General features: G+C 36.5%; 4 protein-coding genes across 5 annotated transcripts; 1 reads left to right on the top strand and 3 right to left on the bottom strand.

The window, feature by feature from the left end:
• Positions 1-1,046: 1,046 nt before the first annotated feature.
• On the bottom strand, positions 1,047-12,353 carry LOC116730378 (melanopsin-A-like). 2 transcript variants are annotated; one of them, XM_032579545.1, is made up of 9 exons: positions 11,623-12,353; positions 8,103-8,236; positions 7,793-7,996; positions 6,876-7,047; positions 6,595-6,756; positions 5,245-5,352; positions 3,996-4,167; positions 3,559-3,705; positions 1,047-3,452 (listed from the first exon to the last, which is right to left on the bottom strand). In XM_032579545.1, the coding sequence occupies exons 1-9, from the start codon at positions 11,769-11,771 to the stop codon at positions 3,045-3,047; spliced, it is 1,656 nt and encodes a 551-aa protein (XP_032435436.1). In that variant the 5' UTR covers positions 11,772-12,353; the 3' UTR covers positions 1,047-3,044. The 2 variants fall into 2 exon arrangements, with proteins under 2 accessions (XP_032435436.1, XP_032435437.1); XM_032579546.1 differs by having other exon boundaries at positions 3,559-3,702.
• A 4,232-nt stretch (positions 12,354-16,585) lies between these two features.
• Positions 16,586-19,205, bottom strand: LOC116730379 (putative defense protein Hdd11). The gene is made up of 5 exons (XM_032579547.1): positions 18,989-19,205; positions 18,724-18,836; positions 17,552-17,661; positions 17,354-17,418; positions 16,586-17,268 (listed from the first exon to the last, which is right to left on the bottom strand). The coding sequence occupies exons 1-5, from the start codon at positions 19,173-19,175 to the stop codon at positions 17,159-17,161; spliced, it is 585 nt and encodes a 194-aa protein (XP_032435438.1). The 5' UTR covers positions 19,176-19,205; the 3' UTR covers positions 16,586-17,158.
• A 5,306-nt stretch (positions 19,206-24,511) lies between these two features.
• egflam (EGF-like, fibronectin type III and laminin G domains) lies at positions 24,512-48,726 on the bottom strand. The gene is given in 27 exon segments (XM_032579541.1): positions 24,512-25,612; positions 25,718-25,821; positions 25,904-25,987; positions 26,512-26,655; positions 26,926-27,004; positions 27,193-27,216; positions 27,690-27,870; positions 28,487-28,603; positions 29,090-29,201; positions 29,274-29,517; positions 29,851-29,976; positions 30,473-30,662; positions 31,731-31,875; positions 31,953-32,053; positions 32,135-32,235; positions 32,862-33,049; positions 33,219-33,241; positions 33,243-33,467; positions 33,645-33,728; positions 33,730-33,758; positions 35,236-35,402; positions 39,341-39,476; positions 39,577-39,694; positions 39,816-39,842; positions 41,234-41,320; positions 42,283-42,392; positions 48,137-48,726. Coding segments are annotated over 27 exon segments (3,204 nt in total). The 5' UTR covers positions 48,243-48,726; the 3' UTR covers positions 24,512-25,460.
• A 6,753-nt stretch (positions 48,727-55,479) lies between these two features.
• On the top strand, positions 55,480-59,362 carry LOC116729244 (glial cell line-derived neurotrophic factor-like). The gene is made up of 2 exons (XM_032577637.1): positions 55,480-56,123; positions 58,251-59,362. The coding sequence occupies exons 1-2, from the start codon at positions 55,934-55,936 to the stop codon at positions 58,808-58,810; spliced, it is 750 nt and encodes a 249-aa protein (XP_032433528.1). The 5' UTR covers positions 55,480-55,933; the 3' UTR covers positions 58,811-59,362.
• The last annotated feature ends 12,727 nt before the right edge of the window (positions 59,363-72,089 follow it).

The raw sequence follows: 72,089 nt of genomic DNA, 5'->3' as shown, positions 1-72,089 counted from the left end.
TATATTTAAAAAGACTTTGTCTGTGTCTGATCAATTATAATTGTATCACGTCTCAGAAAATATTCACACTAAAGCCCTCCCAAGGCATATACTGTATGTAATGCAATCAGTTATTTTTTAAAAGAGATTCTTCTTCATTTTTCAATTAATGTATCCTGCTGTTCATTGCTTTATGTTCATTATGTAAAGCACTTTAAATTTCCCTTGTTGCTCAAATGTGATATTCAAATAAATTTACCTTGACTTTACATGAGAGGCTTTTCTCTCTGGCTGAAAGGTGCTACATAAATAAAGTTGCGTTGCTTTGCCTCTGAAAATGTTTAGTTGATAGGCTTTTCTAGTCCTACTGACCACTCAAATTGTTCAGTCACTTTCACTCATTTGCACTTACAACCGCTCCCACCCACAGTCCAAAGATATCCATAAGAAGTCAAGTCCCTTTAATGGAAGTGAATTTGACACATTTGGTTATCTCATCTGTTTTTGTCTGTTTTGTCTGTTCATCTGTTTTTGGCCGTGAAATGGACTGCTGACCTGTTAAACAAGTATCACCCCTCCCACTCAGGAATGGCGTTAGCCCCCGTTGACCCAGAAAAGAGCACAGTGGATTTGGTAGATAAGTGCACATCTGGATGGAGGCAAAATTTTCCAATATTTCTGTCTCTGCAAGCCTCAAATCATAAAGTTTATATTAGTTATCCTTGAATAGCAAAACATTTTCAGTTAGCAAAAATGCAAAATTTGCATTTCATTTCTGGTTTAGAAAACTGTGTTTATTACAAATATGCAAAAAAAATACATCTTTTGGTTTGCACATGGCTTCAGAGACAATTTTACTGCTGACTAATTGGAACATTCTTTTAGTAGTCATATTCTGTTCAGCCTGGAAATCATTGGTTGTGACAAGCCTTTCATTGTTCGCTGACCTCCTACTGTGTTTTGTGCTAATATTATATTTTCAGCAACAAACATTGCTTGACATTGCACACGTAAAAGTCAACGAGAATATTTCCGCATCACCTTCAGGCAATAATTAAAGACGAGGATGGAATTCAAAACAGGTTTATTAAACACATAATTTTTTTTGAAAATAGTTTTCATTAGGTCCATGGAGCATTCTTTGGTTGGCAATATGTAGACAATATAGATATTGTCTGTATATCTACTGTATATTGACATCTTTTTAAATTTTTTAAAATGAGAAAACATTTATTAAAATGAAGAAACAATAAGAAACAAATCAGAACATACAGTAGCAACAGTATGACATTTGAATCTTTAAACAACTTATCTACAGGAAATTACAGAATAAAATGTAGGAAACATTGATGTCAAGAACAGATGGTAAACAGGTGGAATTTAAGACTACATGGAAAGAGTAACAGTGACATTGATATGAAGAAAATGTGCAAACTATGCGAGGTAAGATGTAGTATTTCTCATGAACGGATGTACTTTTTACACAATTTACAATAATTTCATCTTTTGACTTTAAATCTACAGAGATTGGAAAGAAAATAAGCTGTGGTATACATAGAAACAGGCCTCAACAAGATGTAATAATGGCTAAAACAGTTTGCTAAAAGTAATTGATTCATAAACATACACATTATCCTTATCCAAACCAAAGCTTTTGTAAATTTTTTTAGGTTTTGTGTTTACTCACTTTATTGTTCAGTTGTTGCAAAAAGGTTCTGGTGTTTCCGTGTTCCACTCAAGACTGTTGGATATTTTTACTCACTAAATGTTGGCTTGTGAGTCCTCCGTGGTGTCAGTTGTCAGAATGATGTGAAAATGGTGGCAGATGGACATGCAGTAAGAAATAAATCAATTTGAACAGTAGAAAACCTCTTGAACGGTGGAGAGTGTAAGACTAGCAGCCTTGATCTTTTGGTGAAAAACAATTAAAAATATTTCAGACGTGCTGATGAGAAAGGAAGCCAATAATTTGCTGTGTATTTTATAAAAACAGTAAATCCCACCCTAGGCGGCTTATTAATATCATTACCAACTGGGTCTTGCATTTTTTAAATATTTTTGTCTTCCACGCAAGTTCCTATCAATATATTTGGATCCACAACTCTATAAACGACCAAGTTCTTTAACAAGGACATTTTGGTATTTACCTTTCTTGTAGGATGTTACCAGTCTTGTACTGGCCAATATTGGCCAATATAAAAAAAATCCAGTTTATATACAGAAATATGTATATATTGAATTTATTCCAGCTCAGACAGGTTAATATTCTATTACCTACATTACAATTCAATCCCAGTTATGAAATAATGACTTTTGATGTGCTTCTGATTTGCTGAGATGGACTTACATCTCAACAAATTACACCTCAAATGATTTACATTGTTGCCACTGTTTTAGAATGACCAACTACAACAGAGCAGCATCAGAAGAGTGAGCGTGGAGAGAAATATCATGGTGTTATGGGAGATAACCTACCTTTCCTGAGGGTTTGAACTGCTTCACTTTTCATTACACTGCTGAATTGTTGCCAGTATAAATCTGGTCCATGTGGCCTAAAGAAGCTAGCACAAGATAAAAAATGAATATCTGAGCTTCAAAGACACAGTTAGAACATGATATTGTTTTGCTTTCCTTCAATTTCTTATTGATTTAAGGAGTAAAGGGAAACAAAAATATTGTATCTCTATATCTCCACTCTTGTCTGATTTTCAGCATTTCTGCTCCATTGTCTGATTTCATTAAAAAATAGTAGAAGGAGAATATATTGAGGATTTTTTCAGTCCAGATAAGCTTTTTGTGTGGCACATCAAGCTTTGAAAAAAAAAAATACAGTTGTTTTTCTGTGTGAGAACTCAAAAAAACGCCTTGTATGCAAAGGCGAAACGTCTTTTACGTAAATCTTTCCAAGCCAGAGAACTTTATCTTGCTTAATCTCACAGATTTTCTTCTGCTCTGCCGTTTCTGTGGTAAAAGTCACAAGCAGGACAATTCAACATGCTGGAAAAAGGTATGGGATGTTGACCTCTGTCCATTTGATTGTCCAAAGCATACATATTTCCATCTGGTCAAGAGAGTAGTTTCACTGCCTCAAATACTTCTGTTGAAAAGTTCAGACTGACAAAGACATTGTTTTCCATTGCTTCAATATTATCTTCGAATCGGACACTATTGGAGCTGATGATGCTGCTTTCAGAGGTGGGACTGATGACAATTATGCGAGGAACACCCTGGGGAGACTTTGGTTCAGGGTAGGGTTTTTTCCCAAGATTCAGGGAATCAAAAGAGCTGCTCTTCTGGCTGTGCAGTCGATCCCTGATGTTGCTTTTATCATTGCATGTGTTTGAAATCTCATCGGTTGCACTCTCACTGCGCCTCCTGGTAAGAACGAGTAAAGGTAGAGTAGCAATAGTCAGAGAGTTGGAAACCAGGTCAGGGTCGCAGGTGCTAAGTGGATCACTCATAGTAGGTGGTTGCTGTACATATGAACATAATAAAGAAAAATTATGTGTTAGATTTGAGTTTTGCTAGAGCAATAATATCCAAAACAAAGTAATAACTGAATGAATTGCATTATCTCACCTTCTCTGGTGTGTATTTATTTATTTTCTGCTCTGATGGCCTCTTATAGGACCTGCCTCTGTCCGACTGCCTGTATGATGACATGTTTCTGAAGGAACCTCCTGATTTCCTCCCCAGATGTTCCATCTCCATATCCTTCAACATCTGCTAAAAATTGTCAAAAGGTTTGCTTCTACTTAAGCTTTGGAAAAATATTGCATGTGCTTAGTAAAAACAGCTGTAAGAAGATACCAAAAGTATCTTTTAGTACAAAATAGAAAAAAAATTAAGTACAGTCATTATCCAGTCATGAAAGTCTTGCAATCAAGTGGCAAAGACAATGGAAATTGCTAAAAAAAAAAAAAAAAAGCATGCTAAATGATATTTGTCATAGTTCTTTCAGATTAGAGGCAATAAAACTCAATTGTGGGCAAATGTAGAAATGTGTGCATCATTACCGTATCAAAGCGTTTGGGCATAGCATTAATAAAATGAGTGCATGAAGCGTTGGACTGTCTGCTGATGATGGAATCCCTCATAGAGGATTCGCTGATGGAGTAGGACAGGCATTCCTTTCTGGGAGCCGGAAACAAAAACCACAGACAGGGCACCTTTTCTGCCAGAGTCATCCTGTTGAGTTTGAGAATTCATACATACATACATTAGGTACATGGTGTCGAAACTAGATATTGTGTGCAGTATATACAATTAAAGTTAGCCTTTTTCTCTCTCTCGCACTTATGCAAGTGAAAAAAATCTAATTTTAGTCAGTTGTGATTATCAAAATGATGAGAGAATTTCTAAACTATTCTTTATTTTCTTTTAAGACAGAAATGTACATACATTTAGATAAAACTACTATATCTTTGAGCAATTTTGGAAAGCTTGGCTGCTGATGTAATGATTTTGTAGGAATCTAATTCACACCATGTATATGTTAAAAAAGTGCATTCTGTGGATTTATTTAGGACATTACCACAGACACAGCTTCCCTCTGTGACTTCATGGGGAACGCTCAAGAAATCAATTAAGATATTGTGGACCTTAACAAGTTTGGTTCATTGTAGGGTATATTTTCCAGATTCCTAAGGACTCAAAGTTCATCTGTTCAAAAGATTACGCAAACATCAACACTACAAAAAGGTTAAGACCTCATGCTGCTGAAGAAGGAGATGCAATGCAGCACCAATTGGTCCTGGGTTCAAATCCTGACTGAGGGTCTTTCTACCTGGAGTTGGCATATTCTACCTGTGTGGGTATTTTTCCCATCTACTTCCTCCCACTGTCCAAAAACATGACGGTTAGGTCACTTATCTCTAATAATTATCATTAGTCAATTAGTGAAATTTTGTGGGAGCCACAACAAAATTCAGTCCCCACAAGAATTTTAAAAACCTGACTCGTTTACACCAGTTCTGCAGGAGGAAGGGGCCAGAATTTCAGTAAACTATTGTGAGAAGCTTGTGGAAAGGTACCAAAATATTTCATTCTTTTCAAATACAAAAAATAATCTCATTTATTTAACATTTACCACATAAAAATTATTTTGGTAATCCTAACTGACCTAAAACTGGAGGCTGATTTAATGTGGGTGTCTTTTCACACTTGTTTCTAGCCATTCTAGAGTGAGAAAATGACAATTTTAGCAATCCTGTAACAAGAAGTATATAAAAGGGCAGGCAATAACAAAGCCTCTTTACTGGTTACCTGTATTTGTTGTGTATAATGGCATAGATAATTGGGTTATAGATTGTTGATGCCTTTGCAATGACTGCAGGGACAGCCTTGGAGTATGGCGATAAAATGTTGGCATAGCTGAATGAGACAAAAGAAAACACATTTAAACTTTCTCTCTGTGCAATACAAGCATAATTCTAGTTCATTTAGCTATATGCAGCTGTTTGTTTGGCTTTTCTGGTGAAAATATAATATCACATCAAAACTCAGAGATCCCTCTGATTTTTCTGTTTTGTGACACAATGAGAGGTCATATCTGGGTAGAGATTAACTACTGCCATCTGCTAGGGACGGTTGCTTAAATCCATCTGATCATGTTTGCTCAAGTGCTTAGATGTGTTTGTGTGTTTGCATGCATTGGCCACCGTCCCCAGAGAATAACCGAGAAAAAAAAGATGTGATTTCAGACTAAAACAACTTCATTTTAATCCAGCCCTTAACCAAAGATACAAGAGGCTTACTGAAGGTTGGGATGAGAATAAGAGGACAAATGAGCAGATTCAAAATCTTCAACTTATCTCATGTTTCATCAAGATGTACTTTGCTTCCTGGTGACACGGTAGCATGTAATGACTCATCAAAAACCTGCTTCAGAAATCGCCTTCAGTCCCAGTAAAATAATTCTTAGCAAAATGCCTGTGACAATGGAATTTTGTAATATCTGTAATGGATGTCTTAATGTGTTCTTGCACTACAATACATCTTCCTCATTTGCTGTTAAAAATGTATTCTCTGCTTTGGTTTCATTGTTGAAGACTGAAAAGTTGTCTCTGTGAATCCAACATGTTGTTATTTCAATATTAAGAATATGGAATATTGTCTTCTATAATTATAGAATGCTCTCTCATAAGTGTTGCCAGCAAGATTAATGTATTTTTTTTTTAAACTGGCTTTGCATGCAATGCAGCTGTTCATTACAAGTGACTCAAAAACAGTCTTATTATGTTGTGGATTATATATATATTACATTGCAGCTCTGTTCCTCTAATATAAGCAGGAATTATTGGAAAATCTCTTGCACTGTACTTTAATATCTTAGATAAAAAATAAATAAAAAATGATGACTGTTTTTTCTCTGCTTTTTCTTTCGTTCGTGTGTGGAGTATATGCAATCCCAGACATTGCAATGCGACATTAATTTCTACTTTCCCTTTTGATAAAAGATTTGCATTCATGGCAACTGCCTTTGTTTTTAAATCTACTGAACATTTTTCTTACTAGCCTCCTAAATAACATATATGTGAAATTGGTTGACTATTGTGAAAAATTCATTCCCTACAGCTCCAAAACCTTTTTAAAAGACCCATAAATTGATCTTACCCAGCCCAGGAAATCAATGTGACACAGGCGTACGGTGACCAGGAGAGGACATACACCACAACGACAACAAAGGCAATCTTTGCCAATTTCCACTCACTCCTGATGGACCTTTGTTGGATAAGAGTGGTTTTTCTGACCTGAGTGCCCAAACGTTCAACCTCCCTGTAAATGAAGGACAAAATAAGCAGTTAAATGAAAATGTAGGTAGTTTTTGTGATTATCTTCTTTTTTTTTTTTTACAATATATAAACATGTATGTGAACATATTTACGTTACAGTACCTGCCAGTCTTTCGGATAGATAGAAACATTCGAAGATAGCAGAAAAAGATGATTCCCAGTGGTATAAAAAAGACAAAACAGCAGAGCATCATGGTGTAGCTCCTATTAGCTGTTGTATATGTAACATAATCCCATGTGCAAGATGTCATCAGTCCCTCTGGAATATAGGAGCCTACAGGGTTAAAGGAGCACCAGATTAATGTTCAGAGAAAGCAAGATCAATCTGATTGTGTTCCTTTAGGTAGATGAATTACCATCTGTTAGATACAACATTTTTCTAAAGAGTTTTTGTAAACAGGTAAACATGCACATGTACTGATTTCTTTAAGTCTATATGTTATTAGTAGAGCATCTTCATTTCTACTAGAGTCAGTTTTGTCGGTTTAATGAGATTTGAATATTTATTTTTTTCCTAAAGCTGCTATTCATTGAATCCTGTTACTGAATGTATGTTAATTTTGATGCTCTCTTATTTCACACAGTGTGCATTGGGATAAAAGGTGTGAAATCATTGTTTATGTGCATCAGGAAGGTATATTAATTTTGCTGTGATTTCAGTGTCTCATTATTATGTTTTCCATATTTCAGGAGTAACTGTCTTTCTAGATATGAATATTAAATGTCTTATTAGGTCCACTTAACTGGGAGATTAATTAGAAAATAAGTCGGATGATATCATTTCAAAATTTTAGTAAGTGGAGCGACTTTCATTACAGCAGACAACGTGTCTGCATACTGTAGCAAGAGTCTTTTCTTTGAAATTTGTGTGACAGTAATGAAAATTTTATGATTAAATTTGCAATATGTTCAAATAACCTTTGTCAGATTGGCTGAGCTGGTACACAAACTATGTGTGCTACAGTGAAAAATGAGTAACAAGGTGATATTTTCTCAAAGCTGTACATTTTCCTACTTACTCCAGCCAACGAGAGGAGCCAGACTCCAAGCCAAAGAATAAAACCAGATGAGAAAGATGGCAAAAATCGTTCTCCGTTTTGAACCCCACTGCATTGTCTGCAGTGGTCTGGTGATGGCCAGATACCGTTCAATCGATATGGCCAGAAGGTTTATCATGGAAGAAATACCAAAAAGGGCACCACAGAAAGCATAGACTTTACAGCCTACAATAAAAGACCACACAACAAAAAACAAAAATAAGTAAAATAAATAATGACTAAATATATACCTCTCCGACACTTTCTTTTTCAAAATAAAAATCAAACTCACCAATGTCTCCAAACATCCATTCCTTGTAGAGGCAGTTGACAAAGAAGATGGGCGACTGTGTGAACGCCATCAGGAAGTCACTCACCGCCAAGTTCATAATGAAGTAGTTCGGGAGTTTACGGAGCTTCTTGTTGCTATTTAAACGCAAAAACAGGGAAAAGCGGAATATTTTGAGAAAAGCAATGTTTTTAAGATGGAACTCACTTTTCTGGAAATTCTGGTTGTAGTGGTCATTTGTTATTTTTATGAGCAGATCAGTTATTGTGTGATGACCATGTCCTAAATTGAACAAATTAAATAAAAATAAAAGAATCCTCAGATTAAAAAGACTCAAAAAGCCAACTGCTTAAACTTCTGGGTTCTCAATAAAGCTCAGAAATAAATAAATAAATAAATGGATGGATGGATGGATGGATGGATGGATGGATGGATGGATGGATGGATGGATGGATGGATGGATGGATGGATGGATGGATGGATGGATGGATGGATGGATGTGGAGTGTTTTGTCATAAACCTGAGCTAGTTTTATCTGTTACATTTAAGCAGAATCCCATCTCAGTTGATAGGAATTGTTTGGAGAGTCTACGTAATTTAATTTTTTATTAACCAAAATGTAAAAACCACTGTCTACTACTGCGAATATGGCCCAAACGATTCTCTTATTCTTGAGCAACTTACAATAGAAAGAAAACTTTTAAGGACAATCCAAATGTTCCCGCAAAATATAACAAAACATGTTGAGTTAGTTAGGTGGAAGTTGTAAAGTGTGTCTTCAACCGTCTGTCACTTTTGACCTTCGAGGATGGACAGGGTGTTTTTTGTAACTGCCTCAGTTGAAGAATTACATCACTTGTCTGACTGAATTTCCACAGGCATTTGTCAGAGTTGGCATTAGTCCTCCTCCTTGAAGAGGAGTTCTTGGATGTGCTGCTGCTTCAGTGTGACCTGCAAACACTGCCCAGAAGAAATGTTCATCCTTTATGTAGTACAATTACACATTTTCCTTAATAACTAATGCATTTTAGTAACCGTAACATGACTATGAAAACTTATAATTGTGTGACAAAATAGTTGTAGCTGCTGGAACTTCTTGTCTTTTAAGGTAGTAAATATCTTTAAATGAGATGCTTAATTTTGCTTTTCAAATGAAATAAATCAGTTCATTTTACCAAAACATTCATCAAGTTATATCAAAATGAATATAAGAATGTAAATCAAACTTCTCTGAACCACATATGGACTGCCCACTATATCAGGAACACTCATTACATAATAAAAGACATTATCAAATTAGGTCATCCTTCTTAAATTTAAAATTGAGCAGGCTAATGCTAATTTTATTGAAATCATACAAACAAGTGGTACTGTTTTCAGTGTTCCTAAAACTGAAAACAGACTCAACAAAAACTTGTTGAGTATGAAAAGTACTCTAAGTAATTCTGAGACAGTAGTGCTTTGCATGCTTGTTCTTCAGCCTGTTTACAGTGTCTGCCAAGTGTAGCAACAAGATACATTTTTTTACCTCCAAAAGATTATACATTTATCTTTTAACAGGGTTATTATAATTTCAGGTTTCTGTAGATTGCCATCTAGTATTTTATTTTTTAAACATGAAAAGGTCCAGAAAAGGACCATTTCTAACAAGATGCTGTTTTTGGTTTGTTCATTTTTTAAAATCAGGATCTAAAGTTATGTTTACTTCTGGCTAATCTTCCTCTTTATGTTTAAATATCTGAAACAAATTCAATAGTGTTGTAATGTGTTAAAGAGATGGTGATTGGGAACTAGTTAGAAAGCGCTCATGTTGTGCACAGTATTGTTAGGTTGATAGAAATGATGATAACCTGAAATGTGGCATAAATCTGCGATCATACAAGATGATTCAAATTGCTAGTTTGCTTTCCTAGCTCTTTACTAATAAAAATCTTAAATAAACGTATGGATCTCCAGCTAGAACTGTTGTACAATTAGGATTAGTCATCTTACAAATATTAACATTTGAATTTATATGTTAATTTGTGTGAATTTCAGTCAGTACATACATAGGTATCCGTAAGAAATTTAATTATTAACTGTATCACCTCTTTTCATGTGTAAAAATATGTGTTTAATGTATAAACATAACAAAATTCCCTCTTTATAAGTTAGAAATTGTTTGTAAGTAAAATACATTTTTCTAAGATGTGATCACATGATGTGCATTTGTGATTGTTAGAACTCAAATTGTCTGCACAACAAAATAGAGAAAGAATCTAATCTTGTCCATTTATAGACAGATGGAATATGAGAGCTGACAATCCCCATGTGTGTGTGTACACACATACACACATGCACACGCCCACACCCATGCACACGCATGTACACGCCCACACAGAGACACACAAACTGACCCAGTTTCTGTGGAACAGTTAACATCAGTAGCACAAATGACAAGTCAGTTTCTCCAGATTATATGGCATGTAATGCACATTCTCCCTCCAGGACTTCCAACAGAAACTTAACTTTAACTTCAAGAATGACTCATCTCCGAGAATGACGCATCAGATAAAAAAACAAAAAAAAATCACCTAAATCTGACTATACGTATAGCACATCCCCAATTAAAGTAACTAAGTAAAAGTAATGGCCTGTTCCAGATATTTTGTGCCCTTGTGCTATGGAAAAAAGCTCATTTTTGAACAGTTTATGCATTAGAGAATACTTCTTTGTTAAAATTGCTCATGCTTAACAAATTTAAATGTGTCGGGTAAAAAGACTTATTGCTATTTTATTACATGTACGGCACAAAGTCTTCATTGAGCCTTCACATTTATATTTAAAAACTTCAGAAAAATTAAAGTTTGTAAGTGTAAAATAAACCTGATGAAAGTGGAATTCAGTGTTACTACAATTATTGTGGACAATAATGTCACATTTAGATAAGAAACATGTATTTACATTTAAATGACAGGGGTTAAATATTTTTAATTCCTTTTTGTTTGTTATTTGTTTGTAGTAAAATATTATATTAAATTAATGGCTCTTGGTCTATTGAAAAAAATTTGTTGCTACTCCAATTATTTTAGTTGTTATGCATTAAAGATTGAAGAATGAAAGGGCTACTTATGAATAACTGCCAGCTTTCTGGAAACCTATACAAAATTGAATAACAATATTCTCTATCTTTTCTGATCTCTTATGATAACCTAGTTGGTCAAAATTCTCTTTTCTGATTGCTTGATATCTATTTTATCCAAATGAAAATGAACTCATCACAAATTCATTAAGCCTTTTTTGAAGGCAGTAGTCTCCTCATTCTGTATTGTTTTGTGTCATAACAATAGTAGACCCATCTAAGCAGGGAAATGATGTCCCTGCTTAATACGTCTCCAAGACTTGCGCTCTCAGACCTCTGTTGGACTTTTTAGAATGATAATTTACATTTTAAAATGTAAAGGGCTATAAAAGTGGAATGTAACATTGCCATTTGAATTCTTAAAGTAAAAAAAAAACAATAAAGAATCTCTTTTGGACTCACCTGTAGAAAGCAAACATAACCAGGGTATTCCCAGTGATGCCAAGTGTCCCAATAACAAAGACGAAGAAAGCGACGACATAGTGAGCATGGTCGGGCACATCAACCTTGCTATACAAGCTTCTCTTGCTGTGCGCTTCCTCGGGCTCCATACTCTCAATGTTCCAGATGATTCAAACACCTTGGCAGGATTTCCAACTTGAAGGTATATATTAGTTGGTAATCCCATTCTTTCTGCCAGTGTTGAGCCTCCATGGCTTTAGTATTGGTGGTGATACATGGCATCCTGAAGTCCCAATTTTTAGAGTTTACTTGAATTATTTTTCAATCACACAGGTTGCTCCCATTCTATTCCATCTGTCCAGAATTTGCAAAATTTAGCCAAAGTTTTCTGCACTATATTTGTTGCCAAACTGATAAAGCCATTTCATTTCTGTAGCCTCCACTTTCTTAATCCTATTTTACTGTGCAGTTCAAAAGCTGATCTTCCACGTGTAGTCCTCAAGCATTTCCTGTTGATACTGCGTGAACTGAAATTATTATTTCATTCCAGCACAATAAAGCCGACCCTCGCTCCACAATGTCACTGTCAGTCCAGTCAGTGTTTGCCTGCAACCTCTTCAGCCATCACACCCAGCTGTGTTCCCAGCTGTGAGTCAGTGGCTTGACGTTGGTTATCTCTTAAATCAGTGACTTCTAACCTCTCGTCTCTTTCTATCTGTTCATCTCCTCCACTGTCCCGTGTTGCTCTGGGATGCAGTTCGCTCTCTTTCTCACATCACTCAGTCTCCCACCCCCGCTGCCAAGTAATATGGCCCAGCCCTGAGCTCTAACCCTTTAACTACCACATTCTTACATAACATGGTGCTCACAGCACATATTAACAACCAATTAAGCTCAGAAGTATGTCAGATATATTGTTATTGTGGCATGTTATTTGTAATTCAGTGATTCTTACCAGTGAAGTGGACATGTGGACATGAGGATATGTGATTGCGCTCAGAGTGAGACTACTCAGAATTACTTATTTGGCAAAGAATGACGAGACGGAGAGGATTAGCTTTTCACATATGGTAAAGCAGATTGGTTTCATGATGAACCATGTATATCTGAAAAGCTCTAAATAAAGTGATAAATAAACTACATAATCTACATTGTCTTAATGCTCAGCAAACATGTTTCAGTTAGTCACAATATATGCTAAAGACAGTAAATACATCTATATTTTCACATTAATCTCATTTAATTACACAGTGGATTTTTTTTAATATCTGGAATTTCTATTGGATCACCGTTTGAACAAACATGAACAAACTCTACAATATTAATTGTACCACTGTTACAAATGTAAAAAAAAAAAAAAAACGTAAAAAAAAATAAAAAGCAAAAAAAAAAAAAAAGTCCATTGGTTGGTCAGTGCTTTTCATGCTTGACATATTTAACAAAGAGAGATGAAGAAAACAGTGGAGCTCAAACAGAGATGTCAACTAAGCCCCTAAAGCAAGAGGAAGTCTTAATCTGGACAGTGGTCATGCATATGGCTGAGTGTTTGATCTGTCTTGGAAAAAACTATCTGGCTGTAAATGTGCAATGTGTTGTTTTTGCACGTGTGTGATTTTACGCCTCAGCATTTTGTTTCTAGTGTTGTACATGCTTATCAAAAAGTAGACGGACGGATGAATGTTAAGGGATTAATGTCGCCACTTCCACTGAGCCGGTCACAACTGCTGTGTTTATGTTTGCATTTCAGCTGGGAATTATGCATCAATAAATCTTTTGCTGCTTCACATGAAGACCCGCTATTCAGCTGTGTTTTATTCAAAGTGTAGTGCTGAAATGTTAAAAACATGTAACCTTACGGCACTTAGCATGAAACACAAACAAACATAGACAAGCCTAATTCAAACTGAGCTGGATTTGAGTCAAATGTTACTAAAATTATCCAATTCAGTCAAAGTCAAATTCTATTTAAAAAATCTGATTCCGGTCAGTCAGTAAAACTGTCTGCCTAAAGAAGATAACCAACTGCACGGAAATCGTGGCTCTCTTCCATTGTCTCATCATCCGTAAGTAAAAGGTGACAGTGGAGAGGGACAACTATCTGTAAACAAACAAAAAACCAGCAGAACCAGACTCAGTGACCATCTAAATCCTCAGCGACGGGTTGGGAGGACACAACCAAACACAGATGCACTTATAAATAATATATTTTACAATTATTATTTAAAATAATGAAAACTGGTCAAACAATGTTTCTCACACTGCTGTTGGAAAAACTAGTTTTGTTTGAGTTTGGTGGTAGGAAATTAGTAGTTCAGACCTTTGAATTTTTAATAGATTTAGCTCATCATGCTTTTTTGATCTGAGCATCATCAGCATAACAGTACACATTTAGCCCATGCTGTCTAACCAGGGGGCAAATGTGAATTCAGACAAAATCCACTTGGGATGAAGCACTGCCTGCATGTATGTTCCTCTGCCTGGTTTGCTGCTACTGATATCCTGCAGTCTAAGCAGGCACTGCTGGTTCCACTGTGTCCACTAATGCGTAAAGTACAAAGCTGAGAGTAGTTTTGTTCTCAGTGTCACTTGGCCATTTAGGAGCAGCTTGTGAGTTGCTGGTGACTGGCACAGAAACGCAACACTAGCCTGGTAAAAACCAGCCCCTTGTTTGCACTTTGCTTTGTAAAGAGGATGTTATTTTGTCCAACACTGACTGAAAGGCTTCGTTCACTTCCTCCTCTGCCATTGCCAACCTACAACCACAGGGAGACAAACAGCGTAGAAACTCGGCTTTGTCGTTTCCAACGTCTCCTTCTGTTTGATAATTGGCCAGTATGAAATGAATTCTGGTAAATTAGGCTCAATGAGACAAATCCCATATGAAGTACTGCAGGGAGATGAGAATCAAGCCAAATTGTGTTGGAAAGCAATGGTCAGGCTAGGTCCAAGACCCTGTAGACAGATATTACCGTCAGTTGTATCAAATGTAGAAATACAAAAAGACTGTAGGAAAAAATGTTGTTACTTGATTAGATTTAATATAGAAACTATTGGAGAAAAGTATTTTGTGTTAAAATGTGTTAAATTTTTTGAGTTTTGGAAATAGGCTGAAAAAACATCAGCAGTTTATTGTGTACTATTAAAAGTTTATATTTTATCAATGAAAATCCAACAAATGTAAAACGTGACAAATAAGGCAACGCACGATCTGTGTTTGTATATTAAATGCAGCACTTCCTATCAACATTTGAAACATGACTCAGCAAAGAAGAGATTTTGACAGAATCAAAACAGTGGTGGTGAAAAACATTTAAGAAAAACAACAAATTTCAAAACTGAAGAAATTAGTTTACATGTAAATACCATTACGATGATTTGGAGGCACAATCTCTTTTTTTTTACATTCAGAAAATATTCTTTTATGCAATATATTATAAGAGTCAATGAAAATATGCACTTTTTATTCCATCAGCCACAACATACCTAGTTGTGTTTTGTTTTTTTGTTTTTTTCTGATTGCACCAAGTAGCTTTTTTTGGTTTCAAAGCACCATATGCTTTGTCATTATGGGTAAAGACATCAGTGGTTTGGGATACAAAGAGCGTGACCTCGACACTGGATCAGTGTTCCATATGTCAATGAGTCATTTACTATTGAACCAGCTGGTGACACTGGTGCTCTGCCTGGGCTGGAGCCCCTGTTAGATAAATAGCGAGCACGCAGAGGAGAGAGACTAATTATAATTGACTGTTGGGTACTTTCTGGCAGGAGCTGCAACCGCAGGCACATGAGACCCTTGAAAAATCGATGTTACACTAGAAAGAGACATAAGCAGTATTGAATGTCAACAAAGTAAGCATGAAAGTCCCTATTAGGTATTTGTTGCCTGGAGACGACTTTTCTTGATATCAGCTTATCAAACTTAAGACAAGGGTTCACAAATGGATGGGTAAAATGCATGCGAGGTTTTCAAAATACTTCAATTTTAATTAAAAATGAATCTAGGTTGAATTCATTCAAAGTCCTCTTTTACTCAAATTTGAATCTGCTTTTGTAACCTTGAACCTGGGCATAAACTATGCGATTTTTGGCCCATTTTCAGGCAATTTTCCTGTCGTGAAACAATTTTAGTAATTGAGCCGATTCTTGGTCTAATCGTGTTTCACGCATTTTGTTGTATGCTGGGGATAACGAAAAGCAATTAACATCTCACAACCAGCTACTGACCAGCAATTATACAGTCTCATAAAAATCAGGACTGTTTGAAGTTCTGGTTGCCTCTTGTGAGAATATTGCTCTGTTGAAGCAGAACCATACAATGAATTCACCTTAAACTCTCTCACTCACTGGAATGCTCCTCACAAAAGTATATAACTAATATAGCTTACTGTGATTAGGTATAACAATTAAGATAACATATTAATGTTACAATGTTGCTTGCTTGAAAGTAAAAAAGAGGAAGAAATTCAAATATTTTGAACTTTAGATCTTCAGCCACATAAACAAACATTTCCATTTGCATATTTAATTTTAATGTTTACTCATTACTCTCGAATCAGAATAAATCTGTATCTTTTTAAACACAGATTTCACTGTAGACAAGTTAAAGTTTCTCCACACAGACTGGTAGGGATTGCCAGGGAAGTGCATTTGTCTTCTGGTGCGTTCTCTTTTTCTCAGGGCGAGAATCTCCAGGTTTTTCTTTTTCTTTTCAGTTCCAGACTCCAAGTTGCTTTGACTACTTAAAATGGCAAACGTTAACTTTCCGCATTTCCTGTAGCAGAAGTACCCTCTCCTTTCTCCTAAATTCAGAAAACCGGTCCAAGATATTAATATTTCTAGTAAACTTTCAGCATGGTTGATATGACTGAAACATGCCATTTTGCAATTGTCTGTAGGGTATAAGTGTTAAGCTGTTTCCAACAAAATTGTTTTCAAACAAATAAAAAAGAATCAGATGTTCTCCATGTCACAGGTAAATTTATTAACCTTTTTTCCTCATTAGATTCCAAGTGCGTAGAACAGCAGTAAACAGTGGCATGATGCAGAGAACGTGGGATATTCAGCTTCGAAAGACAGATGTGATGCAAGTTATAAGCCTCTTTCGTGTTTGTGTTCACAATCACGCTAGAAATCTAGGTTAGCGATCAAACCATGTGGAAAAACCAGGTCATTACAAGCTCTTCAATACTTGAAATGAAATTAAGTCAATAACAAACCAGCACAGTTAGACTTTGCATGTCGCATGTAACCCACTTTTTGCCTGTCAATCCATAACAGTGTCTTTTTTTTTTAAGCCTGCCCTTTTTTAAGAAAATTATAGCTCTATGTTTGCTATTGATTTTCAACATAATATCTTAGCTTGACATAACTATATTGTTTTTTTTAATTTAGCAAAACCTCAAAAAAAAAGTACATATGTTCAGTCTGTGTGACATCATTTTGGGTTCAAATAATCAACACTGAAAACGTCCTTTTCTTTTATTGTGATGCACAAACACAGTCAAGAAAAGTCATAGGAAGAAATGTTTGCTGTTTACCCAAGAATCTGTATCAGCAAATAATATATCAAGAAGAGAAGAAGAGGGTTTTCTTCAGCAATTCCTGCACTTGCATTCGTTGCCATCTTAAGACCACCCAGGTCCTCTAAAAATCAAAAATATTTGGTGAATATAATGCACAACTATTCTCTGCATTTCTTTTGTTGGCCAATCTGCTGTACTGTACTTACCACTGGGCAGAATGTTGGACCTCACATTTATCCAGTAGACGGTGCGCTGCTGAGCCACTGTGGCCCTGAAGAAGAAAATAACCAATAACATTATAAAACACATCCATGTAAAACACAATGTGTACACAACCAAAGATTTTAATGAAAAAAATCTTTATCAAGGTCTGAAAAAATTTAAAATAGAAAAAATGACTTTACATGAAATACACAGGGTGCATAATGTCATGTGGTATCCAGGTGTAGACTGTGGTGTTACTCTTCAGGTTGGTGTTGGCATGAGTTATAGCACCCTGTGGATTTCCGGAGCACTGTGAACATAGCATATTTAAAAATTAAAGAAAAATAAATGCCAACCTTTATCTTGTCAAGTATTTTCTATGGATAAATTAGAAGATTTGTGAATACAATCAAGAGTCTACTCACACGTAAACTAACAAGGTCTAAACCAGTGACGTGCGGTGAGGTTCATGGATGGTGAGGCACTGACTTAATCAAAATCATTTACGTACGGAAATGCGGACAACACTGAAGGGCAAAAAGACTATACTACTTTCACATGCCATCCATAGCGGCACTACCAAGGTAGAATAATTCCGTTAACTCAATGAAACTTGGAAATATAGATATTATTAATTTAGTGCTATGCTGCACTGCAAAGGGGAAACCCGTTGAAGTACAACTCAAACCACCTTTTTCTCTCTCTGTATCAGGCCAAGCTACACGTTGACTCGTTGCGTGTAGCTTCCCTTATTTACTGTATCGCTAGCTTGCTGTTAGTGTCTCTTACTCTGCAGACGTGGAGTCACAATGTCTGGGATCATGAGCGCCCCCTGCCATGAGGCAAGAGAACTGCCTGCCTCACCTCGAATCTGTTCTCTGCCGTTTGTGATCGCTCCTCAGCACACATATCACATTACACACACAGTCGATGACAAAAAGCACTGTACATTATATAGATAAGCTAAATGATGGAAAATCAGTTCATATATTAAATGTTTTTTAATCATTTTGTTGGCGACGTACAGATAGAATGGCAGCCAGTGGAGTTAGCGAGAGGAGGATCAATCCCAGGTGAGGCTCAGCTCGCTGCTGCTTCACCAGCTTCCCTTCCGAGCATGTGAATGGGAAATTGCGAAAATTCAGCGATTTTGAAGAAAAAATAACCAAAATTGGTTAAGCTAAATGAAAAATGAATAATTTATAGTACAAAACACAGGGTGAAAATAGCAATTTATCTTATTATTATATTATTTTTCCATGATCACCTGCCTCCCCTGACCGCACGTCACTGGTCTAAACCCACGTTTATAGCCACATTTTTTCAGAAGACATTTCTTCTTACTACATTTTTATCTGAATGTTGAGGGCACCTGGAGAAATTTGGTGTCTGGAGGAGGGATTTTCCAGCTTCCATAAGCATCATTGAAATGTTCTCTTCGGGCTTCCAGAAGGACCCCTCTGTATTGCGGTCCGATAATGGTGACTGCAGGGGCGCATAACAAAACAGAAGTTACCCACATCAAACATAGGTGGTTTATATTTTCACAACAGTCTCCTTGCATTGAATAGGTGAACAAGAATGGTGGATCTAATGGTTTCTGTATTCTTTTCTTATTGGAGTATTGAAGATCTTACCGGTAACAGGCATGCCAGGTAGATATCGCTTCATGTTGGTGAGAATGGTGTACGGAGCTGGTGACATCTGAGGGACAACTCCTGCATGCTGAGGCATCATGTCCTTACAGGCACCGGTGGGAGCCCCATTGGGGTAGCAGTCCACAATACAAAGAAATTGTAGGGTTAACAAACAGAGCAGCAGCATCGTGTTTGAATGTCTGAGGAGAATTTAGTCACTGGAGGAGCTTTTATAAACTCCATCTGCTGAGTCATGCGACCAAAACATTATCTCTGGCTATGTCATGACCATAGAATATGGTTTTTCACTGCCTTTTGGATTTCTTAAAAAGAGAGATGTGATCTCTCATCACCAAACAAAGGCCTCTTTTTTTCCTGTCCTCAGCACACAGAATCGCAGAGATTGATACCACAAAGAAAATATTCATGTAAATATATAAAGTTAAAAAAGCTCATAGACTGAGATACTCAAAACAAGAGACAGTTTAGGAGATAGCAGATTCCTTCTCTCTTTTTTTGACATTGATAATGTTACTTACATCAAAAAGTGGGATTTTCTCAATATGTATCACTTTATCAAAGCTGGATCTCATCATTGGCCAATAAACATGAGGAAAGTGATATTTTGGGGGAAAATAACTCAATCACAGAGAAACTGACAACAAACAGCAAGAGTGTGGTTGCCTAAGTCAAGACTGCATTATATCTAATTATTTTGCTGCTGCCTTTTTCTACAAACCACTTTAATTTGATTGAGAACACAGTTAATTTACAGTATCTAGTCTTGTAACCGGTTGGATTGGGTTTCTTTAATACCATAAGTAGTATGAACATGGTCAACAAAATCTGATGAATAATGCAGAACTGTATATAAATGTATTGTTATAATTTCAGTCAATATTCTAGCTGTTTAGAAAAAAAACCTTACTAAATATAAACACCATTTGTAAATAAATAAGCTCATCACTATGTTTACAATTATCAGCTCACAACACAGTTTTAGAAAGAGATCATGTAGATGGCTTAAATTCAGATTCAGTCACACACATTAATATAAATACCCATGCTAGTGTGGGCTATCACATGACACATGGCTTAAGGCGATGTTGTACCAAAACCCTTTTATCCATCTTCCAAGAACTATCAAAATTCAAACTCTGACAAATTAATAGTTGGTCAGTGGGTTTTTACAGTTATGGGAAACTTTAATATATTTGTCACACTTTTGTTTCAGTATTTTTGGTCATGCCATGACTCATGTTTTATAACTTCCAAATAATTGTCTTGGATGGGTTAACGGATGGAGCTCTGCTGTATCAAAATGTATCATAAAAGCATTTGTTTTCAAAACTTTAATATCATGTTTTCGTCTATTTTTTGCTGTCTCATTCTTACATTAAGAGAATATGTTTTGTTTCAGCTGATTACAAAATTATTGGTGTGGCGAAGACTAATTTATTTCCATGCACTGTCATGATCCTGTGGTTATGTGTTAGACCATATTCAGAGTTTTTCAGAACTTAAAAAAAATGGCCAGCTTTTGAAGCTTAATTTTTCAAAAAATAAAGAGCCAAGAGCCAAACTTTACTAAGCCTCTTCACTACTGTATATCTTCTCTGATTTATTTTCATTGTTACATTACGTCACAGTGTCATGTTCCGTGTTTTTCTGTGTGTTTATTTTGAGTTTTCTGTGTCTCTGTGTCTCCGTGTTGTCCTGTCTCCCCTCGATTACTCCCAGATTTCTCGTTCCCTAATTACCTCCTGTGTATTTAGTGTCACCTGTGTGTCTGTGTCTTTGTCGGGTCCTTGTCTAATGTGCGTTCAGTCTTTCGTGTTGTCCATTCGTAAAATCAGTTGCTACCAGCGTTGAGCCCTGGCTTCCGCTCAGTCGTGCTGCCTGGTTTTTGTGGATTATGTTGGACTATTTTCATCATTAAAATATAATTTTCCTGCTATACTTGGTTCCATCGCGTCTGCCTCACCACCTCACACCACCAACCCTGACACACAGATAGGGGGGTGGGGGGGACTGTCTGAGATGTTGCCCCTAAAACAGTGTGTCTCTATTTAACTCAGATGTGATGAAAAAAACTATCAAGAATCTACAAAGCAATTATATCATCATCTTGACTTTCCCCAATTGCTTAATAGCATATCATCTTAGTTTAAATAAACATTTTACCTGAAACAAAGTTATTTTCTCTCTGATTTTTCTGGCACAGAGCAAATATAAATATTTTTTCTAATACCAACAGACCAAAAAAAAGCAAAGTTTTGAGAGTTTTAATGAAAGAGAAAGAATCTTACTTTTCTGGTTTCAACTTTAAGTAAAATTCATGAGGGTTTCTATTAGACCAGCATGATCTCATAATATTCCTGATTAAATGAATTGCTTTGGTGTTAGAGTCAATACTGATGTCCAGTGTGAACACATGGATTTGGGGTTACGTAACAGTTTTAATAACAGCATTAATTAAATGGGAAGACATTACATGGGTCAATGAAATCAAATCTTAACTTATTACTTTTATTTTCATTATTTATTTTTATTTATTATTATTTATTATTGATTTTGGCAGATCCGAACAAATCTGCAATGGTGAACTATAACCTTAAACTGTTATAAGATGAGGATGACCTCAATATGACTAAATATCTCAAGCTAAATTAAATTGCTACATTTGGCTCGCAGTGCAACGGTTTGTGTGAAGTCTTTACAGAGTTTTAGGAGCGATGTGACATGTAAAATGCTACTCTGGAAGCAGGAACACATTGATCAAAAAAGATAAATTGAAAAAGTAATCTAATCAACCAACCTGGTATGAACAGAAGGTAATGAATCATTTGGTTCATTAGTTTCAGCAATCTGAAGTGTAGGCAAAATGTAGGTTAACTATTATCTTACATCACTGTACATCAAGAAATCCTAATTTCAGATCAGAACAAAAAAGTGTTTTAGCCAGAAAGTTGTCACAAAATAACTATTTCAATCGCTCTGGAAGGTTGAATTGAAATGTCAAATGTTTCTAGCTTTTTTGTGACTGAAATGACCTGCAGAAAAAAGCAATATTGACATAGTTTGATATAATGATAACCTCTGATGGGAGGTCACTTGTCTGTCAAGAACTGGATTCTGTTTCTGAACGGTTCACAATACAATTTTGGAGCAAAATCCATCTTCTAAAGTGTTTCAAAGATTTATGTGTTTCTTTCCACCTCACTGTGAACCTCAAGATTGTTTAAAATCAAATATGAAAGGAAAATTTGAAAATTATTTCTAACATTGCTTGCAAAGAAGTTACTCTTAAATTAAGCTTTAACTTGTAGTCTCTGAAATTCAACAAATTTGGTGTTTTGTATTTGTCATGTGTATTATAGTAGCTGTCTTTGAAGACGCAGTAAGTTTGAAAGGGCCAATTCCTATATTGACAAGAGTCATAAACATGCTTTTTTTTGTCTGGAGACAAAAATCAGGCCCTGATTTTAGTACACAGTCATAACCAACACAGTGACTGTAACATGTTTGTGTCTTTCACAAACCTTGCCAATTGTTTCTAGTTTACTCAGGCTCAACAGACATTTGTTTAGGTTAAAGAGCTTAAGAAATACATCCAGTTTATTTAAAGTCTAACTATTTTTAACACTGACCTATCCTCTTTTGCAATTTGCTCTTAGATCAGCCTCTTGGTGTGACAGATCTAAGAGCAATGATAAATCTTTCTGGATTTATCATCGCTTGCAAATCTTTACAATTTGCTTTTTTTTGTTCACTCTCCCTTTTCTAGATTAACTGCATAATTTAGATTTGCTGGACAATTTATTACTCACAGGTTCTCTGTTGGATTAAGTTCTAGTTTGCTCAAAATGCCTGTTTTTATCACTGGTCTACTTTTTAATTTTGCCTTGTGACATGGTGTTTGAAAAGGTTAACATGGAAATGTGCCTGGATTCTTTAGAAACGCTGTTCTTGGAAGGATGTATGATCTCATCATTCATGGCGATGGTGGTGTGAAGGAAAAATTTTGTAACAATGTTTAAATAAATTTGAATGTACACTTTATGATGTTTTTATTAAAGGTTTGCACTCAGTTGCAGCGCCACAGGACATATGCTCTTCTGACCCTCCTCAAATAAGTGAAGAACAGGGTGTTCAGCAGTTAGAAATGTGAGACATGCCTAAGGTGATAAGCCTAGTTTGTAGAAGTTCAGTTACTAGTATCTGTTTAGCCATCAGCAGAGAGGCCTTTTTGGAGAAACGCCTAAAGTTGAGCTGTGAATGTGTATGCAACCCTGCTCGACTGAAACTTACAGATAAGTAACGTATAGATTTTTACCTGACACTTGAGCCACGGGGTGTGACTAAGTAATGTGTGATGTATCCTATGTAAATGAGGGGATGTTCAGCCCTAAGTCAGAACTCATCCGATTCTCACTGAGATGTCAGCTTTGTATGTTTTCTCCATTTGCAAATGTTAATTAAAGCTGTGTTTGTTCTCTTTTATTGGTCTCGAATTTTGTGCAACTTAACAGTGGTTTAGGCAAATTTGTGAGTGAGTCAGCTGCCTATGAAGAAAGGTTACACCACATATGGTCTGTGTCAGGATGGTTTAGTAACAGGATAACACAAGACCCATTGAAATAGCTTTTTTTCACTTTTGTATAATTCTATTGTATCTCCCAAACACTCTGACGAAACATTTTTGGAGAAAATATCGTTACCCAAGTCCTCTGGAGCCAAGCCTGGTATTTCCTGTATAATGTCTCTCTGTCCAAGAAGTTTTTCTTGGAAAGAAACTGCTTAATTTCTGGCTCTCCTGATGGCAGAGCATGTTGATTTGGGTGATACTTTAGTAGGAGTAATAACCTTGCCTGAAGCCCTTTTAATTCAAAGCAGTGATGACAATCTGTTTTCTTGTTCTGTTCTCTAATTCACACAGAATGACAGCGTGATATAATGGCAACTACCCTAACCGTTTCCCCTGATTCAACTACAATTTAATTGAAATGAAGCTAAAACAAGTGGTCTGATTGTTGACCTGAGTTTTTTAGAGATTGTGGATTATTCAGGTAAGTTGGCAATATGGCATTTTGCAGCCAAATGCCATATTGCAGCCAAATGCCATATTGCAGCCAAATACCATATTGCATTTGGCTGCATGTTTGCAGCCAAATCCAACATGCAAAGCCACCATGCCACCAGTTGCTTGCAATTTTACTTGGTGATTAGGTTTTGATCTTGGCATATAGCCAACATTTCCATTTCTTTAAAATGTCTGATTTTAAAGAAAACTAAGCAGGTACAGATCATCTGCCATGTAATGGGTGAGCTTACCATGCTCATATATGGCTGCTCCATTCAGTGCTCAGGATCTATGCTGCCACTTTAATACCAACACAATGTTTGGGGCATGCTAAAAATAGTCCAAACATGTTTGATGCACTCCTGAGCCTGCACAAGCATCCTTGTTCTGAATAATGTCTTAATGTGATTTTAATCTAGAGTAATAGGAGACTTAAGACATATTTTTAAAACTTAATGTTATTTTACAGGGTAAAAAAATATTCAGAACCTGTACAGATGACAACAAGAAAACATATTTGTTTACTGGTGAACATGTGATAGACATGAAAGGAATGTAAATGCTGGCATTTAATGGGGTTTGTGTCAGATGACAGCAATCCTGTCTCTCTTTTAACCAAAATTCACCCCATGTCCAGATCAGGATGTCATGTGACCGAAACTAAAAGATAAAACTGAATGATAAGTAAGTTGGACAAGGACATAAAACTGCTACAGGCAAATGAACCCTTTAGTGTAAAAACTAAACAGTTAGAGTATACTAATATCACAAAATACTTTTCAAAATGTGTCCAACTAATGACAAAACATATCAAACAAAAAAACAAATATCACACGAAAGACACAAATATCCTGAAGAGCCAAAACCAAGATTATCTGGAACGAAGGTTATCTCCGCTGGGTGCTCAAGTTCATGGTGAATGAAGTTCCTTTGGTGCTTTCAGCAATCAAAGACGGGATTACAGTAAAAAGAAAAAGAGTACAGATATGGTTGGAATTGTCCCATAAAAACAGTTTTTTTGTCCTCTATTTACTTTAGTTTTTGCAAAGAACACAATCCATGATTGTGATGTGGATTCAGATAGAGCACTTGTGCCTCTGCAGTCAGTTCTTCCTGCAACCTCGGATCAAAGCTTGTTAAAACCAAAATATATTTTTAAAAATTACAGCAAACATTTTTACTCTGCAAGTTAGAGAGATCATAAAAAACATTCATGTGACAACACTTCTTGCCAGAATGACTTCAGTACATACCCTATGATGCATTTAAAAATATTAACAATAAAAAAACACTTTAGTTTTTACTGCTGTGGTTCTGACAAGTGAAATTCATGGTGACAAATCAGGCTGAAAAATTTGTTGAAACTCTCCCCTTATGTGAAAAAATCCTCTAGTTGGAGCAGGTGTTAATGTTCTTGCCATCAGCTGCGTCCTCCACCAAAGCTAAGTGATAGTCAGTGGAAAGTGTAAAATGGGACACGCAGCCCACCAGTCCTCCCAGGTATTGTCTGTTTGTGTGAAGGGCGATCTCTTTCATGCCACCTATCGTTAAAAAAATGACAAGATAAAGCAAACAAAAGACAGGGAAGCTATGAAAAATACAGGAATCAAAAACGTAGTGATGCTGACAGAACATAAACCACCTACCAACATACAAGGGTCCATTTATATTGAGTTGTCTCATCTTGCCAGGTGACCTGCCTGTCTTTGCTCCGTAATCATCGACTGTCAGTTTCCCTGATTGGCCATCCCTGAAAGAGAGACAAACTTAGATTCAAGCAAAGCTTCCATCTTTGCAAAAAGCAGCTGCAATCAGTTTCTCTTAGAGCTTACCTGACAGCCTTGACTCTGTGCCACTTTCCATCACTAAATGTCCCGTTGACAACAATGTTAGCCATACCGCTGCCCAAGTTATAACTACAACAGAAATGTGTAGTGATTTAATAGCTGAACAACTTATTCTGACATGTGTTCATAGGTCATTTTCAAAGATCACTCTCCTTGACACTTTTAAGACAGTCAAATTGTTATCAGTTTTGCTTCCTATCATTTCTGTTTGATAGGGATCAAACCTTTCTCTTCTGATGAAATCTGCCTTTCACAAGATACATCCTAAATTTCTCCACATTTGGCTAATTTACAGACAACTTATTTCAGTGGACATTTCAGTACAATAGACCAGCAAAAGTGCATAATTGTGAATTACAAGGAACATGACACATTGATTTAAAAAATTGTTTTTCAGCCTTTTTAAGTCTGATACCCCTTCTTTAATAGTTGTGCAACCAGTTCTAACTTCAGCTGTACAGTATCTTAATTGGTAAATAAATTCCAAGTGTTTAATCTAATCCCACTGTAAATAAGGATCCTACCATATAAACAAAACACATATAATTGTTTAATATTAACAAAATCAATTAAATTTTCAGGTATAGGAATACCTGAAAATGAGAGCCCCATCTTGAAGCCCCATGGAGATAAAGTCACTGTTGGGTCTCATTGGACTGTCTCCTCGCCAGAGTAATAAACCATCCTTGGCTGTGCTCTTAAAATGCATGAAAAGGTTTGTCCTGGACCCAGACACCCTGAAATAAGAAAATAAAACTGAGAAGATGTAGTACTTTTTTTTTCTCCCCTCCTGGGGGTCTTTTGTGGACTCTAGTGTCCCTTATATGAAAACAGGCTGACGGGAAAGGGGAAGGACATGCGGCAAATGTCGCCTGGTCCGGGGATCGAACCCGTGACGAGGACTCAAGGCCTCCAAACGTGGGTCGTGCTATCCCCTATGCCACCATAGCACGCCTCAAAGACGTAATACTTTTTAAACAGGTGTTTAAATTTATATTAATACCAACCTTTTCAGGATATCTCTGTTGTCATAGGTCAGATAGCTTCTGCCTATAAACTGGGGTATTTCTATGGCTTCAGTCACAGCTGCGTAGAGAGGGGAATGTAATAATTGCATATGAACACCAGGTGGCAGTATCTGCGTGCAACAAGCTAAACTAGTTGAGAAAATACTGATCTGTCTACAATGGGATTTATTAAAGGGAGCAAATGTCTATATATTAAAAATGTAGTAATACACTGTGTGCTTTTTGAATTAGCAGAAAATGACTTACTGTTCAAACAGTAATTCCCACACTCTGTTCAATGAAAGCATTAAAAACAAAGAAGGCACAGACACATTTAAGAAAATTAGTTTCCAATATTTTTGTCTAATTACTTCTAAGTCTAAATATCATTAATCTTGCAGATAAGAAAAAGATAAAAACTTTACCTCATAAAGTATTGTAGTCCTTTTGTGAATTTGAATACTGACTTTTTCTGCTTTTTGCTTTATTTTGTGCATTACATTTAATATTTACCAACTTGAGAATGTAATTTCTTTCAGTAATGTGATTAATATTTAAAGTCTGATGTTTTTATCACAAGTCAAACAGCTATAATCTTCCTCTCCTGTTAACTTTTCAGAAGAGCGGATGTTGTTTGAGAAAGTGTGTGCCTCATCTCGCCGGCTTTTAACTATTCATGACTGTTTAGGGACTAAAAACATCCAAGCAACCACAGTGGAAGCAGCTCGTTCATGGATTATACATTTTTCTTTCCTCCTTCTGACCTTTCTGGCAGTGCCTTCCATCATACCCTAGAGGGCAGTCACACTCATAGTCATCCCACTTTGGCCTGCACGTCCCTCCATTGGCACAAGGATTTTCCACACATGGATGTGCTGAGTTTGCAATATTTACACCGCCAGCAGAGCCAGCTGTGATTGGCATGGTGCGGTCATTGAGAATCAGCTGGGAAAGTAAGAAGAAAAAAAACAGTAAACGGAAAAAAAAGAAAATATGCACAAGATTTTAAGAAAATGAAAGTTTTAGAACATGTGAAAATTAAACCATTTTTTTTTGCAGAGACCAGAAACATCACAGATGTAATTATGTTGTACAGTTGAAACTAGGAACTGAACCTTCGACTGTACACCCAGGCTTCTAACAGTAGCTATTGCAAAAATGTAAAACAGATGCAATCACTGATTCCTTTATTATTTGTTATTCAATTCAGTCATCTCATGCTTTATAAAACATACATTGTTTAACTTTACTGCACAGTTTCTTCCACACATTAGTTATAATCCCATATTATTTTTTATCTTGTGGTTTTATTTTATTTATTTTATTTATAGTTTCTTCTTCATATTTAGATGTTTGTTATGTAAACAAATGTCCACCCTACTTGTCTGTATCTTCTACCCTGATGTTATGTACCAGATGGTCTCACAGGCGCCTTAAGAGTTTGGATCCTATCTGTTGTTATAGATTCCTCCTCTCTCATATATTACTCTTAAAAACAGATCTATACACACTTGTTGGATTTTGTTGCCACAAGTTCAGCCTTTTACGTAGTCAGACTCACCTTCTGAATGATCCCAGTAAAGGGCTTCATTACACCTGCTGTCCTCTTGGTTTTTTCATAGTCTGGCACCCCACCGAGATAGAGAGGCGAACTGCAGTTGATCTGAGTGAAAGCTCCCTGAAAAGGAAATATAAGAGATATGAGATTATTTTTGGGATTAAGCTGGATGGATGGATGGATGGATGGATGGATGGATGGATGGATGGATGGATGGATGGATGGATGGATGGATGGATGGATGGATGGATGGATGGATGGATGGATGGATGGATGGTGAACAATCAGAAAATTAGATAATAAAAAGGAACATTATAACTTGCATGTGTTTTTCAAAAGAACTCTAAAAATCTCTAGTTTTGTGAAACATGTAAATTGTGCAGTTAAATTTAGCTTGAAATTATATAAATTAAATTAAACAAACATGGAATTGAGAATATTTTTTTCCTTTTACTTTAGTTCAACCTGGAAACTAACGATGACTGTCAATAGCGAGTAAAAGTGTCAATAAGAGTCATGCATTTAAAATCATGTTGTTTTGATTCTCTTACGCATTTAAGTTAGTAAAGCTAGGTTTGAAACTTCCACGATGAGTTTGAGAATTACCTCAGCAATTCCCTCCATCGGTTTTTGGTTGTCCACTTGCAGGATCCCACTTTTAGCAGTTCGAGATACTCTCAACTCATGCCAGGAGCCCAGATTGATCTGCTCTTCACTCCTGCACCACAAATCACACACTTAGTCAGAAATCAGTAGCAGCAGGTGGCAGAGGAGGTGATCGGTGTGTTACCTTATAACAGCTTCTCCAGAGCCACAGTCAAATCTGAACTCTAAGTATCTGTCCACCAAGTTTATAGCAAGGAAGTCTCTGCTGCCTGCATCATCACTGTACAGCAGCACCCCGCTGGGCACTGATGGCCAGAATGTCACCTCAAACTCCATGAAAGAGAGGTAACTCTGGGAGGACTGAGGCCACCAGATGACAGCGTACGAAAACACAGTTTCATTGAAGAGGGGAGAGGACAGAGAGAAACCTGAAGGATTGAACAAAGAACTTGAGAAAAAAAGAAGATTAGCGATAAACATAAGTAAGCATTAGCATATGTGAAAAGTGAATGGCAGGAAGAATTTAGGTGAGAAAAGCAAAAATGTGAAAAATTGAATTGTGGCAAAGCTCCTCTAACATGCAATGTTCGCTTTACAATCACACTAGAAGTAATAATCTTCTAGCGAATTGAAGAGAGGCAATTCTCTTCAATTGCCTCTAAAATGTAGAGTAATCACCACAAAAATAAAAGTGGTTAAAAGTTATCAGCGTAAATAAAACCTGCATATTCTTTATGGAAAAGGCAATGTTGTTAACTCACTCTCTTCACAAAGAGCTCCCTTGAAGCCGAGAGGACAGAGGCAAATGTAGTCGTCAGCACGGTTTGCAAAGCAGACTCCACCGTTGGCACAGCTAACCATGTCACACACTCTGTCGCTGCACTCACCTTGCAAACAAAAACAAAATGTTCATCTGCACATTTAACTTGGGAAAAAAAAAATTCTATTTCAGTGTGTTCGATACTGAAAATACAAGGATACATTTTTAACTTATATTTTCTGATCTGTATATTGTTATATTTTACGTTTCATTTTAATAGAGGTTACTACATACATAAAAACTTGAAAAAAAACATAACTAAGTAATAAAATCTATGTATTTCAGTGTACAATTTTATTCTCAGCTTTGAGCTGTACAACAATATTTTTCCCATCTTGAAGCAAAAATTTACTTTTTTTGCTCAAAGGAACCTTGTTAATATATAATACAGCGTGTTTAATCATGATGCCATTCATATTTAAACAAAACCTTTGTTTTAGTATTTTTCTATATGAAGTCACTGTTTAATTATTAGATTTCTGCTCAGCTTCTGGAAAAAGTATATAAATCATGTTTTATATGAAGCATACAGAGAAAACACATGAAAGCCATCCATCCCTCACCTATATCAGCTCCGCTAAGAGCTTTGCCCAGTGGCCATGGCCTAATGTCGGTAGCCTTGTTGTTGATGGTCAGGCTCTGAATGCAGCCCACAAAGCCACGATTTGTGCCTGTCGTCCTGACCAGCCAGTAAGCACTAGGAGATCCACCCACATACAGCGGCGAGCGAAAAGTAATCTTAGTGTATTGACCCTGAAGGAACAAGATTGAAAAGAACAAAGTGTGCCTTGTCCTCTGTAACAGTAAAGACATATTAATTTTGAAGGCAAATCATCTAATATTTTTCTAGCAATAAATGACTAATATGTTGCTTTTACATTTGATGGCAAAAATATGCTTCATTGGTGTGTTTCTGCCAGTAAGATTCTGATGTACATCACCTCACAAAAGTACAATATTTATAGCTGTTGAACCTTTTCTGACCAAGTATATTCAGATAAGTATTGGTATTTTAGATGAAAAACAAACACCAAGTTTTGCAATTATCAAGTGCATGGAAAGGAGGGCATGATTTTCGAAAATATTTACAAATTAAAATCTAACAGCTCTGGCATGCATGCGTATTTAATTAATAAAAGAGTGTGCAACAATTTGCTTTCAGCAGGAAAAAGACCTAACATATGTGGCCAGAGTTCAAATGGAATGATTGAGATCAAACATATCTACATGTTAGAATGGCCCAGTCAAAGTCCAGACATAAATGTAACTGAAACATCATTAGCACTATTTCTCTGCATCAAGAAGGTCCTTGTCAAATCCTTTCTGCAAGGAGTTTGCAGGTTCTCCTCTATGTTCCTCTGTTCCTCTCACATTCAAAGACCCAAGTGGTAAGTTAAATTGTCTCTATATTTCCCTGGGTTTTGTTAGTGCATGGTTATCTGTCCACCGGGTCTTTTTATTGCTCTGTCATAGACTGGTAATAGAAACCAGAACCCAAGTGACTAAGCATGTATGGCAGTTGTAATTTATTTTACATTTACTTATATAGATTGTGTCATTAAGATCCAAGATTTCATCCATAAGATAAAACAGTTTTGAGATAAAATGTGGAGAGGAAACAAATACATATCTTATTTTAAATGTGTTTTTGTAAAAGCTGTAAAAGCTACTTCACAATTATTTATGTTGGTCCATCACATAAAATACCAATAATATATGTTGAGGTTATTTGTACTTAAAAAATTGCCAAACGGTATGAATGCTTTTGCAAGATACTGCAATATCGTTTCTGATGTTTAACATTTAAGTGCTTTTGGTTACCTGTGAGCGTCCAGATATGGGGTTGTCATTGTCCATACGGAGCCAACCGCTCATGCCATCTCTGAATATAGTGACGATGTGCCACTGGCCGAGAACAACAGGGCTCTCACTGATTATCTGGGCAGCTCCGGTGCCACAGTTGAACCTGAAGAGACAAATTATGCAGATTATTTATTCTTGTTCCCATGAGTGATCAGAATGATGCAAAGTGTGACTCCTTACCTGTAGTGAAGTTTGCCTTGAACCAGAGCTAAAGACATAAAATCTCCACGGCCATGTTCATTCTCTCCACAGTAAAGCAACAAGCCGTCCTCAGAATCAGCCTATTGAAGAGAAATAACATGTTTCAAACACATTTCTTGACTCAGAGAAAATAAAGGTATGAAAAAAGCCAAATGTCTTACCTTAAACTCTAATGTGATTTGAAAGGTCTGGTATGAATTTTTCAGGGGTTCAAAGGTCATGTGAGAGTAGCCATAGAACCTGGGAAAGTTCACTGTCACAGCTGAAGAAGAACGATGAGGAAATTTGTAAAAATGGGTGGAAGATGAAAGAAAAACAACTCAAAATGAGCGGTTGAGCATAGCAAGAGCTCACTACTGGTACTTTTACATTTTATTTTACATATTTAGGTATAAAATGAAGACATATAGAGTTAAACTTAGATATTTGAACACACTGTGAGTTGACTTTGTTGTCTTTAAGCCACTTTGTAATCAATTTGATGACATAATTAAGTCCATTGCCGGTTTGGAAGATCCTGTTATGCTTTAAATTTCTGTCTTATGCCTTGAAATGTTGCTTCAATATTTCTATGTGTGTTCTTTCTCCATGATGTCATTTATTTTTTGAAGTGGCACCAGTCACTTCTACTGCAAAAGACTCCTGCGCATGATGCCACCACCTCCGTTAAGAAATCCAAATAATTTTGTTCTTCCTACCTAACTTAAAACAGAAAAGGGTGAGTTCTTTTTGTTGTCAGATAGTGAGATAAAAGGTTATGTCTTTTGCTACAGTGTATGTAAATGCCTGGGTCCAATATTCCTTAAACCAATAGTTAAGTAAAGATTTATTTCTCATATAAATAGTACAAATATAGCAAAGCAGGTATTACATCTTTCAGTTTCTTACCCTCAGAACAAGAGTCTCCTCCATGCCCCAGGTTACAGTGGCAGCGTGAACCTCCGCTCTCGTAATCAGTGAGGCAGAAACTGTCAGGTGGACACACAGTATCACCACAAGTCATGTCGTAGACGCGAGGTATCTCACCCTGCCAGGGCGAGATGGTACGGATGGAAGTGGTGGTGGCCAAAGGTGGGCTGATGTCAATTCAAAAATGAGAAAGAAGACAAACCATGGTTACTCTGTACTAAAGCTTTATTTCCAATTTTTAGGGCATTTCTCCAGTAGCAGCCTAAGTTGTAAAAATGTTTCCCTGTTGTTTCAAATACAGGCTTCAGGTAATGCACTTTATATGAACCCATTTACCTGGTAGTGGTGGGTGGAGCAGTCAGCTGTTGTGTCGGTAGTACTGCTACGCTCTGAAGGGACTGTAAAAACCAGATCTGTGAAGTCTGAGAATATGGACGAGGGGGTCACATCAACTGGTTGATCGGTGACATTTGGAGGAACTTTGCTGTTCATGTGGTAAACAACATTTCGTCCAGATGGAGGACCAGGATGTGAACGGAGTTGGGACTTTCCGTTGTTCTCACCGATACCTGGGAATGGCTTCAACTGGGGAATAAACAGGTTAAAAACATAACAAGACGTCAAACTTCGCAGGTTTAGTCAGACGTCTTTCTAATACTTTTCAGTATTTTCAAATGAACTGTGCTTTCTTGGGACTTATTTTGAATTTTAAAAAAATAAAAACAATTAATTGGATTTGAATTACTAATACCTAACACCTACCTCTTCAATAAAGACATCATAATCTGAATCATCAATGTCAAATCCATCTTCATCTTTATATCTGGAATCAGTGTTATAGCGTCTCCACATCCCCACTGCCCATGTCTACTGAACCTGTCACAAAAATGAGGCATAGAAAATAATGACGAGAGTATTATATTTCAAATGCAAACAATAGAAACATAAACCAAAAGAGAGAAACCAAAAAGCATGCACATTTACTCTTCTTAAGGCAATTACCACAACCGTGTTAAAGTTTTCCTTCCGACACTCAGCTCTTCAAAAGAAACAAATTAGAATACCCCACTGCCTCCATACTGCTCAAATTCCTCATTTATCTTAATTATTAGTGTTTTATGAATTTATCTTGAATGGTATACAGTTTTCAGTGCGTACAGTAATTAAGTGTAGCGTATAGTTTAATGGGAAAGTATTTTATTCATTAAATACAAAGGTTGATTTAGACACAAATCAGCCTTTAAAGAGGAATGGATGTGGAGATTGAGTTGCTAATTGGTCAAATGACATTAAAACATGAAAAAGCAAGTGAGATATACAATTGTGCAGCAGTTAAGCTATTGTATAACCCTGTTTACACTGTTGCACTGTTTTTCTGGCTAAAACAGACAACTTCACATAAAGAGCACCAGGAAAAGTCAGTCACTCAATCCCACCCCTGCTGCGCCCTCCAGCCGTGGCCCACTGTGCGTGTGTTCGCATTTCTATTAACGTGAACAACAGTGTAGGGGTCTAGCATCACACACGTAATCCTGTCTGATGAGACAGGGACATAACCCGCTTTCATCCCCTGCTGAGAAACAATGCTTCTGTATTGCTTAGTTTGAGTCAGTGTGTTTCTCTTTGACGCTCTAAATGGCTCATTTTGCCCCCTTTTATGTAGCTTTCATCTTTATTGCATCCTTCTAAGCACTCAATTTTGTCATGAGTTTTTGACAACAGTTAACTCAGCTTAGCTGCCTACCATTTGCAGAGTAGTTAGTTAGAAAAGCCAATTAAATGTGTTGCCTTCTGCAGCCACAAAATAGTAAGTACACTTTACCACATCACACCAAACATGTGATCAACAACTGGATGTTACTACTGACAGAAAAGACGAAGAAGATGACAGGAAGTGACAGGAGGATGATGGCGCAAAATGTTTTTTGATGACTTCTCACGTGGAACATTAAACTTTAGCTTTAATAACATAAAGCTACACAATTTTTAAAGTTTAATCAATAATACTTTTATAACAAATTTATGTCAGATCATGAGTTCTTGGTTAATGTCAAGTTGTCATAACAAAGACATTTTGAATAATGTCAACTTTGTGCTAAAAGTGTCAGGATTTACAGAATGACACTTTATGACAACAGTCATAAATATACATAAAGACTTACTCATGTTCATAACAGGTGTTATGTCATGTTTATGACGGTGTCATGACAGTCTTATTCACAACCCGTCAAATAAAGTGTTACCGAAAACTGAGAAGCTTCAAAATGTTGTTAAAACATACTGATGTAGAAGCTGGTAGAGAACGAAGCATTTCAGCTACTAAAGCGACTGTGAGATCGACACCTGGACTCACCGAGAGTTCGCACGGGGTTGTTGATGTGGCTGGGTGGGCTTACACCGTGTATGTTGACGGCTCTTACAACAAACTGGTACTCGGTTTCTGGTAGCAGTCCTTTTAAAACCATGGAGCTGGTCTCAATGGGCTCCCGTATATAAGTCCACTCTGTGTCCATTTCTGGCCTAGCACAGAAATAAAGAACGTTACATAGAAATAAGAGAGAACACAAGAAAAAACATATAGCACTGAATTTACTTTACTTTTCCATTCATTTGTGCATTTGATTTTTCAACATTCAACACATTTTATATTATATTTTAATTTTTTATTCTGTGGACTGTAATGCTCTATATTTTATTTGCAGTTTTTCTAATTTTCATTCTGCCACAACTGATTTTGCCCAGTTTGGGACAATAAAATTGTTTTCTATTCTATTGTCTTCTTATTTATAAAAATAAGTGTATGTTGACGGCTCTTACAACATTCAACATTCAATCAAGATTTGATTCAAAAGAAAATAAATAAAGAAATCATTATTTTTTGTTTTTATTTGTTGTCTGACTAAAAAAAGGGTTAAGAAAAAAAGTATTTAATATAATTTACTTTTATTTCATTACTAAAATTAAATTGACCTCAGTGCTGGCATAGTTTCAATTCAATTCATTATGATAACAAAAATTGCAGGAAATTACCCGCATGAATAAATAAATGGCTTTTTATTGTTTCTTCATCTTCAGCGGTAGCAAAACACTCAAGGCGTCTCTTGAGCTGGAAGATGTAGAGAAGGATTTGCATCTGAGATGGCCCTTCTGAGTGAATACCAGCAAACCCAGACAGAGACACACATCCATGTCTGACTGTCACAGTGAAAGACTGTCTCTTTTTCTCTTTTTGTTTCTTTGCAGTCACACAATCAAAAGCCATAAGCTCTCCATTACAAACATCAGCACTGCAGTTTTACAGCACTTTTAACACCTTCACAGCCCTTTTTTATCTGAGATATTTGACCAAAAACACATTGTTTAAGTATATAAAAAAACACATTGTTCACCTACGGGTTGGGCTATCATCAAAGAGACCCGAGTTACTCATTTGTGACCTCAGCGTCTCTGCAGACAGTCTAGACATAGGAGCCTCTTTGTAGTGTGTGTGTTTGCGTGCGCGTCTGTGTGTGCTAACAGAAAGAAAAAGAAATTCATTCTTTCTCATGTCCCCACTGACTCTTGTGTCAAAACACAAGTGGTTACACTGAACAGACCAGTAGAGATGCATACAAAAGAGAGCTGTATATTCAGAGTTATGCGTTTGAAGAACATGTCAGATTTCCAGCCATTAATACACACTTATAACTAATTTAAAAAATTGCTTCCAATGTTTACAAGAATGCACCATTAAATGTATTTGGCATTTTAAGGGACCAGCCACTTAATTTTGCTTACTCTTACCCTTTCTCAGTTATGCTTTGAATTTAAGTTTGAACAAATCAAGTTTTAAAGATGTGAAAATTTAATGCCACTTTCACCAGATGTTTGTGTCACATGTATCTGCACAACAAAGATAACTGCAGTTAGATTTTAAAGTACCGTACATCCAGAAAGTATTTACAGTGCTTCACTTTTTCCACATTTTGTTATGTTTATTCCAAATTGTTTCAATCAATATCTTCAAAATTCTACAAATACCAAATTATGACAATGTGGGGAGCAGGTTTTGTAAATTTACAGAAAATAGAAAAACAAGAAATCAGATTTACACATCTATTGACAATGCTAGTGAAACTCAACCCCAAATTACCTTTATTTGCTGATAAATAGTCTAAATAGGTTATTTAGGATGTTATCTTTATGTGTTTCAAACACATAAAGATGTCAAAAAATGTCAAAAGATTTTGACATTTTTATCCAATATTTTCGTCATTATTTTGCCTAAACCGTCTCACTACTGGTCTTCGGTCAAATGGTTCTTAGGTAGTTAAATATTGGTTGCAGTGGTACGGCTTGGTACAACTTCATCACTTCAGATATAAAAACACAGCGCCTCCTCCAGGTTAGATGACCGGCCAGCTCTAGGAAGAGTCCTGCTGGTTCCTAATGTCTTCCATTCACGATTTATGAAGGTCACTGAGCTCAGTGGGACCTTCACAGCAGCAGAAATGTTTTTGGGTCTTTTCTCAGATCTGTGCCTCAAGACAATCCTGTCTCTGAGGCTTATAGACAATTCCTCTGATTCCATGCTTGGTGTTTGACCTCTGACCCGATGTAAACACTGGAACCTTAATTTGACAGGTGCGTGCCTTTCCAAATCAAGTCCAATCCACTTTATTTCCTACAGGTGAACTAAGTTAAAGCTGTAGAAACATCTCTAAGATGATCAGTGGAACCTGCTCAGTTTTTAACCTTTTGTCAAAAGCTGGTAATACTGACATAAGTGTGATTTCTTGGTTTTCTATTTTTAATAAATTTGAAGAACACTTTTTTTCCCCCACATCATTATAATGGGATATTTGTGTGTAGAATTTTGAGGAAAGATATTAATTTAATACAATTTGGAATGAGACTTTAACTTAAAGTGGGAAAAAATTGAAGTACTATGAATACTTTCCAGTTGCCCCGTAACAAAGGTCATTTTGTAAAATGCACTTATTCACATCTTGTCCAAACATCAGAACTGCAGTTTTACAGCACTTTTAACACCTTCACAGCCCTTTTTTATCTGAGATATTTGACCAAAAACACATTGTTTAAGTATATAAAAAAGACTCGGATTAAAAGAATCTTACAGTGGATAAAGGGCTAAGACGTGATTAGCAGTCTTAGCATTACTAGACTCATAAAGCAGAGGGCATTGCAAGCCTCATTCACCAACAATAAGACTAAGTAATAAAACTTACAACATGAACAACTGAAACACTCGTTGTCTAACAAAGACTTGCTGGCTGTTTGAGCCAAAAAAGGAGGCTTTTGAACGTCCATCGACGTGGTGAGTCATTGCTCTGATAGATCTCACTCCACCACAACAGATTATTTACAATGCAGTGGGCTGAAGGACAGTCTGCACACTCACAGCCTTATTGTGTGTGCATTGGGAGCTAGGGGGAAACAACATTTGTGAGGTTTATGAGATGAAGAAGGAACTCATGGTGATAACATGAACGCTGACAGAAGAAGAGAATCAAATGATAAGTAATAGTTTTTTTGCCACATTAACTGGGTATAGAGGAGCTAATGATAGAAGTGTTATCATTAGCTTAAATACATGCTTAATGTAATCACTTGAACTTTGCATTCAGTGATGTTATCATAGGGAATTGCTGATTGGAGAAGGCACACCATCTCGTGAGGATTGTTCTCTAATATTAAAACTGTCTTTATCCATTTTCGGTGTTTTTCCTTGACAGAAACCAACTAGAGAGCTCTTCTCCCTCAAAGAAAGTCAGGATTCTTGCAGCTAATTTAAATTCCATTCTAGCTAAACATTTCCACACAGTTTGGAGTATTTAAATCATAAACATTATATAAACTGAGATTAATGCTGTATTCGTTCTGTTTTCAATGTTTTTTTGTATTCTGGAGTCTGTGTTCCTGGATTGATGTAACATCCTGCATGATGAAGAGCAACTACTTTTTATTAAGGTATAGACTAAGACAATTATTGGAATATACAATTAGAAACTTCTTGAGCAGCATCTTGATGCAAAATAGGGTTTGAATATAAACCTGCCAGTCATGTCGCATTTTGAAACTTTTTACAAATCCTTGTGCAAGATAGCAAAATGTAATAAATTCAGTAAACGTGATGTACAGTTCAAGGAGCAGGTTTTTACAAGGCAGCTCTTTGAACAGTCCACTTTTATCCAGAGACAGGACTGCTCATAAAATGAGAAAATTAAGATATTATTTTCCCCACATTTCTGTAAAATCCACGTCCAGAAAAGGTGTTCACATAGTAATGTTTTTATTTCTATTCTGACAAGGCTTTCTCTGTATTTCATCCACACACAGAGGAAAGTGTTCATACTGAGAAAGATGACTTCTCCTTGTCTGTGTGCAAAGATGTCTTTAATGTGTCTGAAATTTTTATCAACTGCATTTTTGCAAATGCTGAATGAGTCATGACTGACCTAATGTAAGCCACCAGAAAGTGAAGAACAGGGGAGCTTCCTTGACTCTCTCCTTCCTGCCAAGATAAAGCCAACTCTGTGTCCGATACAGCCATGACGATTGGCTGAGTAGGAGGTGATGGAGGCATGCACATCTCTATAGGCAGAAAACCAAATTAAATTTAGTTTAATCATGATTTAGGCTACTCCATTGGAAACTATTAAATGACCAATTTCTTCCACTCACATATTCTTACCATGTGAAGCAGTACTGATGTCTCTAGGCATGCTGGGTCGACCCTCCCCGGCCCAACCGTATGCTCCAACACTGACTCTGTACTTAGAGTTCATCTTCAGGTTGCCAATGTTTACATCCTACAGAGCACATTCACAAAAAAATATCGGATACATTATTGAAAGACAGTGAAAGTGGGTTAAAGGAGTTGTAAGACAAAAAAGTTGGGGGAGAGGAACAAATGGGCTCTATTTTACTTACAAAGCTGGCTTGTCCATCAAATTGCCCCTGTTAGAAAACACAGATTTATTCAATGATATTAGAATGTACAGCAACATTAAGAAGATTAAAATATGACACAAGAATAAAGATGTACTGCTCAGTGGCTTTTAAAGGTTTGACCAAACAGACAATAATATTAATAGTCAGACTAATCAAATGTTGATAATTAACTATCAGATTTAACTTATCACCATCTAAAGATAATAAATATAATGTGATTTCTAATTTTTGTAATAGGTTATGCCTATTGCTTAGGTGTGTATGTGACTGTATGCTTGAAGCTGTGCCACTTCCAGGTTTGAATGTTTGCTTTGAGTTGTTGCTCTGCTAAAAGACGAACCTCTGCCCCAGTCTCAAGTTTTTTTCTACTCTAAAAGGTTTTCTTTCAGCATTATATATTTAGAACCACTGCCTTGTATTTAACACCAGACCAACAGCATTTCATTACAGAGATGGTGTGTATAGCAGAAAGTGTGTCGTCCGGTCTTTATATTCGTGAAGGCAAGACTTTTGAAGAGCAAAACTGAAAGTTTTCCTCTCATCTGATTTTACCTCCTGAATCGCCGACATCTGGAGATTATCATGAACTAATTTCAGGGGTGGGCAATCCTGGTCCTCGAGGGCCGGTGTCCTGCAACTCTTAGATGTCTCCCTGGTCCAACACACCTGAATCCAACAGCTGAATCACCTCCTAAGTGCAGTCAAGTTCTCCAGAGTCCTGCTAACGACCTCATTATTAATCCTTCTATGTTTAATTCCCTTCCTTGCCATTTTCATCAGTTTAAGAAACCAGCTATATTTTTCTTTCCCTTCGCAGAATACTCTGAAGTTTGTAGCTGTAACTTCACAAAATATGAAAACTTTTAAGAGATACAACCCACTTCTGCGTGTCCTTTTCGACTATCCAAAACTGCTGTGTTTATGCTTGTTGCAATTAAGAAAACATTTATTTATTGCAATGCAAAACCAGGGGGAAAAGAGCTGTGTCAGGAACGGTGCGGTGTAGGTGGTGAGGCAGACGCAGATGACCCGGGTGAGATGAATAATGGTTGTTTTAATAATAAATAAACGTCAAAAACACAGGCAGCACGACTGAGCGGAAGCCAGGGCTCAACGCCGGTAGCAACTGGTTTTTCCAATGGACACACGAAGGACTCAGAACACATTAGACGAGGACCCGACAGAGACACAGGTGACACAGGTGACACTAAATACACACGGGGTAATTAGGGAACGAGAAACACCTGGGAGTAATCGAGGGGAGACAGGACAACACGGAGACACAGAGACACAGAAAACTCGAAATAAACACACAGAAAAACACGGAACATGACAAGCTGAACAGGACTGCAGCTTTTTTAATGCCAGATAACAAACACCTCCATGTGTATACTCACAGTGGTTAGCATGTCCAAACTTAGCGGAACCTCCATAATGGATGTCGTACTAATTGGGCGGCCATTCTTCATCTCTGTGTAAAAGACCTGAGTCGTACACGTACAGATATAAATTACTATTATTTAGTTTTAGCAATATTAGGACAGAACGGCAACAATTTATTTATGGCTAACCAGAAGAATGTAATAAAAAGAAACAGGACTTTTATTGAACTTACAAAGCAACACATTTGCTTATCTGTAAGTTCTTGGGAAGCCGGTGTCCTGACTAATCCTCTTAGTGCAGACATATGGCCAAAGACGGAGCCCCCACAGTTACACTTATCCACAATTTCTTAATGGTTGATTCAAGGAAGGAAGAAAGAAACTTCTGGTGTGTTATGTAAGGCTCAAACACATGGCCAGCGTTGAAAGAGTGCATCATAGAAAAGAAACCATGCAACGAACATTGAATGTGCACTTTAGATTCTCTTTCTAACTATAGTACAAAATATGCACCATGTAAGTTTAAAAAAAAATTAAAAAAGATAATCCCACTTATCCATTTATGTTTATGGAGTATGTACTGTATTTTATTTGACCTCACCTTCCAGAGCAATATTGCACCTAAAAAATAACAATATACAATTGGCAACGAAAGGGTTCCATTCAAACTCATGGAAGATAAAAATAACTTGTCCTTTTTCCTCATGGCCATCTTCCTGGACACATGGTTTTATGGGCACTTTAGAGCGAAGAGAAGAGTGTCTCAGCCAGGCAGGAAGAAATAAACAGGCACTCAAGAAAAAAAACTGTGGAAATGTGATTTATTTTCCATCTCGAAAACCTTTGTGAGATTTCAAAAGGTGTTTCTGCCGTTTTTGTATGTTTTTTTGATGATGCTCTACTTAGTAGAAGGACTTTCAAAATGAGACCACCGAAGGATGGCCGATAGATAAAAACAATCAGAAATAATTTCTAAATGATCACTGCACACATTAAGTATTTAAAATGTGGACAATTGACAAAGTGTTGCATTAAACGTTTATGTAGAATCTGTTTGCACTTACCTTGTATCCAGTGATTGTGCTGACATGTCTGCGGGGCATTTTCCATCGCACACTGAAGGCGCTACAATTGAGAGTCTCCAGCTGGATGTCTAATGGAGGACTCAGACGATCTGGTTTGTACAAACATAAACATGGACATAATCAGTGAGGAAAACAACAAGATACAGCTGGGGAGAGTACATGGGTTACTAGGACAAGGCTTTCAAGAACTGTTGAGGACACATTCTGACTGACCAAGACTTATTTTTATTTATTTATTTCAAATGGATTTCTAATGGAATTATTTCTATAAATGAAAGCTAAACTGCATGAAACACAAGCTTAACAATATTCTCCTCTTTATACATTTACAAAGGTGACTCTAAAATGTCTATCAAAGGGGAAAAAATAGAATCACATGAGAACCATAACCTTTAATGATTGTAAGCTAAGACACAATTATTTTTGACATTTTGCCTTTGTAAAAGCAAAATAAATCTTTTCTTTTTTAGAGTTAGATTCTCTGCCTGAAAAATGCTTTTGACTTTTTACAAATTGGGAATAATAATCAGTTATAAAGATGGAGAATGAGTTTCATGAAGCTGAGGTAAAAGAGGATAGACATACAAAAGTTTATGTTTAAGGTTTTAACTCACTTTTACATCGGAGCATAGGAATAAAGGTCTTGAAACAGATGATGGTGTTGCATTATCATCTAATAAAGCTAAAAGAATCAGGTCCAGGTTGCTTTGATTCTTGCAAAGGAGCCTTTGCAAGAATCAAAGGCTGCTTGGTAAGAGAATAACATTATAACATGATGTAACTGAAAAAAGTCTATTTTACATAATACTGTCCCTTTAACTGAAGTTAAATTAAATTTGATTTGTCCATGATACATTTCATTCCTGAGAAACAAAGAAAAAAATAAATCTCCCCTCTTTTTTGTAAGTGAGATGATTTAATTGATAGAAAATAATTAATAATTTAGATTGATTTTTGACAGATTATTTGGGTGATTATCAGTGGGAGACTGGTCTTAGAAAATCACAGTTGTTTGCTGCTTTTATTCCTTCACGTTTTTTTCTGGTAGCCTTATCTGCAGCTCTTGAGTAAACTTAAGGTCCTTTAGAAAAATAATCACTTAGCTCAAGAGACTGGCTGGGAAAATGCATATTGGTTTTAATAAGCAATCATTCAAGCTTGTTGGAAAATTAAGCACATAATTAACATTTGAAGAACATGTGGGAACACTGAATTTCACATAATAAGCTGGATAACATGGTCATGCTTGTTGCTTTATCTTTGAAAGGTTGGAGGGATGACCTGAAGAATTGGACTCTAACCAGGCACTAGTGGCCTTTCTTTTTCAGTATGCAGACAGGAAACAGGCAGCGAGAGAAGGGGGGAAGACATGCAGCAAATATCCTGAGGTCAGGAATCAAACCCCGGACAGCTGCGTCGAGCGCTAATAGCCTCCGTTCTACCTCTACACCATATGACACCCCCGTACCGACATATTTATTTCCCTTGCTAACTCCTCAGTTACAAACAAGAGCAGAGGTAAAAACATAATATAAGAGGGTATTGATTTGGTGCTTTTTATGCTTTTAAATTTCTGAGAACTCAAGAGTTGTGTAGCTGAATATTTTTAAATTGGTAATTTTCTGTTGCAGACTGCAAATGCTGTTAGAATGGAAAGACTTGGATGTCATGCACTAATGCATTATCAGCAATCATAAATGGACGTCACCTGCACCTTGTTAGTCATTATTCTAAAACCTAAAGTCAAAACAGTGTTTGCTTGATTTCTCATCTGTTTATAATCATTGGAAAATAACCAACCAATTGAAGAAACACTGACCAGCTGAAACTAGAGGTTAAGCATCATCTATTTAAATGTGTACAAGTAGTAATAGCCTGACACATCCAAATATGTTCATAGATGTAACTTAAAACATCTACTAACATGTTTTAGATGTTAGTGCAAATGAGTACTTTATTTAGGACATCTCTGTGGACCAGCCTAAACCTTTTTACCAGCCAAAAAGAAGCAATTATTAGATCTAAGGGACTCAAAGGGCACATATGAATGCAAGAGGGCAGACAAATACCTCAGAGCGAGTAATTTCAGTGCCTTATAGGTCAATGATAAAACTTTAAAGGTAATTATAAAGTGAAGAGTAAACCAGTGAAGAGAAGCAAGAACAGCATGTTTATGTTCTAGTGTCAGGTCAAAGGACAAGCTGCAGTCATGCAAGGCAGACCTAACTAACACCAATGTATAGAGTTAATACTGTACATCTGTTGAGATGTAATAAAAGCATGGATGACCCGTTCAAAGCTTTTAAAAGATAAAAATGATTTCACTATAGATAAAAGCAATAGTTTAATGTGAATCACAAATCATCTCCAGATATTAGCATGCCACTCATTTAACAAGGATTGGTACCTCCATCAGGTGAACTTTGTATATTTCTGTTTCCCCAAACACAGACAGAAGAAAAGTCAAATCAGTCAAGATTTCACAAGACTTCACAGATATTGATTTTGTTTTTTAATCAGCACATGCTACATCTAATAATACTCTGCGAGGCTTGAGACATGCCCTCTTGTCTTATCAAGAAGATAATCTCAGAATCACCGCTGGTCTGTGTTTGCCAAGTGCCCTTCTAAATCCTTTGAGGCCACTGTCCACTTCAAACATGATAGAGACAGTTGAATGAATATTTCCTGGTTTCTCATCCTGTCAACCTGATCGGTGGCTTTATTGTCAGTGTTTTTTCCCCCAATTAAATATTGCCTAGAATTGAGGGTTTTCAGACTCAAATTAACCAGAAGTAATTAAAAATTATTTTTAATAAAAATTCCATTTTAATTCTCATACTAAAAATTTTTTTTAATTTAAATTCAAATTGCAAATGTAAGAAAATTCATTTAGGTGTCATGATTGATCCCCAAATTTATGAACAAGTGATAAATATTTTGAATATTTTACAATTTAATCAGATTTCTTTTTATGTTTCTTTTTTAATATCATGTCTAAGAAACAGGGTAAATCAGAAAATCAGTTGCCATTGTTAAATAAATTATAGGTCACATGTCTAAATTCTACCTTTGTCCCAAACACAGCAGAATAAACCCCAGAAAGAAAAAAAACTTAAGCTCATCCAGAATGAGCTACAGAGTGAGAGAGGAATGTTTTGGTTTTCCTTTATTTTCAGGAGCATGGATGGATGGATGGATGGATGGACAGATAGATGGATTACTTATTCATATTCATAAATTCTGATGTCAGCAATAACTAAACCTTCTAAATGTCTTGTTCCTTTCTGATTAGATTCTTTATCACATATCATTTTTATTTTTTGATAAAAATGAATTCATAAACAGGAATTTTATTTGGTATGAGGATGTAACCAAAGCGTAGGTTATTTTGGAAATGAAAAATTTTGATTCTCTGTCAATTATTAATCTGGCAACCTCAACATTCAACACAGCTTTTATGTGTTCAACAGTAATCTTATACTGTTGAATCTTATACTGTAAATAATTTGCTTCCATATCTCCACCTTAAGATTTACATTGAAAAGATTTACTTCCCAGATTTTTGTCCCCCAAAAGAAAATGATCAGTGAGCTGCATGCAGCTGTCTTCCTTTAAAGAACAAAGTGGGACGAGTTTGAAGGTATGAAAACAAAACGCTGTGTTTTAAACAAAACAGTAGCTGGTTGGTCTTTATTAAATTTTAATTGTGTTTCACCAAACAAAAGTTCAAGTGCGAGAAGTGGTTGTGGAGGGTTCATTAAAATGCATGGTTCTCTTATCAACTTCGTAATGCTAGATATGCATAACAATAAGAGTAAAAAAAGCGAAGCTTCTGAATTATTCCATCAATAATTTAACTGTCTATTCAAACGGGGGAATGAAGCTGTCAAGGAATTAAAAAGAAAGACCACCTCAGGGGGGGAGCTTCATTCAATTTTAACCTGAAACCACCAGCTTTTTTGTCAAAGCCTGATGTGATGCATGTGGACACTGAGCCCTGCTGACATTCTAGCCTCCATGAAAACAAGCTCTGAGAGACATCAAGACAGAAAAAAACAACAAGTACAAATGTCACTGGCAGTCATAAATGCAGAGCTACATCAGCCCTGTGCATGTTTGGCAGTCAAAGCTGTGACTCGGACACTGTGCAGACAGACAGACGTAAAAGTCAACCCACATTGGCCTGAGGGCTCTGAGAGTGAAAAAAAAGTCAGTGGTCAGGGGGAATGACAGTGAGAGAAAGAGGAAGTGATGGAAAGAGAAGTAAAGGAAGTGGGACAAAGAAACAAAGAAGAAACGGATACAAAGAGGGTGTGACTGAAGAGGAATCTAAGGATTTCAGCTAAGATGTACACAGTAGTGTAAAAAATGGACAGAAGAAAGCTTAGCATTAACCTTTAACTAAAACTAATCTACTTATCTTTAGATCTTTATCTTTCAAAGAATTTATACTATTTCTTGAAAAAATCTTTGTAAAATAGTAAAATAGAAGTTGAACTATATACACTAAAAATCTAGCAGTGTAGAGATCAGACGACATGGTGTTGAGAAAAAAATTACTTAACTCAAGAGCTTGGCTGAAATAGAAAAATACATTTATTTGTTATTTACGACACCGCACTGAGTAGGCTCAGCCTGCTTGGTGCTGATGATAGGAAGATCTGTCATTGTTTAGTACACAAGTCATCTTGCGACTACTTTTCTTTTAGCAGTAATGTCCGACTTTTAGCTGTTTGTTCAACAAGGGAATTTGAAAAAAAGATAAATTGTGAGAAGCTGCAGCGTAGCAAGGACTAGGGGGGCGACATTCATGCTTGTTCCTGCAGTGAAAACCACGTGTGATGCTGCTCCAGGGAGTTCACTGAAACAGCTCTCAGTTTGTTTTGTGGATTTATTTCTGTTTTGAGTCTGATCTTCATCAAGTATAAGAGGTGATTGGGTTGTAGTTAGACTGAGGGCTTCTGATTGATTCCCTAATAATAGTTCACCTCTTCACCTCTTTGATCTTTCTCATCTTAAAATTACAAGTATTGTTTTCCTGAATAATAAATACACAGATGCTCCCTCTAAAGAACTGTCTTTGACAGACCAGGTAGTGCTCTCTGGATACAAATCTTTATTCTGCAACATTTTTTGCATATTTTAACTAAGAATAGTTGCTGTTTTTGTTTTTACAGTTGATAAATAGTTTTTCTTTCTCTGAAATCCATTCTTGATTGCAAGCAAAAGGAACACATTTCTAAATATCTACTTCATTGTTTCTATCACGTTTCCCAGCATTTTTGTGAATGGACTTTTATTTTTCGATTTTAAATTAAAAAGCTGAAACATAAACAAGAAAAAAATCAATGTTTATCAGTCTGCATAGAAATGGTTGCATTTAAATTTCTTCTCAGTAAACTGGACTGAAAAAGAACATAAGTTAAAAAAAACACATTAAAATAACAATGGCATAGTTGTACTTAATTTTGCTAAAACATGCAGTTTTGTTCTGTGGAAGGAAAGGGACTTTGTTTTGAATAGAGAATGTACCAAGTTGTGTTTTGCTGTCTTTGAATACACATTAAAAGATTTAAAGATTAACGAACTGTCTTGATTTATATATTGTGATTTTTTTTTCTAAACAGTGATCCTTTTAAGTTATTTTTCTGTGATATCATGAATGAAAGGTGAAAACATTTAAAAATACAGTCAGTGGCACAAAGAAAAAGTGCATGCTCAGCTATCATCCTCACGTTGCCATGCATGTTACAAGTTTATTTCATTTTTATGCTCATTGGAATAATATTTCATGTTCCCAGTCCAACTAGTTTGTGGAAGCTGAACTCACCACTTCTCCGCGCATTTGATCTTCTGGCACCAAAGCAAACGCTGGCAGAGCAGATAGCAAAGAAAAGCAAACATAGCAGACGCTTCTCTTTACATGTAAGATCCATAATTTCACTTGGTCAAATCCACATTTTAGGACATATCCAAAAGCGCAACTTTATCAATAAGTAGATGCTGAGCTGGTGGGGAAGCTGTCTCAAATGAAAGCTCGTCTCTCTTCCAAATTTGGAGACAAACGCCCTCCAAAGACGCACGAGATCTGTCCGTGGGGGAAAGGGCAGCTACGCTTTGACACTGATAAGATTACAGTCTGCAAAAGATCAGTGGGGTGGGTCATGAACGGACGAGCAGCCTACTGACCGAGCCCCGGAGATGCGCTCTGACAGACGATGGACGACAATCCCGCCGTTAATTCGTCCTCACAAACACCGATGAATGGTGGCCACGGTCATTTTTACGCATGATCGATGTCGTGCCACGCTCCGATTCGCCTCTTAGACAGCAGATGAGCCTCACAACCAAGTGCAAGGAACGTGGGGCCATTTAGAGCTAAGAGGATAATAAGCGTCTAATCCGCGCACTGGACACAGATGGAGAGCATGTCTTGGCGCAGAAGCAGGGGGAGACGCTCAAACAACAGACTCTGAATATTAATGCTGTGCGTGCGGGACAGCATTAATGTTGTAATCACTTGGCAGGAGTGAGATCTGAAAAGTTTGTGCTTCTGCGAAATTCTGTTATGAGAGAAAGAGCATTGTTTGGATAAGATCCTATATGAATTAGCTACAATTTTTTAAAATGAGGTGGACCACCAGCTCAAATTTCACTTTTTTTCAGTTAGTTGAGCATAATATAACTTTGCATAATAATTGGCCAGAAGGAGCCGGATTATTTCACCTTTTGTTATTGACACAGTAGGCTACCATTCTAAAACCCCAGTCATCCATTGGATATTATGTAGAATAGCCTTAATTAGAATAAAAATTATACAGTTTTGACAAACATTTTATGTCAAACATAATTATTGTATTCTAATAGATTAGAATGTTATGTGTGAATTTTGTTAATGTAATTACATAATTTTGATAATTTAAGTGCATTCAAACTATCTTTTTTTTTGGAGTCTGTCATCAACTGCAGGTGTCTCCGAGAAAATTTTAGAGCAGTTTGAGCTTCCTTCTGCTGACCAGCTTCATTGACTGTGAAGTGGCAACTCGACTACAGACATCAAAAGCAGCAAGATTATGGCTGTATTATTATTAGAATGGTAAAAGGTCAACCAGGTTTCTTTGTCTTTTTTGACATTTTTATTTCTGCTGTGTAGTTTGAAGGTTTGAACAACAGGCTGTAACACTTTCTAAAGGTTTAGGACATTTTTTATATGCTTGATAGGAGAAATTTGTTGTCATCCTTTATAAAAAAAAATGACCAGCACAGTTAGAATTATAAACAATTAACAAAGCACACAAATGGTACGAAACATTTAAAGCAAAACTTAAAGTGTGTTTGCAGACTCAGCCTTTTACCTTTGTGGCAAAACTGGTAATCAAACACAGCTGAAACAAATCAAAGTGTCCTGTTCGAGGTTAGTTCTTGACCAACTGGCAAGGTTGGTTTACCTGGATGAAGGAGAGGAAGAAATATTAGCGAGGGACAGGAGAGAAGATGAACATTTCTGAGGAATGTTCGGAGGAATGAAAATGCAGCTGGCTTACAAACTGAAAAGAAGTAGGATTGCAGAACTGAGAAGATCCTGTTGGCTCAGGCTAGTAATCTGAAGGAGAATGCAGCTGTGCAAGAGTTTGTTGATAGCTGGTACTTTGGAGAGCTGGCAGACAGGAGGTGAAGGAGCTGTCTGATGCGGAGATTCTTTGACAACCTGGGTCTTGAGGATGCAGGAGGCCGATCAGAGTGGGTATCCTCCAGGACAAATTTGAAGAGACGTTCAAGACAGAAGCATAGAAGTTTACTTGAAAGTGATTTCTGTTCTACCAAACAGGATGATAGGCACCGACTGATCGTCAGGCAGCATCTTGTGAACCCAGGCAAAGGATGAGAATATTGCTCTTACACCTGAGAGCAATCTGCCTCACAAAAGCCTTCCTGTCACTGGAAACAGAGGTAAACAAATGTCCATCCAGCACACCCAGCAAACTCACGCCCCAATTCACGATACAGGGCAGACTTTTAAATTAGTATGCTGTTCACCTTGCCTTTTGTCAGTGGAAATGTATACACAGCAATGAAGCCAGTTTTGTCATCCCATTTTCAATTTTTAAAGGTTTTGTTGGCTCTAGTGGCCTTTATTTGACAGCTGTCAGACAGTAAAGTAGGTTGTGAGAGAAATTGAAAACATGCGGCAAATGAAATCTGACCGGGACTCGAACCTGTGACGACCGCACGGACGACTAAGACCTTCATATATGGGCTGCATGTCTTACCCTTGCGCCGTGCTCCCATTTTCAATTTTATTCTCCTGTGCTCTCGGTTCAACTTTTTTTCTGAGTGAGGAATATTCCATCTTCATTGAACAGAAGAAATAAATCATGTGATCATCACATACACATTAATTAAACAAAATCCTTTTATGTTAATCTCCATACATGAAGTGTGTTCTGCAGTTTCACTAAATTTAGAGGACTAAGACAGACAAATGAAACACATCTGTAGAACATGACGCTTATCGAAAGCTTTTGAAATTTTACTAATTACCATATATTGACTTGACCTCCAGATGTAGCAGTAAATTACATTACAACAACAAATCACATGTAGAAACAAGAATCCTCACTTTAACACAAGATGCAACAGTGTGTTCAGTATTTGGTGCACTTTGATGTAGCAAGTGCTCTTTATTTAATGAAGTAACTGTAGGTGGGTAGCCAGAAACTGTACTCAAGCAAAAGCAGAATTACTTCAAAATAATATTACTCAACTAAAAGAAATAAATATGGAGCTGTAAAAGTTCAGAGGTTATGTTGCAGTGACCTCTGAAAATGAAAAACAGCCCACTTGCACCCTCTTGATCTTTAAACTACTAAGTTAGATTTAAAACTCTGGAGAAAAACTCTTATTCTAGTTGTAAGAGTTTCACATGACATTTATGAAAAGTTTTGGTCTATTTTTAAACCGTCTTCCAGCATGGGAAAAAAATACGAGTTTGCCATCTTGTTTGACCTTTTCAGGAGAAATGTGATTTAAATTGAAGACATACATTTATAACAAAGAAAGAAAGTAGGAAACGTACTTAACATATGAAATTATTAAGTATTTGTTATTAGGTTTTGTGTTTCTTTTGTGAATCTGTGCTGAAAATCCCTGATATAATTTCGACTGTCCTTTTTTCTGTTTAACAGGCTGGTCACATAAATTGTCATAAGAGCTTTTTGTTAGTTAAGACTTGTAACAAAATAAAGCCTCTTCTCCTGCCAATAATTCTTACAAAAGCTACTATAGTCCTTTATTTCATTTCACATATGACTATAATTCCTTTCATCTCCACATGTAGACCAAAGGCTCTTGTTTTTTTGGAAGTTTGTAATAAGACTTAGTCATCTGCTCATTCAATAGAGCATAGCTGTATAAAGCTATGTAATACCTCGGTTTAGTGACGTCCTCCATTACTGGGTAGACATTAATATTCCAAAATAAGACTAAATAGGAATAGATCCACAAAGTAATTTTAGCATCACTACACGACAGCAAGAACGCCGATGTTGATATAATTAAGCCTATAAAACATATAAGGTAATCTTGTCTTGGCAGTGTCTGTCTATAGAACATATATTAACATATTACTAATTAATAAATATATAACATACTCCATATTTAGTGAGACCTTTAAGGAGATCTTGATTTAACCATGTTCTAATATTTTTGTGTTTTAAATAATATTACTCACTTTTGATTTGTTGTTTTCAATAATAATCAATGCAACTTGTGTTATTGCACTTTGTTTTATAGTTTGTTTTAATTTCTCATAATTTTCTTTGGTGCACAATAAATGGAAAAATTTATAAGACAGTCTCTTGACTTTTACCATTGGTGCACTAACATCTACATAAAACTGAGATACGTAACCCACAGCTGACAGAAGACCTTCATGAAGTCAGTTTATTAAAAGGTAAATGATCAAGGTAAAAAAATTTCACCAACTTAGAAAGTGCACAACTCTTGAGTCCAGCAGTCGGACATATGAAAGCAGTTAAAAAGCACAATAAATGTCACCGTGAAAAATGACTGGGTTTTCAGAACTGTTTTCAGATTGCACAAAATGCCTGTCTTCCTGATGTTTCCCCTGAGGACTGCTGCTGATTGAAGCGTTGACGTCATTCAATAAAATGTTGCCTTTCACTCTGTTTTCAATAATGACTTTCATCTTTGGGGAAAACTGTCACATAATACAAATCACTGACAGCTCCATAAATAACCCTGTCAAAATGTAGAATTACTTATAATATCATGATACTCTCAGGGCTTAATAATAATAATAATACTTAAGATTTTAAAAAATTATACTCTTAGAGTCTAAGGTCTCCAAGTAATACAGACGGGCCATCGTATTCCATTTTACACATCAACTAGCTAATCAAGTATTCAACAAATAAACATGTTGCCAATCATCAGTCTCAGTCTTAAAACAAAAAACAATATGTTTTCCTTTTTAATTTTTTTAAGAAGATGCAGCTCATATCATGGAGATAATAGTTGTCAGTATGCCCTACGTCACAATACACATGCAGTAACATAATTAACTGCAAAATGTTGCATTTAGCCTTATATAAAATCACATTTAGAGTCGATTTCAAATGACTGATCTTTAACATAGTTGTTTGAAGTGTCAAAAGACATAATTTTTCAGTGTCAACACTGTAGGTTCATGTCCCAAAGACCTCTGTGGTGTGACAGGCATTCCCTTAATTATGCTGGTAGTTGTGATACCTGTAAGTGGAAATATGCCGTTTGGGATCTCGGGAAACTGAGTGGCTGAAGAAATGATCATTTGTCCCCACAAATGAAACTCAATGGTTCCCTCTCCTGGAGAAATAAAAACATATACAGTAAGAACAGACATAGACATACTGAAAAACAAACACAGAGAAACGGATCTTCTGTGATACAGACATGAACAAAGTCTCAATACTTGCATTAAAGAATCAAACAAGTATTTTTAACATTATAGAATAATAAGGGCTTCTGTGGATGGAGGGATTTATTTGTAAGGATAATTATGTTGTATAATAAGATGTTGTTTGCTGTGGTCACTATCACTCTCATCAATGAAAAAAGCAGAAATAAACCGAGTCCACTAATGGTGTCATATCTCTAACACTGTCACAGATTACACAAATTTCAATGTCATATATTTGAAAATCAGACTTTATTTTCAGAAAATGCCCCACATATTCCACAAAAGTATTTCCACACACTTACAGAAATTTTTCCTGAAAATTTACTTCTCTGCCAAATTTGTTTTGTTCTCTTATAGTTCTTTTGTATTGTTTCAGGGATTCAACTCGACTCTTACAGGACAATAACCTGAAGTAAATGATTAACTTTCTTAAACTGTTGCTGACCTTCTCTTAACACCGGTTAACTCCATATGTTTTAAGGAAGTGGACTCACAGCTCCTGTAGTCTGATCACTCTCACCCTCGGGCCACAACAGCAGCAGCACATGGTGTTGATTACTGCCCAAACGCTGCAATGGGGCAAGAAAAATGTGCTTTTTCACAACACTCAATAATCCATTCATAACCTATACCCGCCTTGGGAACTTGTTGCTTTTGCCAAATCATGTCTTGGATTTCTAATGTCATCTGTCATTATTCGGAAACATCCCGACTGATAAAGACAACAAACCTATTAAAAATAAAGATATTCTGTTAGCACCAATCTCACTCAAGATCTAATTTTCTTGCTGTTTTTAGACCGTTTTTAAATTCTTGAACTGAAATTGGAAAGTCCCCATGAGCTCATCTGATAGTTAAAGTTGTGAGGAGGTTTTCCTCCAATATCTCTCTTGAATGTTCCACAGCCTTAATGGTTTTAAGTCTATTTCTATGGTATATTTATTTCTTTAAGGAAGCAAAGAAAAGAATATCAACAAATCAATTTGATACACAATTTAGGACATTTGGTGTTGAAATGACTCCATGTTTGGTAAGTTCTGTTTAACATTTTAGGTTTATTTCAATATTTTTATTTTAAATTGGAGGTTTTAAGGGATCAGTTCTTCTTGATTCATTTTTTAGGTGAATAGACAATAAAAGGTTAGGGTGGGAGCATGCATATTCATACAAAGTATAATAATCTATAAAGATAAGAATAAGAGACTGTACAGTAAGGGCAACATAAGAGAAATAATACTGCTTAATAACTTTGCGACTTTCAAGCAACTGTAAAAGGTCTGACGTTTCCTGAAAGAGTTTGTCCACAACAAATTCAGCAGCAATACAAGTTTTAATTGAACATTTTTAACATTAGTCAACATTTTAGACATTTAGATAAAGATACAGATTTTTGTTAGATACATGAATTCTTCAATCAAGCCAAATTTTGAATTAACTGACCAAGCTAACAAATTAAATATTTTCTTCTTTATTTGTAATACATATATTGTTGTGCTTCTTTGAGCTACAGATTGTTCTAAGCCATGAATGAAATGACCTTTAATTAGTCTCAAACTGAGCCCCGAAATATCTGATTGACTTGTCTGCGCCTCTGCTGTAAGGAGACCCACGTGTCTCACAAGAAGGTGAGTGGACATCTGTTTGGTAGATTCCCTGCTACATTTGGGTTCAATTGCTTGAGGACATCCACATCACTTCTCAAACTTAAATGAACAGGTTACAGAGAATGAATATCATACATCACCTATTTTACATGAGACACAAGAATCGAAACGGCACAGACAGCAACATCAAATATATCTGTTTTTCTTTCTTATTTTTACAACTTTACTTTAATAATTGTGCCTGGAAGTCATTAAAATACATTGATGTTTTATTCTGAACTCTTTCAACATTCACTTTATTTGGTGCATAGATAATCTCACATCTTAAAAAAAGGTCTAAAATAATGTTTGCTTTGTTTTTTAAATAGATAAAAATCCAGACACTCACTAATTTACAGGGATTATGAATCTTGGCGTGTCATCTGGAAAACTGCGTGAATTAGACCACGCTGCTGTACCAAATCTAACCTCTTCTGTTTTTACTGGCTTATTACAAACAGGTTTGAACACATGCGCCAAAATCTGAGGAGTCGGGACGGGGAATCCGGCGGAAAGTGTGAAACCTCGCTCTCCCTTTCGGCCATCTGAATACACACACTGACACTTTCTCAAAACATAACTCCACAACTAGAACCGGTTCTGGATCTAAGGGTCAGCCTTGGATGTGCGCGCCAGCCCTCCAGGTAGTCTGCGTGGGGAGGAGGAAACAGACACAGAGCGGATGAAGGACCGCTAGACGTCAGCACCTCTCCCCATCTCCTCTGCTTCTGTTCGCAGTCAGCCAGCTCGGTCTGGATCGATGTTCAATGGGATGGACTGAAATCAGCTGGCGCTCTCTGAGAAAGATCCGCCTGCTCAATGCAAACCTCTGCCCAGCGTGTTTTTCTCATTTATGTGGCAGACAAGTTCAGAAGAAACTTGGTGTTCCGGATACACCAGTCTCTTCTTCTGCATCACTTTCAAGCCCCCCTCTTTTTTTTTCTTTTTGCACTTATTTTTTTTATCGACTGATACCTTTTGAGTGCGTATCGCGCCATGTCCTTCAGTCGGACTGAGGTGGACCATGAAGTTATGGGATAGCCTGACCACTTGTTTGATTCTGCTCAGTGCAGTGAGGCCCAGCTCGCTGCTCCGAAGCCGACAGCAGCCGGAGAGTCCCCTGGAGGCTCCGCCGGTTCAGATCCGTCTGTCCCTTCTCTCCCCGGACATGCGCCCTGCAGAGACAGCAGGCGAACTGGACACAGGAGACAGATGTAAGAGCTAAAGGTTCTACAAAAACTGTTTGTTTGTCAAAATATTAAATTTGATCAGTGTTCATAATTCTAATTGTCCCTTAAATCATAAACGTCTGCGTTATAAGTAGGGTATTGCAAACATTTAAACTTTAAAAACATAACCATTCACACTTTACTAAGTTTTATTTAAAATGGATTTGTTCACTAAATTTAATTCCCATCAGGTGTATTCCAACAAACAACAGGATTAACCTGTTATTTATGCTTCATGCAAGCATTTTTGACATTAATGTCCTGAATTGTTATCTTGTTAAAAGATGTTCTCAGGTTAGAAATACATGACAAAAGCTTATTTGTTCAACATCAAACAACATTAACTGCAATTATGACAAAACTCGCAGCACCTTTTGCACTGTGAATTGATTAAAAATATAGCTCTGTTTAACAAATGGATGAATCGAAGTGATAAATTAGCTGACATTTTTGAAGTTTGAAGTCTGCACGAGGAAAACATTCCCTGCAGTAGACTGTGGACCATATTTGTGTAGGTCAGTAGGTTAAAAGGCTCGCTGAAAGGAATGAGATCTTGGATCAAGTCCAGTCTGGACTCTTAAGAGTCTCTTAAGGCTTCCTTTTTGCAGTTCTATTTAAAAGTGGCATATGTGATTGCTTATTTAATGTTTTTAAGTCTTTGATAATTAAAAATCTTTCCACTTTTGAAAACTATTTAAATCTCCCTTTGACCAAAACGTTTTAAATGAAATAATCACTTTAATTTGTATTCATGAATCTCACTTTTAAATTATACTCACATATTGCCCACTGAAGATGTGTAATCTCAAAGACTTGTGAAAGGAATGAAAAGAGTGTTATGTCTTTAAATAATTTAATGCTAGTAGAGCCCAAAGCATTATACATGTAGCAGATATTCAGAGGAGCCTTTTATGCTTTACTATGTTTAGATTTTAATGTGTTTTGGTCGATTTGATCCCTAAAATACAGTTACTCTATATGCTTCATAGTCTCTCCAAACAATCACTGAAAAGATACACTGCAGGGTCAATGCCCTAATCCATCAAAGGGTCAAGACAGAGACAATACCATAAACACAAAGACTCAGTTCCAAATATATTTCTAGAATCACCAGTTGCATGTTTCGGATTGCATGAGGAAACCAAAGACCCCGCAGGGGTCTCAAACTCCAGTCCTCGAGGGCCGCAGTCCTGCAACTTTTAGATGTGCCTCTGCTGCACCACACCTGAACAGAATAATTATGTCGTTAGCAAGGCTGGGAGAACTGATCTACACAAGGAGGAGGTAATTAAGCCATTTCATTCCAGTGTTTTGTACCTGTGGCACATCTAGAAACTGCAGGACTGCGGCCCTCGAGGACTGGAATTTGAGACCCCTGCCAGAGGAAACTCTGGCATTTACAGGAAAACATGAGAAGTGCGTAAAGAAAGGTCCACACAGATGGGAACCAGAAATATTCTTTAGGTCACCACAGCATTGACTCTTTATCCAGGCTCTTACTCACTTGACGTATCCTGGCTAGCTGTTTTGAAGAACATCACAAACTGGAAAATCAACCAGCTTAGGCAGCACAAGTAACAGAAAAAGTCCAAAGAGTGTGGGGAGGCGTGAGGTGGTAACAAGAGGGAATCCTTGGAGGCTAAACAGTATGGAGTGGACAGATGATCTGGCAACCACTGATGGACACTAATGGGACTAAAAGACAAAAATGACAAAATGAGAATGAAGAAGCAGCCTAACTTAAAAGGTCCAGTGTGAATACAAGAACCCAGAGGAAAAATTTAAATGAAAGCAAATGAAATGAAAGATGCAAAACCATAAAATTAAATTTAAAAAAAATAATAATAATACAGTCTTTTCCTGGTTGGATTGCCATGTATGGCTGACATATCTTCACTACACCACATTTCAATTTAAAGCTGTCTTGTCGATAGTCATGAATAGATTCTTTTTGTAAAGTAAATGAATCTGTTGGAGTTTAATTAATGGGCTGAATAAAACAAACAAAAAAGCAGAAACACACAACATATAGTTTTAATAACTAACTAGGAACAAGTTCTGTGAAGCATCAGGCATGTTGGTGATTCTGACATTTTTGGTAATCTGTTTCAGACACCATGGAGGAGCTTATCCAGAGTAACAAAAATGTTATGGACTTTATCAAAATAGTGGTCAGTAGAGTCCGTCGCTCCTCTGTAGATCCTTCATACACTTCCACCTCCTTTTCTACCCACTTCAGCGAAAACTGGATCAGTACTCATCACAGAAGAGAGAGAAAGAAGGGAGCAAGGTTGATGAAGGGCAAAGAGAAGAGAAGAGGAAATAAAGGAGAAGAAATGAGCAGGAAGAGTGGAAGACGAGGAGGCAGTGGACGAGGACAGGGCTGCGTGCTCAGACAGATTCACCTGAACGTGACGGACCTGGGCCTGGGCTACAGCTCCAGTGAGGAGATGATATTCAGGTACTGCTCTGGACCCTGCAGAAAGTCAGAAACCAACTACGACAAAATCCTCTTCAACCTGGTCAACAAGAGGAGGCTTCCCGCCAAAGACACGCCCTTGCAGGCCTGCTGTCGGCCAATCGCGTTTGACGATGACCTGTCATTTCTGGACGACAACCTTATTTACCACACTGTGAGGAAACACTCCGCCAGGAAATGTGGATGTGTGTAGAAGGATCTGGTGACTGAATTTGTTTCATTCGGAACAAGGTGTTTAGTGGTGTTTTTCTTTACTTTTTAATGTGAAAACTGTTCTGCAGTGGTTATGAAGGAATTCCTGCAAGTGGCGGACTTCAAGTGTTTTTTTTAATGATTCATTTCTACTTTATTTCTCCTTATAGTTTTTAATATTTATCCTTAAAGAAAAAACTGCCTTGCAATTATACCCTATGGAATATGTTAGTCACATATGAAAATGTAATTTATGAAATGCAAAATGTTTTAACTTATTGATATTTATTACACTTTTATAGAGGAATAAATGTTATTTATTGCTGTGAAGGAATTTCAGACCGTGATAAAAGTTAAAACATTCAGAGGTCATGTTTAAGGTTTGTTGTAGATGTCCTGCAATGTCATGGATGCAGCTTTACACTTTACATCATCTGCATTTTAGTCTGTTGTACATAAATAGAAGGCTAAATCATCACGTTAAAACAACACAGAAATGGGTTTTTTATTTACTTTTACATGATAAGCAATAAAGTAAAGACACACTGTTTTATTGAAACAAAGAAGTCTGAATTTTGTTGAATAGGGGTCTGTAAATTGTTGTTTTAAAACAAAGAAAATGGTCTTACACATCTGTCCTATTAAAAGAAAAGCATGGGTCTACCATTGCTTAAGTCGGAAATTTAAAAAATGTAGAAATAAGTAAGATTGCATCTGAGTTACAAAATGACATGTTAAGCGGAATAAACTTTTTGAAATAAGCAGCTTTTAAAGTAAGACTTATTAAACTAATATTTGCTGTAGAACAGGGTAAATTATTCCCATTTGCTTCCATATAATTAATTTCCAAATGGCACAACAGATTAAGCAGATAGAAATTAACATTAAAACAACAAAGCTTGTTTACGATCCAGAAATCTTGCTTTTACATAAACTATATGACATGTTTGTGTCTCATACATTTTTTATTTCATGCCTGTTCTACATTCAGTAAAGTTACTCAAAGTGGGTAAAGCATCAAGAAATCATGTTCAAGTTAAGAGTAGCGATGCTTCATTGTATTACGCAAGAGGAATCAAATGTACGGTTTGGTAAAACTATTCCTACTCCTATGCTGTTTCACATTTTCTATCTTTCTTTCTTTTAGGACAAACCCAAATAAAGTTTGCTTAAAAAAGTTTAGTCAAACCTGACCAAAGCACATGGCTCTAGTAAAAGTCTCAGCAGTTTGTTTAGCAAACTCCAAACTTTTCATTTGCGGTGATACAACAGAAAAGTTTTGGGTTTTTTTGCTGCCATTTATTTTCCCACAGAATGAAACTAATCAAATCATCGGTTGAATTGCCTGTTTTTTTGTTTTTTTTTCACTGATTAGATGTGGAAAAAATACATTCATAATGGCCCCCACTGCAGAATGTGTGTCCAAGTCGCCATTTTCAGATAATGGATGAAAAAGTGAACAAACAATCACAATTTGTCTGAAAAATAATTCAAAATTTAAGCTTTTCTTGTCCTGCGCTTTTGCTGCTTTTGTATTCAAATTATCTGCCAACTCCATGCAGGTAATCGGTAAATTACGGCAGTCCTTTAGGAAGTATTTTAGTGCACTAATTTACCAGTTTTGTATGAAATACAACATGAAAAACTTCTACAATTGAAAAACAAAATTAATATAATCCTTTGCAGAGGGCATTTTGATTATATTTACATTATTTGATCATTTATCTTAATTTTGGGTTAAGTTGATTATCCAGTTTTCAGATTTTTTTTCAAACTGGGTGACTGAAACATGAAATTATTAATTTCTTCTTGTATCTAAAAATAGTTGTATGTAAAGAAAGATTGTCTTTCCTTGGAAATACTTTAAATGTTCTCCTTGTAAACGGAGCTGCACTTCAATTTCAAATAGCAGCGAAGTTAAGAACTGATGTTGGAGAAGAAAGGAGGGAAAATTTGAAGTCAGTACGGTGAAAATGTGGAAAACATCCAGAGATGACAATGAAGACAACAGTGTTGGAACTGGAGCTGTCTCTCACTTCAATAATGTGTGTGGTACTTGATCTGCTTTTGCTCTCTCACATTTCCGTCTGCTGTCTCCATAACTTTGAGTCAACACAACCTCATTGAACAACTCAGCCCAACAAGTAGTTTTCCATCCCTTTAATTGCCTTTTCTATTCTGCTGTTTATTTTTCAGCATAATTTACAGAAAAATCCATCAAAGCAGTCAGAGCAGGGATGCATTCATGATTTTAGGCATAGCTGTCTTCCTGCACTCCACTTTAAGTTTATTACATTTTAAATTATTATATTAACAAACCTATCATTTCAATCTGTACAATCTAAACACATTTTTAAAATATTGCTATAGAGTCATGTATCGTAATGCTAAAAATTTCTAATCTTTGATAAGAGACCACGTCTGTCAAATCAGTGCCTTGTCAAAAGAAACCAGAAGCCCAAACTAAATTGTGAAGGAAATACTGAAGATGTTCACAATTAGTTCTTTTTTCTGCTCTTATTGTTCATACAGTATCTGCATAAAGATAGATCACCTGCTGAAATGTTGCAGCATGAAATACAGGGAAAGCAGGACTGGAAATAGTTGTTTCCTTTACACACCAAAAATTGTTGGTTCGGACTAATTTAGTGTTCATTTCAGTACCAATGCATTTTATTTACCACATCGTATCAGGGTTCAAACAGTCAAATCTTAGCAACATGCACATTCGTGTGTGTGGAGCAAAGGGTGCAGACTTCCACATGCCGTCCCTCTGCAACATCTTTGCAACATTTTAGAGCTGTGATTTGCATGAATATGCCTTAGGCTTCCATAATCTTTGGCTAGATATGGACATATAACAAAATACAGAGAAGAACAGCAAAAACAAGAGAGTATAACATTTAACAATATAACAACCACAGAATGAAGCTAAAAATGGAGTCCTAATGACACAAAACACTTTGAAACAAGGTGGATCTCCATGTCTGATTTAAAACACTCAGGAGGCCGGTGCATCCAGGCCTCCGACAGCAAATTCATAGTATCCTTACGTTTTTATTTAAGAGCAAGGAACAACAGGACTCGATCAGAAGACCTTAAGAGCTTAGAAGGAGTGGAAGAAGTTAAAAGTTGGAGTCTGATTGTTTATGACTATAGATAAGACAGAAGGAAGAGGATGGGTGATATAATAGTGAAATGGGATTTTGGAGTGATGTCTAAGAGCAAGTTCTGGGCCACCTGTAAATGAGAAACAGAGTGTTGGCTTAAGCGGATAAACAGAGAGTGAGATTTTTCAAGCACTCAAAAATTACAGCTTCTTACTGCAGGTAGGGGATGTGCTTGTTAGACAAAAATAGCTGGAGTCAATTCGCTCAATGTGTCTTTTTGTCAACTATCAGTCCAAAATGTCACCTAATGTCTCAGTTTCAGAAGACAATCTTACTGTATGTTCTAGAAAGCCAAAATACAGGAAGATTCTGTCAAAACCATAATATCACTTTAACCAAGATTTAACTGAGAAAGTTTAAGACATCCAGATGTTGATATCAGCTAGACAATTTAGAAACACAGTTGTGGTAGAGGCTTAATGGAAAGGCATTTTATAATCATACATGAAATCATTTCATGTAATTTCTTTCACATGACTACAAAATAATAATATAGTCTAATATTTATTATTATTATTATTATTATTATTAAGCAGTAATAATAATATTGTCTTCTTACCATCATCTTCTTTACAACATATTACTTCAACAACAGTGGTTTCAGCCAGAGGTTTCTTCAGATTATTATAATTATAATTCCTATAACATCTAATTTCCATTTAGGATTAATATTGTATTATTGAATTAAACTTAATATAAAGAACAGGTCTACAAAATAAGTCTAGAAATACAGACCTGAGGTACTATGTTTTCAGAGGCAGTAACAACGAAGCAATACTGTCACAATCTAAATGTAACTTGCTTACAAGTTGTTTTTTCTAAAATATTTGATGCAAAGGATTTACTGTAGAGACAGCAGAAATAGCTTTCTGCTAGAACTGTGAGCTAGCAGAACTATGAGTACAATAGTTCACAGCAGAACTATGAGTACAATAAAACTTAATTCCAAGTGTCGGCTGCTACTGGGCCCAATACTGAAAGGATAAATCACAATACTGTCATCTATTGCTCCAGTCAACAGAGGAAACCATGAGAGCCAGTCAACGCGTAGTGTCGGTTTCAGATGAGTCTTCTGTTCCTTTGTTCATGGCGACAGAGGAGCTTGTAATGAAGGCTAGAGTTTCTCTGTGAAGGGATGATGTTCCAGACAGGTGCTAAATACTGACAGAACTGGATTAGTTGACACATTGTTGTTTTACGAAGAGTTAAGTCTCTTGTGCATTTTCAACTCCTTTGTGTTTGTTTTTAGATTTGCAAGCTAGTGAAAAATAAAATAAAATAAAGTAAAGTATCAACTAATCATTTGTTTCATATTGTCTGTTTAACAGTCAAATATTATGGGTCATTATAGCAATTAGTTCCTCATTGAGGAAACTGTAAAGAGCTGAGAAGGCGATTCTCAGATTAATTCGTCTCCATAAAATTTGATCAAAAATTAAGAGTTTAGAGGGAAGCTTTTGCATTGGTGAACTTCTTTTAAAATGACACACTATAGGTTTGTTAACAGTATGTTTTGTTTTTGAAGTAATTTTCTAAAATCTGTTTGACTTCTTATTTTGTGAAAACTGTTTATGCTTTAGGGGTCCAGGTCTAGAATCCAAGTCTGAAGTCCTTTGCATGCTTTTCCTGTTGATGCTTTTTTGTTGGTTTTTTTTTTTTTGTTTTTTTCTGAGATACTATGTCATCCAGCCATACTACACACAAAGAAACATGCATGTTCAGTTGAATGGCTAATCTAAACAACCCTCAGGTCAGAGTATGTTTGTACATGATCGTCTGTGTTACACCTGACGTATTTCCCTTTTCCTCATTTACTGGAGACAGGCAACACCTGTGAGGAATAAGTAGGTATAGAAAGTGGATGGACAGATGTGTTGTTCTCCTTTCCTATCTCACCTGATTATGATTACTAATCAGCACACCTGTCTCACATGCAGTCATTACCTCCTTTGTTACATATGTCTCTTGGTTTGTTTACTCTTTGACCATCCGTCATCTTCCTCAGCTGTCTTGGTTGGTCTTTTCAAGTTCAGGTTTGTCAAGTTTACTAGCAATTGCCGAGTCAGAATATGCTGCGCTGCACTCTGCCTTCGTTACAAACTGCTTCTGTTCTCTATGTGGGTCCTTCACCTATTGGCTTCACTTTCTTCACTTAAGATCAATATTTATGATCTCACAAAAGGAAAGTAACAGGAAAAAAATGACATCCGTTAGAGCGATCCAAGGCCAAAACCACTGCTGATCAAAAATTACACAAAGACTAGTTTCAAGTTTACCAAACCTTTATAATAATAATGAAATTTTTTTAGTAAAATATAGTGTTGATAAGACTAAAAAATCTGCTCTGTAGAAGAAAATCCCAAAGCCGAGCTGTTCGTTTGTAACCGTACGCCCTAGTTCACTTGGGTTATCTGGCTTGACGATGAGTCAAAGCACCACTAAATCCACCCCTGAAGGGCTCAAATACTAAAAATAAACGAAACAAATAAATTCAAGATTATGGAATAACCTGGTGAAAGTTCATAGTTAATTCTAATTTAGATGCTGTGATATGAAGTTTATTAAACTGTTCATGAATGAAAACCAAATCTGATATGGCTGAATGAAACAATTCTGCAAAGAGTGGGACAGAAATGCCTCCAACAGTGATGAGAAAGTCCCATTGCCTTCAGTCCTATTGTGACTGAAGGCAGTCGCTGTCATGCAACTACTTAGCAGCTTCAAGGGAGCATCACTTCTTCACATGTGCCATGTTGGTTTGAATACTTTTTTTGTTCTCCTTAACAAAAAAAGAATAAAAATCACCCTTCAAAATCTTCCTTATGTTTTATGTTTTATATAAATACCCAAAAACTGTGTAAGAGACAGAAAATAAAAGAGCTTAAATATGAAAGGGGACAGTAACATTTTCACAGTACTGTATAGAAGAAAAACAGAAAAGGTGCCACACTTTCTCTAGCAATGAGAAGTCATTTTATGTTGGCATTCATCATAACGGAAAAAAAATGTCCATATGAACAAGTTTGCCTGGATTGGTTGAGTTGATACCCGCATGATAACCCAATGTTTCAACATGTTTGTTCATAAGATGTCTACAAAGAGGCTTTCTGAGGCACCACTGAAACACAGTGTCTGGCAGTATTACTTAAGCTATATGATGTCAGTATAATCCACAAAGGGTAAAAAAAAAAATCCCATCAAAAAGTAGCCCAGAAAAGACATATGATGACATTACAAGACAAAAATCCATCTCATCTCTTTCTTGTTTTCACAAAAGAGCTCAAAGTTCTGACATCTTCACACAATCAAAAATTCTTACATCATGAAAGCATTTTGTTCCTACAAACAAAGGATTGGCCCCCTGACAGAGTTCACTGCCACAAAAACACCCTATAGTGCTGTCTCTGCAACAGAAAGCAGAGGCCAGAGGGATTAAAGTGAGGCTGTTGCACTGATCATCAACTGGTACTATCACCAAACCTCTAGTCTGGACCATCAGCTGCAGATCCTCCACCTGTCAGTAAAGCCCCTGTGCATATTCCACTCAGATGGAATATGCACATGTTTTGGCAGTTTATGTGAGAGAAAGCAGGGAATACTCAGCATCATATCTTAGCATCTGGTGCATTGAGCGAAAAAAAAAAAAAAAAAAAAACCTTCCTGAAAGAATGTTTTGAATTTTGCACGGATTTTAAATTTTGCCGTACTGAAAGTATCGTCACAGTAGTGAAATACAACTGAGAAGGATCAAAAGAAAAGGAGCATCTGGGTTTTTTATCAATAATTAAAGCAGCGTGTGACTGCTTGATTTTTTTTCTGACGTGATTTAATCATTAATTCTGAATGTACTGATAATATTTTTGACCCACTTTGTTGCAGTAAATGAAAAGAATCACCTGCATGTTGTTGTGTGAGAGGTGAGAGACGGTTAAAATATTCATGTGAAACTTGAGAAAATGCTTTCCAGCTCTGCACTACTGCTTCACACCTGTGCTGCATCACAGTGTGTGTGGGCGCGTGTGTGTGTGTTTATTTAAACAAGCAAGCACATTAATATAGATTTAAATATACAGATGTGTGACAGACTGCAATAGCTTAATTCATCTTGATCCTCTTAACCTCTTTACAGTTTGTCCTTTGTATAAATTAAAGGTGTATTTTTAATCTAAGTTTTGTTCCCACCCACAGAGTTTAAATCAAAATGTGAAGCTTTTCCTTGTAAGATTTTGTCCCTGTATTTACAAAACCTGTTTCACTGTAAAATAGCTTTTAAGAAAATTTTATCTGTCTATTTTTGTGTTTTCTTGTTACACAGCCGTTGCATAGCCGTCATAAAATTATGTGGGACACTCAATATGTGGGACAAAACCTCTCTACAGCTGACCTGTAATAGTCATGCAAAAGAAAAATGCTCATGAAGCCTTGGTGTAAATTCAAACTGGAAGACTCTTCAGCCTCACCTGCATCATTCAATCACCACGTCATCTGACGCCAGCCTATCAGCTTCGGACCATGCTCCGTCTTTGGCAATCATCAATTAAGGACCATCATCCATGGCGCCATCTGCTCTCCAGCCATGTTCAACTCACCCCCGCACCTTCTCCACCTCCATGCTCTCTGCTCCTCAGGCCTCCATTCTTCTCTGACCTCCACCACCAGTGTAAGGACCTTGGGGGGAAGACATCCCTAATCAACATCGAAATGCTCATCCAAGCCTTTCGCAATTCACAGCACAATGTCTTCTGCCGGGGTCCGAGCGCCAAAGAACTTTAATCCATTCATGTCAATAAACTTTTCAATCGCTGCTTTTTCTCCAGTCTTTCCAGATTTAATAAAATTTTCACCTTTGACATTCCATGTTCCTCTCTGTGATGGCCAAATCCATGGCCACACTCTGATGTCGGTAACTCTTTTTTATGCACAGTTTATTTTTTCATACAAACACAACAACACTTTAGTTTCAATAAAAACATTTATTAGTTGATTTGAATGCATTTGTTCTATTTGTTAGCGCGCACATTTAGTTAGCATATGTATTTATATCAACTTAAAGTTAATTTTGTTTGCTTAAGATTAATTCTGTTTGTTTTCCCACCGGTACTTACCTGCCTTGGAGTTGCCAGACAAAGGATGGGGGCCAGGGCTCAGCAGGCTTACATGCTGATTGGACTGCACCACTAGTTCCTGCTGGCAGGGGGAATTTGTAGTTTCTTTGTTTAGATAAGTTTTGTATTTAAGTAAATAATAGTATTAAAGTTTAATATTTTTCATTTTTCAGTTTTGGGTCTTTAGTTTAGCCAAACTTAGCTGTACTGTTATTTGTTTTTGTGTTATTTGTAATTGTATTCTGTTTAGTTACCCCTATTGTGTCTTAATTGGTCTGATCAGCCAGTATATAAACCCCTGTGTGTCATTTCTTTGTTAGGTCAGTTATGTTTGTTTGTGCAGCCAGTTTGTTTATATTTTTTGCCTGAGTTCAGTTTTGTTTCTTTGACCTCTTTTATGAGCTCAGTTTATCCTTTGTTATTTATAATCTTTGGGTTAAAATAAAAAACCCTATTTTTCTAATATGTCCTGTGACTCCTCCTGTTTTTAACTCGGTCCATCACACTCTCAAAGCTCATAGTCGTTCTAAATGAACATTAACGGAACACTGAGACAAAATCAGAAGCCCTTTCTGTATCACAGATCTTATAAAATTATATTGATTCTAATACAATTTCTCAGGATTGCATAACTTTCTTGAGTTGTAACAACAGAACAATATGCAGCTTTGGGTTGTTAAATATTGTCCTTCAGCACCTTTAGGCAAACAAAATCCATGTTAAAGTGTATGTTTAGGCCAAAACTGTTGGAAATCTGCTTCATTGTTTCATTATCCAGCCCCACCATGTCTTGGATTTATAGCATCTTCCTCCATTGAATGAACATTTTGTATCATGTAACTTTCCAAGCAGCTTTAATACCAATTTTAATTAGATCATTATTTATTATTTGCTTCTTCTGTAAAAGAAAATATGTCACACAGATAATGTGAACTTGACACTTGCATCTCACATACAGCAGCTGTCATTCTGGGATAATCAAGGTTAGGAATGTGAGAAAATACACATTGCATGCATTCTCAACAGGCCAGTCTTCATTCTTCCCATTGTGTAAACTTTTTTGTAAACTGAAGTACTTCTGCTAAGGTACCGAGTGGAACTGCACTAATCTTCTTCCTAAACACATTACAGAGTTGTGTGGGCTTAAGACCCCAGGAGGCAAACCAGATCTACCAGTCATATTTCTCAGCCGACCTGCATTTATCCTTTTCACATTCTGCATTTTATCCCTCCTGCATCTTCATCTTCCTTCCATCCTCAACCTCATCTCCCCCCGCAGCTCTGCAGCCACACATTTTAACATCCGTGTTGCAACTTTTCTGAGAAATAAATTCTTCACTGCAGTGAATGGCATCCATGTTTATTTGTGAAAATCCACAATATACTTGTGGGGGTTTTTTGTCTTCCCCAGAGTTAGAGTGAGGAACCTTTCACTTCTTCAACAAACACTTCATGTTTTTGCCACACTATTAACATATTTATCCAAACTTTTAAGCTACACATTTAATTTGTTCGGGATACTAGACACTAAAGGTCTGAACTCTAAGTTTATGCATTGATTTATTAGTTCATATCAGAGAGGTCTTAAAAAAACACAAGCTCATGCTGTGCTTTATGAACGACTTCCTTGGAATGTTATTTTATGCATTGCAATTTATGAAGACATACACAATTAGAGGACTGGATTATCACTTCCTGGCATAAAAAGTTAATACTCCGTCTGACGAGGGAACAGTATATTTGATGACCATGCTATATTATTAGCCCAAAACACTTCAGTCAGAAACTTATTGTTAAATATAAGCCTTGTGTGTTAGATTCCATAGATTCCTTTCAATCATTTAAAAGCCTGTTATTTCATGACAGACATCTGTTTCCCTTCTGAGGCGAATGAACTCTGAAATGGATCCCACCAGAGCAGAAAATGAATCACAGGGAGCCACTAGTTCAAACCTCTGACTCAGAGCCCCTTCAGTACCTCTCTATGACCTGCCATCCTCTAAAACGACCTTCTCATGACCTCTTGTAGGGCCATAATAACCCTTGTACATGTCTAACAGAGTGAGACAAACTGGCAGAAATCTGATATCTCCTGCCCACTTGCTCTACCTGTCAGTAACACACATCATTTAACTTTGACACGAAAAGCAACCCAGAATCTGTACCTGTTTTTAAAAGTTAAGGAATGAACCTGGGCACACAGAGCGAACATGTTTCACTAAACATGGATAAGCAGCACACAGCTTGTTTACTTGCCCTCTGAGTCACTTAAAATTATGCAATGTGATAGAAAAAGTCTGTATCTCAGTAAAGTGGCGCATCTTTAAACTAACATCATTTGGACAGGAAACAAGACGTTCTCCTCTGTGATGTATCTGCCCTTCACTAACCTTTAAGGTACAGAGCATGCCTGTGTCATAAACAAGGGTATGAAAAAAATCATAAGACAAACAAAGTGAATAAATCTTTAACATTGTTGGAGAAGCATCAAACGATCATTTATGTTTAAAGGAGTCTGCTGATATCAGCAAACCACAACAAAAGACAGCTGTCTTGCTTTTCCTTCTCGTTGCTGAGTATCACTTCAAGAATATTCTTGATTTCCAATATTTATGGGCTGTTCTGAATTCTTACAACAAAAGAAACAGCATTTCCTCTTATGAATAAGATGAAGTGGAAAAATCTCAAACCAGTCACTCACTTAATCTATCACAGAACAAAAGATATCCTGATTATGGTCTTTCACACTGAGACCCAACTCTAAACAAACTGTCAACAGGCAGTCAAATCACACTGGAAGCTGCAATAAGGTAAACATTGCATGCAGCCATCAAAGGGATACATGGGCCTCACAAATACAAGGAGCTGTCATGGAGCAGTGAGACCAATAACAGATGATCTGCTGCTATTCCGGCCAAATAAAGGCTTAAAAAGAATTAGAATTATTCCTCAACTAGCTGTGGATAATCTGTCCTTGTTGTTGTACGAGAAACTACATGTTTTTATTTCTTACACAACATGTAAACAATACTATAGACACAGTTCTGCACACTCACAAGAGCAAAAACATAGCATATTATTTTCCTAATTGATTAATAAAACTTTTTTTAATCTGAGATGAACTAAGCTGAATGAATGGAATGGACACAATTTCCACTAAGAAACACACAATATCAGCCATACATTTAAACACACCTGTCTTAAAAAGTCAGTTTTTGGTGACATACAGAAATGGAAACAAAATAAATCATTTCAAATACTTTTTCTACCGTTTATAAGACAATAGAAAATGTCTTTGAATCCCGCAACATAAACTGTCTCAAACATTTAACTGATGCTGTACGCACAACATATTTGGCACACAAATAAGGCGCCAAATTGGTTTAATATTTGTATGTTTATTCCCGTTAGACACTACAATGCTGACGACAGACGGGATTAAGTTTTGAGTCAGACTCTCATTACAGAGGCTGAACCACTTCTCTATGTGTTTGGCACACAGCTAAGGCAAAGGTTGTTTTGTCTTCTGAATCTGGAGACAATTAGTGGCTGGAGCAGAATTCAAAATGTCAGAGCCATTCAGAGAATGGGCTTAAAGTTTCACAGTGGTGTTTTGATAGAGAGCTGTGAGAAGGAAAGGAAGAAAGTGCACCCATTCCCTCTCTGTCATCTCCTTCCATACTGGAAAACAGATTGTTCTAGATAGGATTAATCCATAATGCATGGTTTTGGTTTCTGAAATGAGTCTTGGTTGATCTCTGGTTTATGTTTTCAGATCCATGCTTTCCATCCAACCTCTTCTCTCCTTTCAAAACACAACAACAGCAACGATGAGCACACAGTACTAACAAGAGTTGGGTTACATTGAACATATTGGGTTATGAGAACATTACAAAGCACTTCCATAACTTGTGATAAAAATATGTCCATACAGGATATCATTTGAAATGTTGGTTATAGATGCCACCTGCCCTTCAGTTATCAGATAAACACACTCTGCTCTGTTCGGCTGGATGAAGTCCTGTAGCTGTGATACGATGGCACCGACTTTCATCTATTAATTCCCAGGGCAAGAATGCTCCTCTCGTGTCCACTACCCAAAGCTAACACGCACATGGTCCAGGGTGTTTTCTGCTAGTGGTGGAAGTTATCCATCACATTTTCATTCCCACCCCCAACTCCATGAAGCCCCTCACAGTCACTTCATCTCTTCCCATCACATCTGCCAAAACATTTCTCCCACGCTTACAGTGTCGACACTTTTCAGAGGTTCCCAGAGGAAAAAAGGCCTATATGTTACCCCACAGGCATGATGGGAAAGGTTTAGAGTTAGAGTCACTAGAAATACTGAGACGTGTGTGTATTGTTCTGCACCAAGTATTAGTTTCCTACTTGGTCGGTTGTTTGAATCTGTGAAACCACCCAGCAGGTTAATCAGTCTACTGCCAAATAAATTAATTGAATCATTATTATAATTAACCACTTATTTAAACACAATGATATATGCAGAATCTACAGTCATTCATAGAAGTGAGTTAAAATGCAATATGTTTATACTGTAAAAAATGAGACCATAAAAAATAAAACATTTTTAAAGCAGTTAAAAAAACAACTGCAACCAGATTGCAGAAGTGAGCACATGCTTAAACTAAAGATGTCAAAGGATCTTTTTATTTAATTGCAACATTCAGTTTGCAGTAGGAGTCTGACAGCATCATACATTAACAGATTTATCATGTTTAAGATCTACTGCCAACAAACCTTATTTCACTTTGTGCTGTCCTGTTTTTTTTTTTTCTTCTTCTTCAAAACAACATTAGTGTTTTGAAATGAGGTGTAAAAGTCTAAAGTTTGGCTTCATCAGGCAATAATATATTACTCTACATCTTTTGAGAAGATTTTAGTCAAACAGTCAAGTTTTCTTCAGACTTGTTTTATAGCCATACTCCTTTAATCATGGATATGGACAAAACACAAGACTTACCAGATAAACAATTTGCAACCT

Source organism: Xiphophorus hellerii, chromosome 12, assembly GCF_003331165.1.
Source record: "Xiphophorus hellerii strain 12219 chromosome 12, Xiphophorus_hellerii-4.1, whole genome shotgun sequence".
In the NCBI taxonomy this organism is placed as follows: domain Eukaryota; kingdom Metazoa; phylum Chordata; class Actinopteri; order Cyprinodontiformes; family Poeciliidae; genus Xiphophorus; species Xiphophorus hellerii.
The sequence above is the reverse complement of the archived record's forward strand: the minus strand, read 5'-3'. Positions and strand labels throughout refer to the sequence as shown.

Bases quoted from the DNA above. Each gene is read 5' to 3' on its own strand.
- LOC116730378 (XM_032579545.1), bottom strand. From the start codon at position 11,771: ATGGAGCCCGAGGAAGCGCACAGCAAGAGAAGCTTGTATAGCAAGGTT. The intron at 8,237-11,622 runs GTGAGTCCAAAA...GCGTTTAAATAG, and splicing joins GTTATGTTTGCTTTCTACAG to CAACAAGAAGCTCCGTAAAC. The intron at 7,997-8,102 runs GTGAGTTTGATT...CTTTTATTGTAG, and splicing joins ATGGATGTTTGGAGACATTG to GCTGTAAAGTCTATGCTTTC.
- LOC116730379 (XM_032579547.1), bottom strand. From the start codon at position 19,175: ATGCTGCTGCTCTGTTTGTTAACCCTACAATTTCTTTGTATTGTGGAC. The intron at 17,662-18,723 runs GTGCCCTCAACA...CTATGTTCACAG, and splicing joins CAGACACCAAATTTCTCCAG to TGCTCCGGAAATCCACAGGG. The intron at 17,269-17,353 runs GTAAGTACAGTA...TTTGATTTTTAG, and splicing joins GTCCAACATTCTGCCCAGTG to AGGACCTGGGTGGTCTTAAG.
- LOC116729244 (XM_032577637.1), top strand. From the start codon at position 55,934: ATGAAGTTATGGGATAGCCTGACCACTTGTTTGATTCTGCTCAGTGCA. The intron at 56,124-58,250 runs GTAAGAGCTAAA...AATCTGTTTCAG, and splicing joins ACTGGACACAGGAGACAGAT to ACACCATGGAGGAGCTTATC.